Raw genomic sequence first — 69,045 nt, 5'->3', positions numbered from 1 at the left:
ATGGTGACCAGGCCAGGCCACTAGCAAGGCCCGCCCAGCCTGCACCCCTCAACCTCCTGGTGACAACATGGATTCGAATGTGTGGAGTCGTCTGGCCGGCCCGTGGGCACCTGAAGGCCGGCTCCCCTCAGCATTCTGCTGCTGTTCCCAGGACCTATTCCTTATGCGTTTGCTTTGGATTTTCTTATTTTTCACGCATTTATCAAGGAACTGTCGAGATGTCCCTTCCCTGCGACAAGTATGACAAAAGCAGTTCTCAAAGTGCCTTCCACTTTCCCCAAAATGGTCATGAGCTGAGAAATCGCAGCTTCCACGGCTGGAACCACAAGTGCCAGCTTTGTCTTCACGGGCTCCGCCTTCTAAAACAAGAATGAGTCAAAAACGCTCTGGTGTACTTGATATGTTTTCTTTTCCTCCTGACTTTGGAGGAAATTGCTTCTTATTACTGCAATCGATATTTAATAAACACTATAGTCACAGGGAAAACCAGCCTGCTCCCCACCAGAGCCGAAGCATCGTGAGGCAGACGGGAACAGGCAAGAAACCCAACGCAATCACAGTGGGTCTCTGAAGAGTGGGCGGGAGTGTTTAGAATAAAGGATTCGATTGTGCCTTATTTATTTCTCTTGTACTGTCTTGGCTGGTGAGTCTCGTTAAAGGCTTTCCTGGAAAACAAGGCATTCCTCGCCCCGGAGCACTGCGCACATCCCAGCGGCCCATAAAGGGCTCTCTGTGGGGCCTGGTGCCGGCCTGTGGGCGGCCAGCGGGAGGGTCCCCTCCCTGTGGCAGGAGGCCGGCGGAAGGGGTAGCATCCGCTTCTCCAAGGGCTTCTGTCCCGAGCTTTCAAGCACAGATGTGAGAGTTAAAGTGCGACTCCCCACCCTGGTGATCGCCTGGGAGTCAGGGCCCTGAGGTGGGAGGTGGATGCCAGCATTCCACAGGGCGAAGTGGCCGTCAGGGCAGCCTCTACACGCCCGGGCACCTTCCTTCGTTCACTGCCCTGTCCCGGCAGGAGATGCAGGCTGGCAGGGTGGCGGGAGAGTGTGGCGCTGGGAGGGAAGGCAAAGACCGTGAGCCACACGGCAGTCACGTTGCTCGTGACAAAGGCCCTGCTGCAGACAAGCAGGCGGGACAGTCTTGTCAATAAGTGGTGCCAAATATATGGGACCTCTGCACGGGAGGGCAGAATGAACCTTGATCCACACCACACATCAAACACAAAAATAAATTTAAAACGGATCCCAGACCTAAATGGGAGTGCCTAAAACAACAGGAAGATGTCCCCATGCCCCGGGGGTGGATTGCTCAACAGGATGCAGACAGCACGAATCCTAAGAGAGGACGGGTAATGGGACTTTATGAAAATTAAGAACTTCTGTCCATCTGGAAACACCACTGCAGGGGAGAAGTCCAGCCCCACCCATGGGGAAGATGCTTAGGACTTGCGGTTCTGATGTGGGACCGTGACGGGGGCCCTAAAACCAAGGGATGGACGGCCAGTTACAAAGGGGCTAGAACCTCACACTTCACAAGGGAGGCCCTACAAGTGGCCGGTATGTGAAGGAGAAGGTGCTTAATGTGACCGATAATCGTGGAAATAGACACGGAAACCACAGCCAGCAGACTCTGCAGACGCAGACATTGGGTGTGAGGAAGGCTCGGGAGACTAAGGGCCCAGGACGTGGGGCCACCCACAGCAGTGCGATTCGGGGCGCCACTGGGGAAGTGTGCTCGGCAGCATCTGCCAAGATCGGCACTCCCACCCCGCAGGCCCCAATTGCACCCGAGGCTCACACCAAAGTAAGTGAGTTCAGAGGTGCGCTGTCAGGGGGGCACGAGAGTTCTGGAAGCTTCATACACCAAGCAGCAAGCAGGAACAACCCACCACCGGGTCAGCAGCAGGATGGAGAATCCGGGGACGCTGCTGCAGGGGCATGGGCGTCTCAGCGACGGGGCCAGGACAGGAAGGCCGCGGGTCCACGCAGGGGCTCTGCCCGGGTGAGGCTGAAGAATGCGGAAAGCAGCCCATGGCAGCAGGAGGAGGACAGTGTGGCCTCCTGGGGGCTGGTGCCACCGTCTGCCTTGATTCAGGGAAGGAAACAATAAATGTAACTTAATCAAAGCTGCACTGTGAACTGAGGCTCCTGACTGTGTTCCGCCTCAGTTTAAACGGAGAGACAAACCCGCATGTTTGCTGGTCCTTCCTTCCAGGACGAGCGGGACACAGGAGCGGCGGAGCGGTACCCGCGGGGGAGTGGGATGGTCCTGGCAGGCGCCCAGGACGCTGGCTCGGATTTGTTCCCTCTGGTTAAAAGGGACTGGAAAGTCCGAGCGCAGAGTGAAACTTTCTCAGGGACGCATAATCAATGCCAGCTTCCAAATCTGACGACAGCCCGCCCGCCTGGGCCCTGGGGACAGGGGTACCCGAACAACAGACCCCTGTTCTGCCTGGTGCCACACCCCAGACACCCAGAAGCTATAGGGTGATGCCCTGAGCCTGAGCCAGAAAGAGCATTTCACCCTGAAAACAGCTTGTCCCACCAGGCCGGCGGGGTCAGTAGATGATGACCTTCACCCCTCTCCGTCCCTGTCTCTCTCCTCTCTGTCTCTGTCTCTCTCTCTCTGTCTCTGTCTCTCTCTCTCTGTCTCTGTCTCTCTCCTCTCTGTCTCTGTCTCTCTCTCTCTGTCTCTGTCTCTCTCCTCTCTGTCCCTGTCTCTCTCTCTCTGTCCCTCTCTCTCTCTCTCTGTCTCTGTCTCTCTCCTCTCTGTCCCTGTCTCTCTCTCTCTGTCTCTGTCTCTGTCTCTCTCCTCTCTGTCCCTCTCTCTCCTCTCTGTCCCTGTCTCTCTCTCTCTGTCCCTCTCTCTCTCTCTCTGTCTCTGTCTCTCTCCTCTCTGTCTCTGTCTCCCTCTCTCTCTCTCTCTGTCTCTGCTCTCTCTCCCTCTCTCTCCTCTCTCTCCCTCTCTCTCCTCTCTGTCTCTGTCTCTCTCTCTCTGTCTCTGTCTCTCTCTTCCTGTCTCTGCTCTCTCTCTCTCTGTCTCTGCTCTCTCTCCCTCTCTCTCCTCTCTCTCCCTCTCTCTCCTCTCTGTCTCTGTCTCTCTCTCTCTGTCTCTGTCTCTCTCTCCCTGTCTCTGCTCTCTCTCTCTCTGTCTCTGCTCTCTCTCCCTCTCTCTCCTCTCTGTCTCTGTCTCTCTCTCTCTGTCTCTGCTCTCTCTCTCCTTCTCTCTCTCTGGGCCCCACCTGACCCCCCGGCTGTCTTAGCCCCTTACACACACCCTTTCTGGAGCAGCCAGGCAGGACTGAGGCTGTTACAGGGAGGAGAGGTGATGGGTGTGAGAGAACAGAAGGAGGAATCTGTGATTTCCTGAGACTCCTCAGAGAAACTGATCGCTGGGCAGAGCTGGCATCAAGACATGCCTGCACATTTTGCAGCGTCACCTTTGCTCCCATCTGAATATGGAGCAAATGCTGGATGCCATAGGCAGAACAGCGGCCCCCCAAAGACACCCCTGTCCTGATCCCCAGTCCTGTGAGTAGGTAGGTTAGAGTATGTGGCAAAGGGGGATTAAGTTTGCTAATCAGCTGGCCTTGAAATGGCCGTGACCCTGGACTATCCGGTGGCCCGGTGTAATCACGGGGGTCTTCTAAAGAGGGCGGAGCAGGAGACGGAGAGTCAGAGATGCGCATAAGGAGCACCGGCCACGATGCTGGCTCTGAGATGGAGGGAGGCCCATGAGCCAAGGGCTGCCAGTGACCTGGAGAAGCTGGAAAGGGCAAGGCACAGAATCTCCCCTGCAGCCCCCAGAAGGACCAGCGCCATGCACAGCTGCGGTGGAGCCCAGGGGGACCCACTTTGGACCTGCGACCTCTGGAGCTGTGAGGCCATAGATGTAACCTGTCACAGCAGCCACAGGAAGCCCACTCACCCAGTTATAAAACACTCAAACAGCCCCGCTGTCCTTCAGGACAGAGGCCCGGAGGGCGTCGGGGGGCGTGCGGACAGAGGCTGGGTGCTCATCTCTCAGGACCACGGTCTGGGGTGGGATGTGGAAATGCTGCTGGAGCAGTGTTATCTTCCAGAACGTTTTGTGTTTCTCTTTCCCTCTCTTGGCTCCAGCTGATGCAGCCCAGGAGGGGTGTCCTTCACCTGGGGTGGGGGCAGATGGCACGTGGAATACTAAAGGGGCCTCAAACAAGCCCCTTTGCACACATGTTCACAGCAGCACTGTTCACAACAGCCAAAAGGTGCAAATAGCCCCAGTGCCCATCACCTGATGGAGGATGAGCAAAATGTGGTCCATCCGTGCAGCGGGGCAGTGCTCACCGTGACCAGGAGTGAAGTTCTGAGGCACGCCACGGCATGAAGAGACCTCGAGAGCACGATGCTGAGTGAAAGAAGCCAGACACCATGTTCCATTTGTGCAAAATGTCCAGAACAGACACATCCACGGAGATAGAAACTAGGTCAGTGTTGCCAGGGGCTAGGGGGGCGGGCGGTTCTTCTCGGGGTGATGAAAATGCTCTAAACTTGGACTGTGGTGATGGTTGTGCAACTCGGTGAATACGCCCAAAACCACTGAAGTGTGCACTTTAAATGGGCGAGTTACATGGCATGTGAATTATCTCAATGAAGCTATTAAATCAGAGAAACGCCTCCGAAACAATAATGTTCCACAGCTAAAGAAAGAACATAAAAGTAACATTTACTGGTAGATTTAAAAAAATCAAAACAACGTATGCTCATTGGAGAAAACGTAAAATACAGAAGCTGTGAAAAGCAAGCTGACCTCACATTGACGTCTCCCAACAACCAGCTCTACTCGGCACCGAGATTTGCTCTGGTTTATCCCCATAACATCCCCTGCATCAGGGTCCTGGTGGAGGCCTCGTCCTCTGGGTCAGGGTCCTGGTGGGGGCCTCGTCCTCTGGGTCAGGGTCCTGGTGGGGGCCTCGTCCTCTGGGTCAGGGTCCTGGTGGGGGCCTCGTCCTCTGGGTCAGGGTCCTGGTGGGGGCCTCGTCCTCTGGGTCAGGGTCCTGGTGGGGGCCTCGTCCTCTGGGTCAGGGTCCTGGTGGGGGCCTCGTCCTCTGGGTCAGGGTCCTGGTGGGGGCCTCGTCCTCTGGGTCAGGGTCCTGGTGGGGGCCTCGTCCTCTGGGTCAGGGTCCTGGTGGGGGCCTCGTCCTCTGGGTCAGGGTCCTGGTGGGGGCCTCGTCCTCTGGGTCAGGGTCCTGGTGGGGGCCTCGTCCTCTGGGTCAGGGTCCTGGTGGGGGCCTCGTCCTCTGGGTCAGGGTCCTGGTGGGAGGGTCTGGTCCTCTGCGTTAGGCTGCAGGTGCCCCCCACCCCGCCCCCTTTTACCTGCTGTCTCTAAGCCAACGTGCTCCAGGGGAAGATATGGTAAAGGAATGAAAGGACAGTATACCTCCCTGTCCTGCTTGTTTTGAGTCTGAGCCATTCCTGTTCTCAGAGCCAGAGAGAAGCTCTGTTTTTCCTTTTCTTTATGGAAAGAAGAAGAAACACTTTTTCCAGCAAGCTGTCTCTGGAAAAGCAACGTGTCTTTGTGCCAGCTGATCTATAAAACCACCTGAAAGGGGAATGATCCACCCAGATCTGTGCCCGCAGACCCCTCTCCCCCTCCCGCGCCGTCACTGGGGCTCCGGCCCCAGATGGTCAGAGCACCAGCCCGTCGCTCAGGGTGCCCGTCGGCCAGACGGAGACAGTGAGGCCCAGAGTCCAGCCACATGGATCAGACGGGCTCCCGATCTCTAAGGTCGAAGACGCTGACCCCGCTGGTACTGTGACATCGTCTGTCAGTTTTCAACACAGACTTTGGACTATTGTTCCTTGAAGGCAAAATGAGTGAGAAAACAACACCAACCCAGGGTTCCCACAGACTGGTCCAGAAGGGAAACGGAGCGTCTCCGAGCGTCTCCGAGCGTCTCCTCGCTGCCTTCCCGCTCCACCTCACTTTTCATCAGACCTCCCTGGTGGAGCTGCAGGCGTTGGAAACTCACTTAGAACCAAAGGAAACTGCTCGAAGACAGTTAGCCAGTCAGCCAGGCCTCTGAGCGAGGACCGCAGAAGCACCCTTGCCCCGAACCAGCTCCCGCGCGGCTGACGGCCAGTCCTTCGTGTGAGTGTGGCACTCGGTTCTGCCATCGCATCTCCTTAAACTGGTGGTTTTTCAAAGTTTTTCCCCTGTCTATTAAAAAACATGTGTTTACTGTAAAAAATAAAAGTTCAGAACTGAAACAGAAGTCTCTCATCTCCTTCTGATAGAAGTAACTCGTGAACAGCCTACTGTGTGTGCTCTGCACACACTTCTGTGCACACACACACGGAGAGTTATTTTTGTACAAGCGGAATCGTAGCAATGACACGTCCTGAGGCCAGCTATGTGTTTCATTTAACAGTGAGTCCTGGACGTTCTTCCACGCGAGTCTGCTCAGACTCGACCGTTTTAAAGGCTGCATAGCATTCCATCATACAAATGTGACAATTACACTCACATTCCCATTGGGGGACAGTTAGGGTGTTTCCAGTGATTTCGTTTACTTGAAAGCAGGGCTGCAATAAGGACACGGCACGCCCCACACGCACACACACGTACACGTGCACACACACGTCCCCGAGGGGGTCTGTAGGAAAGGTTCCCATGAGTGGCGCCCCAGCAGAAGGACAGGCCCGAGTTCCTCAGTGCTCAGCTCCTCAGATTGGTGAAGCTGTTCCCACGTCCCCGTCTCAGACACTCGGCCCCAGAACAGCCTGCCGCTGAGAGGAGGGGGCACTAGCGGGGCCCCGTCGTTCTGCTTTGCGAGTTTGTGTGGGGTCAGCCCAAGACTCGAGTCCTTGCTCCAGACACTAGCCCATGCCACGGTCAACGAAGTGCCCCTGGGGTCCGCGCAGTCGTCCACCCGCGGCCTTGCACAGCCGTCGGTACGGCCAGAGCTGAGCTGGGGACGCTGGATCTGAAAGGCAGACGGATGCCCAGGCCAGCGCTGGCACCCGACAGGCCCTGTACATGTGGAATTGAACGACTTCACAACTCCAGTCGTCGGACCTCGTAGTTAAGAAGGGAATCAAACTCGATCTAGCCTCACACGAGGGTGGTCGGCTCCCATGTCACACCGGCTGCCCTGAGCACAAGTGTAGCGGGCCCCGGGGCGGACGCAGCAGCTGCCAGGTGCCGGCTGTTCTGACACCACTCCCAGCTCCGACTGCACAGTGGCATCAGGGGGCACAGACCCCTTCGGTGGGACCCGCGGGGCCCAGGCCCTGGGCACTCCTACAGGCGAGGTCCCCTGTGGGTTCTCACGGGCGGCCGAGCTGAGAAGTTCTCAGCCCCTGGGCGGCCTGGCCAGACTGGTGACCTGCTGGACACCGAGGACTCCACCGGCCTCAGCAGCTCCGAGTCCCTGCGAGCCCAGCTCCCCTTCCCCAGGCCGGCAAGCTGGGGCCAGCGAGCTGGGGTCGGCGGCTCACGTGGACTTTGACCTGGGTGTCATTGGGCTCCTCTGCCACTTGTGGGGGGGGGGAGGACAGTCGCCACAGCTCTCTGTTCAGGCCGTTCCCACCGAGGAGGACCCATCCCGAGCGCCAGCCCTGAGGTCATCGTTCCGTATCTCTCCTGCCTTTATTTGCAAATTCTCCTGGAGAGGCACTGGACTAGTGGTTCCCAGAAGCCAGGCCCCAGGCCAGCGAGAGCCCGTAAAGAAGCTCTCCTCGGCCTGTGGTGAAAACGAAGAAAACGGCACCGGAGGAGGAATCTTCCAGCAAAGCCACAGGGAGTTCTCGCAAAAGGCCGGCCTCGCTCTGAGCAGGTTCCCCTTCCTCCACAGCAGCTCGGGGACCCTCAGACACTCCGCATGCCGAGAGGCGACCCACCCCCCGAACCTGGGGGCTTCTGACAGCCTCAAAGAACAGAGCGCAGAGAAGGGACCATGCCTGACTTGGGAGCGGGGTTAAAGGGCCCCGACCTTTCTCCTGGGACACCGCATGCGCCCTGGACGTAGCCCCATCACGGCATCCCGGGGGCCCGAGGAGGGGTCGTGTGCCTGGGCCCCGTTCCATTGCCCCAGACCGGGTAATCAGCGTAGGGGGAGGTGGTAGTATTTGCCGTGATGAGCAGAGTTCGTGAAAGCCACTGTCTGCTGACCACACCCTCCAGCTCCCTCTGCGAGGACGTTCCAGCAGGAAGCTGTCAGAAGCAGCTGCGCACTCTCCTCCACCCCATGAAGCTGATTCCTCGTGCAGGTAACCAACGACAGCGCCTCCCCGACAAGGGCAATTCTGACACACCCGGGCCCTTGTGTGAAGTGAGTGGGGACACCATTCACGGAGAGGAAAACCTCATCTCCTTTAGAAGGGTCCTCAGAGGGTCCCCACAGACCCGAACCCGCCCCAGGCGTTTCAGATGCTCAGTTCGTAAGCTTTCTATTCACTGTGTGCTGCGGACTGGATGTCTGTGTCCCCCAGATTCATCTGTTGAACCCTGACCTCCGTGTGACGGTGTTTGGAGGTGGCCCTATGGGACGTGACTGGGTTTAGAGGAGCCCGTGAGGGCAGGGCCCCTGGAGGGGGTCAGCGTTCCCTTGGCTCTGCTCTCTGCCGCTGAGCACACAGCCTGAAGGCGCCGTCTGCAGCCCCGAGTGGGCCCTCCCCAGAGCCCGCCCAGGCCAGCTCCCTGACACAGCATGGCACCTTCCAGCCCCCAGGACTGTGAGAGATAAGCGTCTGTTGTCCATAAGCCACCCCGTCTGTGGTTGTTTGCTATCACAGCACGAGTAGAGCGCGACATCACAGCCCTTCCAGGATTCTGCCTCCAGTCTGCAAGGGGAGAGAGTTCTCCGGGTTTCAGCTGTGGATGCAAGTCTAGGTGACCCACTGTGAAGGCTTCCTGACACTTTTCACTCACTCGTTCATTCATTCAACAAATAATTACTGCCCTGTGTTGGGCAGTGGAAGAACACTCAAATCCCTAGGCTTCATGGAGCCTACAGTGGGCAGAGGCAGTGGACAGGCAATGAACAAATGCATAAGGAGGAGGGGGCCTCTCAGTGACCAGCACAGGCCACTTGAGCAGGATTTGGGAGGTGCAGAGGGAGCCTCTGGAAGGAGTGCTCCAGGCAGGCGGACTGCACGTGCAAAGGCCCTGAGGCAGGACCAACCTTGGCACACTTACTGCCAGGTAATGAGACTGCTATTGCTGATGTGGAGGGGACGGGCAGCCAGATGAGAACCTTGAGGGGCGGGCGGGGAAGGTCATGCACGCCCTGAGGCCAGTGTGAATGCTCAGCACTTGCTCCCTGGGAGGTGGAGGTGTGGTGGCGTTTTGAGCAGAGAAGGGACATTACTGCCTACTTGTTACCAAGTCACTCCAGCTGGAGAGCAGTGAGGATGCGGTGGGAAGACGAGGGAGCTGGGAGCGGCCCCACACCCCAGGCAGGGCTGAGGGGCAGGAGAGAGGAGGGGCTGTGGTGCACACGTGCTCTGCAGGTGGAACCCCCAAGTCGACTGATGGTGGGCTGGATTCGAGGCAAGAGGCAGGAGCGACTGGAATTTCCCATCTGCTCGAATGGGGAAGGATGAGGGAAAGCAGGCTCCGGGGGAACAGGAGTCCGGGTGGGGACATGCTGAGTGCTGCACCCACACAACATCCAGGTGGGGAGGCCTCCTGGCTGGCCCTCTCCTTGCTGCGGTCGTGTGTGGGCATATCAGCCAATGCGGGGCATGGAGGTGCCCCTTGGCGGGATGCGCTGTATCCAGCCGGTCCTGTCGGGGGGCTTTCCTGAGCTTCAGAGGAGGAGGAGCTGTCCCTCCAAGGCGCAGATGCTGTGTCTGCAGGGCTGCCCTCAGCAGATCCGGCTCAGGGACGCGCACTGCTCCACAGGTGCAATGACGCTGCCACACCAGGGACTGGGCAGGGGAGGCGCCAGAGCATGCTTGGAAGGGGAAGTTCAGTGCATGGAAAGAAGTGAAGATGAGGCGCTGCCCCACCTTGGGGGCAAAGTGAGACCACAGCCAGAGAGCGGGGGGCTTCTGAGAGCGGAGGCTTCTGGGACTGCGCTCCTCCCGCCCATCCCACCCACACACCCCCGTCAGTGCCTGGTGGGACCTGGCAATCCACACACCCCCGTCAGTGCCTCGTGGGACCTGGCGATCCCCCCCCCACCCCCGCACACCCCCGTCAGTGCCTGGCGGGACCTGGCGATCCACACACCCCCGTCAGTGCCTGGCGGGACCTGGCGATCCACACACCCCCGTCAGTGCCTGGCGGGACCTGGCGATCCACACACCCCCGTCAGTGCCTGGTGGGACCTGGCGATCCACACACCCCCGTCAGTGCCTGGTGGGACCTGGCGATCCACACACCCCCGTCAGTGCCTGGTGGGACCTGGCGATCCCCCCCCGACCCCCGCACACCCCCGTCAGTGCCTGGTGGGACCTGGCGATCCACACACCCCCGTCAGTGCCTGGCTACTCCAGGTCTGAGTGATCTTGAGGCATGGCAGTCTCGGCAGATGTTCGCAGCTGGGAAGCCAGAGGGAAGGGTTCAGCACGTCTGCACTAGCTGCCTCCCAGATGTGAGAGAACGATTGGGTGTGTCCCCTGCAAGGCTGAGCCCAGGCAGCACCCAGAGGACCCTTCCTCCCAGCTGAGGCCTTGCCCTCTCTTCCACGGGCTCAGCTGGCCACTGTGGTCCCGTGGCAATGGCGAGGGGGTCACTCTGCAAGGCCGTCATCCTCCCCAAGGCTCTGACTCCACTGCGGTGTTGGGAACAGAAACGGGCATGTTTCTTACCACGCAGCTGTTGGGAACCTAGAGAACGCCTGTGCCAGTGTCCTGTGGTCACCGTCACCAAGGACCACCTCAGCGGCTTCAAACAGCAGACATGCATCCTCTCACAGCGCAGGAGGCCGACGCCCAACATCAAGGTGTTGGGGGGACCTTCCTGCCTCTTCAGCTCCTGGGCCCCAGGCATTCCTGGGAGTGTGGTCCTGTCACTCCAACCTCTGCCTCCCCCTATGTCTGTGTGTCCCTTTCTGTCCTTGTCAGGACACTCATTGGATTTAGGGCCACCCTAATCCAGGATGATCTCATCTTGAGCCTTCCCTTAATTTCTTCTACAGAGACCCTATTTCCAAATAGGGCCGTATTCTGAGGTTTCAGGAGGCCATGACTTTGAGGGGACACAATTCAACCTACTGTAACTCCCAGGTACAGAACTCCAGGAAGGGAAACATCTCGGGTTCCAGGAACTGGGCAGACGGAGGGGAGACGCGGCTTGACCCACTGCCCACGCCGACCCTGGTGGGTGACCCCCAGGACAACCAGGCATGCACCCTACTGCTGGTGGCAAGTCCTGGAGGGGGTGACAGATGGCTCGAAGCATGGACTTGGTGGGCCCCCCTGGCTGCCTGGAGAGACACACTCCCGGCTCAGGCAGCTGGGACAAGGACAACACGGAGCCGTGGCCGGGGTCCTCCAAATGGGGATGCTGTGGGGTGCGGATGGGAGAAGGGTTTTGCCCTTGAGCCAGAGACAACAGATCCCACACAGGTTCCTACCCGCCCGAGGATCGGGGGCCCGGTGGTGTTGCTGTGGCTGCCTGAGCTGAGGGGCCCGGATGCCTCATTGCACCTCAAGGCCCCTCAGACACGTCTGGTCCTTCACCCCTGGTTGGTGGGCCCACCCTGACCGCAGACCCGACAGGGCCTCCTGCTTCTCTGTGCGTCTCCCCTCAGCCCGCCGAGGGGCGGGACCCTCACAATCACAGGCAAGCCCCCCAGCTTCCCACCCACAACCCGCTAAGGATCCGCCCATGGTATCTCCACTGATGTGGCTTCCTCCTTCAGCCTCAAGGTTTTCAGATTCACGAGAAAGGGTCGTCCTGGAGCTCAGCCCAGGCCGGGAAAGGACGGAAGCCAAGGCCCGGGTACCGCAGGGAAGGGGCAGCCCGGCTCCGTGTCCCCCAGTCCCAGCCATTGTCCACCTGGACAAAGTCCTCTGCAGGGACAGAGGCCCAGAGCGTGGGACAGACAGCATGGCCAGGTCTCTGTCCGTCCATCCGTCCCTCCGTCCGTCTGTCTCTCTGTCCCAGTCAGAGCAGGGATGCTCGAAGCAGAGGGTGGCACTGGAGGAAGGGAGGCGAGGTCAGGCCCACGACAACGAGGAAGAGGCCCTCCTCCCTCTCCGTGCCCCCCAGGATGTGGAGCCTCAGGGCGATGGCTGTTGTGACAGCAGCATCCGTGATGCCCGGGTCCCCTGTGCTGGCGGAGCAGACGACGTGACTCACGGCCCAAGCGCCCAAAAGATTGGGTTTCCTGTGACACCATTGAGCCTCCCGATGTTGCCAGGACCCATGCGGCCCCTCAGAGGCTTGTACAGGGGTTTGGGGGCAGTCCCAGATGGCAGGAAGCTGGGCCCCAGAGCCGGCTGCAGAGGGGCCTGGGAGCCCCGAGGCGGAGGGAGGACTCGCCCAGGTGAGTTCACGGCGTCCGTTCCCTCCACACCTCAGGCGAGTGGGCTTTCGAGGGTAGAAGGGGGGACCTGAGCCCATGGCCACATGCTCTCGACCATCCACGGCTGCCTCCCCACGGAGAGGCTGGATCCACGCTTGACATCACAAGGGAGACCCTCAGGGAGGGGAGCCCCTTACACGGGGGAGCCCCTCACAGGGAGAGCCCCTCACACAGGCGAGCCCCTCACAGTAGGGAACCCCTCCAACAGGGGAGCCCCTCACATGAGTGAGCCCCCCACATGTGTCAGCCCCCTGCCCAAGTGTGCCCTTCACAGGAGTGAGCCCCTCGCAAGGCTGCAGGAGGGGAGCAGAGGTGCTCTCGGGGTCAGACCTCCTGGTGCAGGCGGCACCGGGCTTCCTGTGCTTCCTGCTCAGTGCCGGGCTTCCTGCCTTCTCCTCACCATGTCTTGGCTGGAGATGGCCGTAATCACGCCCGTTACAGGGATGAAAAGGTGGAGGGACCCACCCGCCATCAGACAACCAGACAAGGCCCTGACCTGAAGCCCCTCGCGCTGCCCGGGCCCCATCCCAGCAGTGCCTGCCAAATACATCCACTCCTGGGGTCAGGACGACGCCTGGCTTCCCGTCCATGCTGACTAGCGCCCCCTGAGCCCTCCCTGGCCAGGACTGCCTCCCTGTGGTCATCAGACGCCCACCTCCCTGGAGACCCAGCCCACTGTCCCCTCCATAGCCCAGGCTTCCCCGACTCCCTTGGTCACCGGGTGGTCTGGGTGCCCCCCAGGATGCCTTGCATCGCAGCTTCTCCTGCCCACTGGCCTCCACTGCCCGCTTGGCTGGTTGTGGACCTGCTGGGTTCTGGGAGGTCTCCAGAGCCTTCCCCACCTCACACCCTGCCCCGGGGTGGGCCCACCGGCTGTGACAGGGGATGCGTCATCTCCCTCAGGGAGCATCGACCACCTGATCACCAGAGGGAACAGCTCGCGCCCCCCACGCTCAGAGCCTTCAGGGCCTCCAGCCCAGCGCAAGGTTCCCAGACTCCGGCTCTGACGGCCAGGGGCAGGGGCCAGCTGCTGCCCAGCCCCCACCAGGCGATTTATAGGACTGAGCCAGGTGGACACCCTGCAGGGGGGTGTCACAAAGCCCAGCTTACCCCTTGGCTGGCCTTTGGGCTGCAGGGGCTGTCCTGTATCACCCCACAGCCCACATCTGACCAGATGTGGAATGCGCAGAATGCGGCCAAGGGCAGTCGGGGTTCAGCCCCTTCTGGGGGAGCCGAGAGATGAAACCGCCTGGCCCCAGGACGGCTCCGCGGGGAGCCTTTGAGGAGAAGACTGAGCTCCCCCGAGCTCTGGGATAAAGCAGCTGACAAATAGAAATGGCAAGCAATAGGATATATTGTAGTATATGAGGAAACCATTTGTTATAAACCCAATTCAGCCTGACTTTGTTTTTCCAAAAGGGCCTGACCATGGCCATTGAGCACACACTGTATATCTGCTTTAAACATTTCCCATGGCAAGAACAAAGGCCTTAAGATAAAGGTGCAACTTACCCGAACATTGGCATTCCCTTAAGGATAAGCATCTTTCCTTACGCTAGGAACTGATTGCTGTGCTCACCTTTGACCACCCAGCTCACCTGTGACCACCCAGCTCGAGACAACAGACCAGCCACCCTGCTGTGTCCACCGAGTGAGCAGACCTACCTGCTGTGTCTGTCAATCGCTGTTGCCGACAGAGCAGTCTTGCAATTATGAGTAAAAGGGACATTTCAAGCATATGTGAAACATCCTCTTTGGGGTATATAACCACTCTGTCCACCCCACTTGTTTGGTGCCCTTCCTTCCGGAAGAAAGGCCCTGGGTCATGGTCCTCACATTTTAGCTCAGAATAAACTCACCCAAATTTTCATTTATAGATTGGTTATGGATTTCGTCGACACAGCCGAGGAGCCAAGCTGTGGGCCTGGGGCGACTCGGTGGCAAAGAGCATGGCGGGGCGGGGCTGCCAGGGTTTTCCACCCTGAAGAGCAGAACGCTTTTGTCCGCATCTCAGTCTAGGAAACGTGCCATCTCTTCTGATGCCTCCTCGAGGCAGGAGGATGACCCCGGAGTGAAGACAGGCCAGAGGGGCCCGCGCAGCCCAGGGGAAGCCCGTCCCACACCCCCGGGGGTGTCCATGGCCGGCTGAGCCCAGAGGAGACTTTCCCTCAGTGACATTCTGGAAGGCTGCAGGCATTGAACTGAGATTTCTGCAGGAAGCAAACCTTTGATGCCAGTGTCACGGCGGACGGGCCACAGCCCAGGAGCCACGAGGCGGAGGGAAGGATCACAGGACGGAGGGCCAGAGAGCAGTGGACTCACCTGCGCCCACCTGAGGGCTCCACCTGGGTGACCAGTGACCGAAGGAGACCCTCGGACAGCGGGGACTAGATCTTTAGGTGCCTTCCCAGCTTGGGACATCCAGGACACTTGGAAACCAGGAAAGAGAAAGTTCAGCTGGAAGATGCAGCCATTATTAAGCATCTGCTGTGTGCCCTGAGTGAGACAGGCCCCCACCCTCGGGGTCGACAGGACGCCCCCAGGAATTCTCAATCACTGAGGAGCTGTTTGGGCTTCTGCGGTTTGAGAAGTGCCTGGGAAAGGGGACCGAGCCACATCCCGCTGGCAGTGGCCCCTTGATCGCAGGCAAACCTTCCCTTGCCTGGACGTGCTTAGAGGGATGCCAGGATGAAGGCCAAGGGTACCACTTGTCTGGTCCTGGGACCCTCATGAAGACAATCCTGGCTTTGGTGTCAGGGACCCTACTGCACAGATGAAGAAAATGGTCCCAGACCCCCCAGGCCGGGCTGAGCATCTGTAACAGCTGGACCAGCACAGGGCCACCCCTCGCCTGCATCCAGCCGCTCCCGAGGACACCACTCCTGGGACGAATGCTGGGTGGGCTGCGGGGAGGAGGTCAGAGTTCACCCTCCAGTCAGCTAGGAAGGCAGAATTTGTGGTTATTTCCCAAGGATCTTGTGCAAGCAGGAAGAAACCAAATGGAAGTGGGGACAGTCTCAGACACAGCCAGTTTCTGGGGGACTTGAGATTTAGAGTCTAGGAACCCAGCAGGCCGTGCAGCCCCGTCTCTCAGCCCATCTGTCCTGTTGCTGACCTGGAGGGAGGCGGGGCTGAGGGACAAGTGGCTGAAGTCAGTGGGGGTCAACGGGTGCAGGAATGAGAGCCAGGATCCGTGTACACTGCCCCCTCCCAAGATTGGGTCCCAAATTCCAAAATGTGTCTGCCAGTTGCACAATCCGTGAGTGGCTAGAAACCCTGGGCTGCTGTTGAGCAACAGCTGGGAAAAGACCCTCCCCCATTAGTGAATGCTGAGGAGGGAGGTGCCTGCAGGCCCTGGGGGAGCGGGCAGGGAGAGGAGAGGGAGGAAAAGGAGAGAGGAGAGGAGGGGAGCGGGTGAGGGAAGGGGCAGAGAGAGAAGGCGAAGAAGGAGAGGGAGGCAGAAAGACAGACAGAAAGAAGGAAGGATGGAGGGATGGGAGGGGGAGAAGAGAGGAGGGAGGGGGTGAGGAGCCAGCCTAACGCCCCCTCCCATTTGGGACCAGCTTGGTCAGGGACCCAGCCTTCACTAGCATGGCTCCCACTGCCCCCAGGATGCCAGGAAGCAGGAGCGGCCAGAATGAGCAGGAAGTAGGAGCAGGCAGAATTAGTAGGACCCAGGGCAAGTTGGAAATGCATTGCTCCTTGTTTAAAAGCCATTAAGAATTTCAAGACAGCAATTGCAAATCATTAACCTGAGTGCAGGGCCAGGAAGTGGGGCGGGGGCGGGGAACTGGAGAGGATGGTGGACCCCGGACAATGCCAAGGGCACCTGGTCCCACGTGCATGTATGCATGTATATTTGTGACACACATGTGCCTGCGTGTGTGCCCGTGAACACGTGTGTCTGTGTGTTTGAGAGCATGCATGTGTGCCTGTGAACACACTGTGCATGTGTGTGCATGTTTGTGATCGTGTGTGTGTGTGCGTGTGTGACTGTGGACACACTTGTGTGCGTGCATGTTTGTGAACGTGTGTGTGTGTGCGTGTGTGACTGTGGACACACTTGTGTGCGTGCATGTTTGTGAACGTGTGTGTGCGTGTGTGCCTTGTGTATCTGTGCACACACGTATATGCATGTGTGAGTGTGTGTGCACGTGCATGTGTGTGTACATTTGTGCTTGTTTGCTCAGGTTGTACACATACGTGTGTGCGCGCATGTGCATCTAGGGGATGTGGGTAGAGGGATGCCCTCCCGTACAACCCTCTTCTGCCTTGGTGGCCCCGAGTTCACCTGGACTTTCAGGAGGACATGGTGAGGGCCACCCACGTGGGGCCCTTCAGGAGCCTGAAGAACACAATGTCGGCGTGCCCCATGCAGTTTATTGAATACACACAGGCGCTGGCCATCAGGTGGGCCTGGGGCTCCAGGAAACAGGCTGCTTGGCCCATAAGCAGGTGGCGTCATGGTGAAAGCGTGATGAGGAGGCCTCGAGAGCCAGTGTGCTCAGGAGAGGTGTGCAGTTAGCCACACCTGTCATCTGGGCAGCTGGTCCAGCGGGATCCAGACACAGCCTGATGTCGGGGCGGCCTCCTGCCAGTGGCTCCAAGGACACCATGGCTGACAGGATCCCTCCAGAGCCTGTCCTGGAGGGCGAGACGGACAAGACAGTCATATCCCAGCCCGCTGAGCCGTGGCTTCCTGGCCAGGCTGCGTCCTGCTCTGCCACCGCCCCATGGCCTTCTGGAAAGAAAGCCAGAAGGCTGCTCCCCTCTGTGCACGCTGGCCTTGGGGAGTGTCAACCCTGGAACCAGGGAGAGGCCATTTGCCAGAAGGAAATCCAGGGGGACCTGGGTCTGCCGGAGGAGAGAGAGTCCTTGGAAAGAGTGTGGAGGACCCTCACTCCACGTTGCCTCTGCTTGGGCTTTTCAGGACCAGGGATGGGGGCTGCCTCTCTGGCTGGATATCCTTCCCTCAGCTCACAGGTCCACTTACGCAAGGGGTCTGGCCTTTCCCTCCGCACAGCACTGGGACCCGCCACACTCCTGCCCACTGGGCTGTCGGGATGTTCTTGCTCCTCCCTCGCTGGTGCCCCAGTCCTGGCCCCCCCTACACCTGGCCCCTACTGTCACAGGCCCTCTGGGACCACAGACCATCTTCTAGCAGCAGGCGAGCCCGAGAGGGTGGCCCCAAATGCCCCCATCCCTCTTCCATCCTGCTGGGCTGCATGCTCCAGGATGGCTGAGGCAGCCGAGGGCCTGGTCTGCCCTCTAGACTTCGGGGGTCTCCAGTGGTGGGCGCTGGGCTTAAAGACACCATGGGGTGCCACGCTTCACACCCCAGCTACAAAGCAGCCACTCCAAGGGGCAAAGACTCTCTTAGGATAAACCCTGTTGAATTAAATAAGAAAATGTAGGTATTTTTTACTACATAGAAATGTTAAACTTCTGTGAGTCAGGAAAAAAACAAACAAATCTAAAAGCAGACTGGGTTTTGCAACAAAATGACAGTTAAAACATATCCTTCATATACGAAAAGCTCTTATCCCCCAATTAAAATAATGTCATGATAGGAATCGAAATGTAGCTGTCTATTCAGCACAGATGTCAACCCTGACCACAGCCAAAGAGAAAAACACTGAGACAAAACTGGGATTTCATTCTTTAGTTTACCACACTTTCGAATGCCATGGGCTTGCCCGTATGTCACAGATGGAAGGGTGAGCTGGCCAGAGCTTTCTGAAAAGCACGTTAGCTCCGCACCTCCTGAGGGGACGAGCCGTTCTGTCCCTCTGCCAGGAGCCCTGGGAGCCACCAGCAGCGCGGACACTGATTGGTGAGGAGGCAGGAGTCACAGTGTCACCTACGGTGGCAAAGCGCAGACAACGTAGCCGTGTGACAGGAGGGACATGGTGGTGACTGTCCCCACGGTCGTCCGGGGAGTAGCAGGCAGAAATGTCAACTGTGCTTTCAAAGAATATTTGTAGGTATGAGAAAACGATCACGAAGTAATTTTCAGTAAAATAAACAGAAAACAAAATTCTGGATAACGACGTGGCTATCTCGGGGGAGAGGGATTGGGGGAAATTTTTATTTCCTCATGAATATTTTTCTGCATTTTCTAAAATAATCAGGCAGAACATTCATAATGAGAAAAGGTAACGAACAATTTATTTTACAAAACTACAACCTGGAAAAAGTAATTCTGATAAATGTGTGTGGGTGAATATTATGAAGCATTTTATCCATACGGACAGATCTTATGACCCCCTGCATTGCTGCTAGTGCACTGGCCCTCGGACGCAGCTTGGGCCAGTGATGGTTCTGGGCGTCCCGCCCTCGGCTGGCTCCCAGGTGACCGGGGCAGGGGTGGGGAAGACGCCCAGGTCCGGGCACCGTCGGCCGTGCCGTGTTGGAGATCACTGTACCCCGCACCTCACTGCCATCTGTTTCGAAGCGGATACCAGACCTTGTTCAGCTCTGCTGACTGAGACGAACTTGACGGCCCGAGGGCAGGAGCCGCCCTGGGGACAGTGAGCGTCCGTGTGTCCTGGTTCTCTCCAGTCGCCCGGAGTTACAGACGTCGTCCTTTCCAGAAGAAAACACTCAATTTGGCCATATTTCCAGTGACTTGAGTCACTCTCGCTCGTTGTGATAACAAAGATCAGTGACGTGAGAGAGAAAGATTGAGAACGAACCTCACAACTGGCTTGTTTCCACTCACTTCTCCCTCAGCCTCATGGTCACTGTCCTGTCTGTTCTTGGGGATATTGGGCCCTCCGCATCTTGGCTGGAGGCGCTTTCAGAGCCCAGGAGGCAAGGATGCTTCTCAGCAGAGGACACTGCTGATTCTGGACCAGAGCGAGTCTCCCACGTCAGTGTCCTGGGGCATCTGGAGCTGCCGACAGGCGCCGAGTCTCTCGGTGGCTCCAGCGGAGTGAGGGCAGCAGAGCTGAGCTCACAGGACAGAGGATCTGTCCCCAGGACGCGGCTCACGTAACCCACACGCACCCACAGGCTCCTGGTGAGAAGCTTCATCACAGCAAAGGCACCAGGTCCTGTGCCAGCCCCTGGGGTTGGCCCGGCTGCTGTGGTGGTCGTTACCGGTCATTAGCACTCACAGACAGAGATCCAAACCCTTACCTAACATGGTGAGATGGAAAATACCTTCATTTTACCAAAGAGGACCCCAAACAGAGCCGGGGCCCAGAACCACTTCCCCCCGGGTTGAGATCCGCCTCCGTCTGGGTCACTTAAAGTCCCTGAGTGGCTCCCTGATGGTCGGCGGCCTGTGCCCTGGGCCCCCTGCCCAGGGGCACAGTGTGTCGGGGTCGGACGCCCGCCCTCTGCCCAGCGGGGGTGGGTGCCCATGGAAGTGGGTCCCCTACACGCCCGGCCAAGGATCCCAGGGCTGCTGTGAGCTGTCCCACAGCCCCCGGCCACCAGCCCCCCAGTGCCTGTGTCAAGGTTCAGGGTAGCGTGGGGCCTGCAAACCGTGCTTCCCAGAAGTTGATGCAATTTTCAAGATCACCCATGAAGCATCAGCACAAAATGGGGAGGCAGCCCCATGCCAAAGGGCACAGGCCGTGTGACCCCCAACCCTCACCTGGGAGGTCAGCAAAGGAGGGGCCTCTGGTGGGGACTCTCCTGACTGGGGGGCCTGGGGTCCAGGAGGAAGGTTCCAGATGCTGATCTGGGATTGGTCCTCAGTGTGTACATTCGCACACCTGCATCAAGTGTGCACTTCACAGGAGGCACCGTGCACCTCGATGAACAGAAAACTTTGGTCACATGGTCGAAGCCTCATTCCTAAGACCACGGGCGGGGCTTTGAATGACCATCTGGGAATCAGAGGGCCGTCCGGGGGCATCACAAGCTAACGAGCGCCCAGCAGCACTCCCGTCCAGCAGGCCCACGGGGAAGGTGCAGGACTAGCATGGCCGCTGCCTGGCTCGGGATGGGGGAGCTGTGGCCCTCGGCTTCAGCTAACGTCGGGGGCTGGACAGCCTGGTGTGGCAGCTCCTGGGACCTCTGACTGGGTGAAGCAGGTGGCTGTTGAGGGCGAGGCAGAGAAGGCGGGCGAGCAAGAGGAGGTGGGGGAGCCTCTGCTGGGGTCTCTGGGGGAGTTGGTTCTCGTCACCACGTCCACCCACCCCCCACAGCAGGTGCCTGGCTTTTTCTCTGGTTTGTAGTGTCTGCAATGAGCTGACCCACTGCTGCCTCGGGCGCTCCCCCACCCGCCCTCGGTGCCTCACTGCTCTGTCCTCTTGCAGCTTGCTGGGAAGTGACACAGACACCTCTGCTCACAGCCCTTTGGCCTGGACTTGTCGCGGAGCCCTGACCATCCACGGAGGAGTCCAGAAACGCAGTCCCTGGTGCCCAGAGAGAACAGGGAGCTTCCGTCGCCAGGGAGGGAGAGGCGCTAGAGGACGACAGCTCCCTTGCCCCAGGGAGGACCCAGACAACACCACAGACCAGACACAGGAGGACGAGCCGAGCACCCAATGCCCCTCGCAGAAAGCCGCACGGCCAGCATGTCTGGCATCTCTGCAGACGCCTTCCCCCGCCTGCCGGTCATCCACAAGGTGTGCGCATTTCACAGGCGCAGCCTTCCAGACGCAGGCCTCCCCCCTGCTGCTCACCGAGCTCTTGGCGTCTGTAGAAATCCCCATCCTTTGTCCCAGTTCTTTGCCTTCCTCCCTATCTGCCCTCTGCCCCACAGCTCTGCAGCACCCTCCCCCCCCCCACCCCCCCCCCCGGCGTGGCCTACTTCCCGCCTCTCTAGGGTCACCCACGTGGCCTGCTGTGACCGACAGCACGAGGCGGAAGTGGGTGTGCGCTGGCCCTGAGGCTCCAGCTCAAGAGGCCGGCCGCTGTGCCTCCACCGTGAGGACGTCTCGCCCAGCCCCCTGGTCCCAGGAGGACGAGAGGCAGTCCGGGCAGGACCACTCGGCAGAGCTGCCCAGCCCAGCCCAACCTCCAGCCCAGCCCCCACCCGCCCTGCGGGGCCCCAGCCACTCAGCCACTGATGGGAGCAGCACCGGCTGACCGACATGGCATCCTTACCTTCTCCCAGGCCGCCTGCTTTGTTCTACTCGTGGACGCCTCGTGGTGTTCCTGCCATGCTGTATCTGACTCTCCGCCTAGCGTCCGTCCCAAGGCCGCGGACAGGGCCGCCCTCCTGCCCACTGGGCTCTCTGCGCCTAGAACAGGGGCTGGCTGCTGTGGGTACCTGGTCCTATCAGCAGGTGGACGCACGCGTGAACTTTCCTGGACACGGAACAAGCTCACCCCCACAAGCTGCCATGGCTCCTGCCTCTGCTCCATGTCACTGATGCTCTGGTGGGTCATCTTCACACACCCGTCGCCCAGGCAGAATCGCTGGACCCGAGTCCAGGCAGCTTGTCGTTCAGATGCACGTCCTCAAACGGCCCACGAGGGTGACAGGCCTTTGACAGGGGAGGGAATGGGGAGGATTTGGAGCGGCTAATTCAGGCACAGAAGGTGGACCAGCAGCCAAGTGGATCAAGAAGAGGGACGGACCCCCAGGTCCCGCAAGGAGGGTGATGTGCTCAGCGCTCGGGCTCCTGTGCATCTGTGGGCTGAGTCTGACAGGGTGCCAGCCACGCCTCCCTCTGCACAGCCTTCTCCCCCAACCTTTAAATCTCCGGGCTCCGGTAACTGATGCAAACACCTTCGGAGCCCATGGAGGAGAAGACCACTCCCCCGGCTTCTCTGGGTCTGCAGCACAAAGCCATCAGCAAACAGTATGGTTGACTTGCTGAGCCTGAGAGAGGAGGGCGAGAGGAGCACCAGAGGCACAGCTGTGGGCAGGGAGCCACTGTGCTTCCCACCAAGTCACCATCCACCAGGATCAAGAGAGGCGTCAGCATGGAGCAAGCACAAGCTCAGAGATGTGGCCCTCGGGCCGTGGGCAGAGCCGTGGACATGGACCGCGGTCAAAGTGAACGCATCCCTGGGCCCTGGGTTCATGGGCGCGCAGGCAGTGGTTCTCACGCTCCGCTTCCTTGGGGCCACCCAGGCGCCCTCACTGTCTGGGATTCTCAGCAGCAAAGTCCCCAGGAGGGCGGGGCAGGGTCGTGTCGTGGCCCTCGCAGCACAAGCATCTGGGAACTCAGCCCCCGCGCACGTCCCTGGGTGGGGCCCAGCGGTCGTGCATGAGTGCTCACCGTTTACCTCTGCGGCTTCCAGAGACACACTGCGCTCTCTAAACACACGAGGGTGGAATCCAACACCAGTGGCCCGGCCTTCCAGGCTTTCCTCCCCCACTGGCCAGACTTTCTGTGTCCATACCGTTCCGGTAGGGTCTTCCAGCAGCCACACCAGCAGCAGGGGCAGGCCGCTGGCTGACCAGCCAAGGCAGAGCCCTTCCCCACGGTGACATCGAGGTCGATGCAAAAGGATTCTTCTGTACAGACTGTAGGCACCCAAGACGACCCTGGACAGACCAGCCGAGCGGGATGTGCCGTCTGCACGGGCTCGCAAGGCCCTGCAACACCGCTGCGTTGACCGCACGTCCACCTCAGTCGTGGCACCAAGGTCACGCCCCACAAATCCCGTAATAGACTGGAGCCCAGCCCAAAGGGTGACGGAGGGAAGCACTCTACAGCCAGTCTTTCCCCCCAGATTCCAACTCGGGCGGCCCGCTGCCCCAGCCCTACCTCGGCCGCCGGGCTGGCCCCTTCCTCTGCCAGAACCCAGTGTGTCACTGCAGCGCACCCCATGGTGCCAGAATCTCAGGCTGCTGGCTATAGGACTGGGCGCAGGAGTGCTTGGCCTGGGCCTCATTCCCGGCCGGGAAGAGCAGGGTCCGTGGCAGGGGGCGCATGAGCCCACGGGAGGACCGGCCCCTCGTGCTGTGGGAAGGACAACGACCCGCTGTGCCCCCACTGAGGCCTGTGGGCTGACCACCCTGGCAGCACAGAGCTGAATGAGGCCTCTGCCCAGACAGTGTGGACGGCCGGCCAGGAGTGAAGGGGTGAGTGTGGTGGGGGCCCCCGGGGTGGGGCGCCACTGTAGTCTGCCCGCCAGAGGCGCCTTCTTGAGTCACATGCTGGGGCCCAGTGGGGAGCAGCCACTCTTAACGACCTCACGATGGGCCATTTAGCGTGGGAATCCCAGCACGAGAGGCAGCGTGGGCCTCTGAGAGGAGACGAAGCACAAGAACCGGCTCCCTAAACAGTGGGCTCCTCCCACGGCCGCCCTTCAGAGGGCCTGCACGTCCCCAAGGAGAGCCCCAGAGGGCACGGGGCAGGGGGACGTCCACTCGCCCCAGGGCAGGGTCGCAGCTCACCCAAGCTAGACGAGGGGCCTAGGGCTATGGTGTCCACCTCGACTAAATTAACTCCCCAGACACTGGACACGATCTCGCAAGAGTCCTGCTGAGAAACCACAGGCTGCAGTGAAGACTCAGGGCAGCTGGAGCCCAGCTCAAGACTCTGGCCCTCTGCCCCCTCCTGTCTCGAGTCTGCCCTGGAAACGGCCAGCAGGATTCTCCTCCCTGAGGTGGGAGGTTGTCAGGTCCAGCTTAGAGCCGGGGCCTCAGGACTCCCCTCGGAGCCGGGGGTGGACAAAGCTCTCTGGCCGCCTGGCTGGGCCTGGTCACTGCTGAGGACACTAGAGCGCCCAGGTCCCTCTCACCCACAAAACTCTGCCAGGTAGGGGGACGGTGGGCCATGCCCCTGAGCCCACCCACCCACGCCCAGACCCCATCAGCACCCGCCCAGTCGCCCGCTGTGCCGTCCTCCTCTGACCCAGGCGTGATCACCTGGTGCCGCTAGAGGCTAACTCGCCCGGGGAGTCTGTGGGCTGCTGTCCTCGGCCACCGGCCTGGTCTGGAGCCGGGAGGGGATGCGGACGCAGAGGCTGCCTGCGGCCCAGCTGACTCTGCGGTGCTCCCACCAGGGTGTGTGAAGCGCCAGGTTTTCCTTCTGCTCGTCAGGGTTCCCCCGACAATCTACCGAACGCCTGGGTCAAGCCCACTTCTCCAGCCCTCGGCTGTGTCCTGGGGACCCTGGGATGTCGCTCAACAAGTTAGCAGTTTTCACGAGTCACAGAGCGTTTCCAGTAGGATGTTGATCACAGCACAGAATTCAGAGGTGAGGACACCTCCTCCCAGGAGACCCAAAGGCCCGGGAGAGAAGGGGGTGGCCCTCAGCCCCCGGAGGAAAAGGCTGCCCACTTCAGGGTGAGTGCTGGAGACAAACAGGCTCCCGTCTGCTGGTCCCAGGCATGTCCTCCGCTCCCTAAACAAACAGGGTCTCACCCCAGCTCCTCCCACATCTGGAGGCAGCGGGGACCCAAAGGTTGGGGGAGAAGATGGCAGGGAGGAGAGGAGGGGTCAGGCCAGCTTTCTCACCCTCCAGCCTGACCTCTGTGTGGCAGCCTCCTGCCTCTGGGCTCCTGCTGGAGCTGAGCTGACCTTTGAGGATTTGGGAAGCCAGGACCCCTCCCTCCGGCTGAGCCTAACTGAGCCCCTCCCTCCTCTGCAAGGGTCCTTTGTGGGATCAAAGAACTGGCGGCCCCATTCCCTCCACGAGGGCGGGGGGGCACTGTGGGTCTGGGCGTGTCCCCTCTGCCCTCCAGCACCCATGTCCAGTGGGTCCATGTGGCCTCTCCGAGGCCCCCAGCTCCACCCTCTGGTTGGTTCCAGGCACTGGCTTTGCTGTTCTCCCCACAGCTCAGCTGCCAAGTCTCCCTCTCTGGTCTCCCCCAGGGGATCTGACCACCTTGCCTCGTCCAGGGCCGGCTTCTGCCCAGTTCCCTGGCTGCCTAACCAGCCTCCTGACTGTGCCAGCCCACTCCCTCTGCATGCTGCTCCCCCTCTAGAACCTTCAGTGCCTCCCCCTTACCCACCTGTCACAAGCCCAGACTCTGCAGCCTCACAATGACCTCATGTGTATTTTGTCTCAAATCTGTGCGGTCCACGGCCCGCCCACCCTCGGCTGGAGCAGTGGCCTGGACCAAAGATCTCCTTCTTCCGGACTGGGGTTCTACGGACGCCTCCAGCCAGGGTCCAGCCGCCTCCTCCCTGAAGCCTTCCCCCCGCCCCAGCCTGACTCCTCCCCCAGCTCCTGCCGGGACAGGTGTTCGTGGGCCCCCACTATGCGGGGCAGTGCTCGGTCCCCCACATATCACCTCACCAGATCGTTTTGGGCAGATGCCGTCCCCGCCTCCCGGCACACCCTGGAAGCTCGTTGTCTCTCCACAGAACCTCCCTCCACTGTTCCCACTGATCCATCTACACGAATGCTGAGAATTAGGTGTGTTCTTTCGGGGAGAGGGGGCTCCCTAAACATAAATGTGCATGAAGTATTTGCACAGATATTTCTCTGAAAGCAACACTGGTCCAGAGACTGGTGAGAAAAGCACATGGTGACCGCACGGCGGCCACATCATGACGGCACCATGGATGCAAACATGATGCTCGCTGTACTGGCAGACGGCAAGGAGAGGCCGCCCCAGAGCATGAACGTGGGGACCCAGGGACGGCGACCTGGCTTGCCCTGCCAGTTGGAAAGACAGAGGGGATGAGGCCACATTCTGCCGTAAGCATCACCATAGGCTTGAGGCCAGAGCTTGACAGAACATGCGAACGAGCAGCTCTGCGGAGCCCTGGAACTGGTGGCCCAGTTCTAGAAGGATCTCTCACCTGGAGGGACAGACAGAGTGGGGAGAGTTCAGCAGGCGTGGGGCACGAGGGGGCCGCTGCATCCCAGGGCCGCCCTTTAGAATGCAATAGCGGGCACCCTGGGTGGAGCCCCCGAGGCGCACGGGGTGCGGGCAGGCAGCATGGCACCCCATCCACCCACCCCCCCGCCCCGCGGAAGCAGCACAGTGTGCTCCTGCGGATCCTGTCTGGAAGGAATCTGGGGGTGGCTTCTTGTTTGTGTCCCCGTGTCTTCAGACAGAACGGGCCCCTTCCTACCCCACGGCATCCAGGGAAAAGTCAGCACTCAGTTAAAGCCACGCCCAGTGGCACTGAGTTTGCTCTTGGTCAGATTTCTGGCATTGCTGCCAGACAACGTGTGTTATAAACCGAGACGGTAAGGGTGCGACACTGAAGAGCAAGCTGTAGGGTCTTTACTTGGAGGGTCCTCCTTTGAATGGGGCTATCGCTACACAATTGTGAGCAGGGCAGGGACTTGCTGTTCCCAGTTCGTGCCCTCCGGCCGGGGAGCCAAGGCTGGCTGGGCGAGGGGCTTCTCCCAGGAGCCTGGGCTTGGCCGGGAGTCTGGCTGCCAACCCTCGAGCCTGCAGGATTGGGAGGCAGTGGAGGGCAGCCCCGGGCTTGGCACTCTGCTGGTGACGGTGACAGATGGCACTCGGCTTGAACCAGCTTCCCTGGAGCTACCTACGGCCTGGGCCCAGATGGGTGGCACAGCCTTGGCCTCACAGGGCACGGTGGGCACCGTTGCCCGATCCCTGTGTCCACCGGGACCCAGTGCTTTGGTGGGGAGGCCGGGAAAGCCCGCCATCAGGACTGGGCCTGGCACAATTATAAGATATAATTGTTAGTGTCCTTTTATGGAGAAAAGGGGCCTGCGAAGGCCACAGTGCCCAGGGCCTATGGGTTCCCCAGGCCCTGCAGACCCCTGGTCCAGGCTGGTGAGTCCAAGAGCTGATGGATGCCCTCTGAGGAGAGGCCTTGCATGATGGACTAGTGGACACCTTGTTTTCCAAGCTGCCAGTCCAGCCTCTCCTTGCTGAGCTCAAGCAGTGAGTACACCCTGAAATCTGGGAGTCGGGGACCCACAGTGAGGGCCCCATCCCAGAGCACCTCTCTCCTCTCAGGCCCCATCCAGCTGGAGACACGGGGAAGCCGGACACTCAGGATATCCTGTGACACTGTGTGCACAACGCAGGCCACGCAAAGGTGCACACAGACCCCCACAGCCGAGCGGAGCCGCATGCGCATCGCTGAGCCGTGTGCTCCGAGGCTGTCTCCTCTGGTCTGTGGGAGGCTCACGGGAAGCCTGAGCTGAGGGCCATCTAGGGGCCCCTGGTCTCTTGATGGAGTCCTGGGCAGCCCAGCAGAGAGGGGACCAGTGTCTCACCTGGGCCAGGAGGACGGAGGTGTGTGCCCAGGGAGCAGGGCCATGGCCACAGCCTCGCCCAGTGAAGACGAGGCGTCCAGGCCAGATGAGCTCCTCTGGGGTCTGTGGTGTGAGCGCCACTCAACGCACCCCTGGATGAAGGACCCAGGGCTCGTAGTACACGTGCGTGAGGACTCTGTGGCTCCCAGGTGTCGGGATGGGTGGGCAGGCTTTCCACAGATGCTCCTGCTCAGGTGCCTGGACAAGGGGTGAGGCTTGTGCTCTTCCTGGGACCGAGCACCAAGCCTCGGGAGGGAACGTGCGTGCCAGGAGGAGCAGCCTTTACCAGAGGGAATGAGGTGCAGACCCCTCAGAGCCCAGGGGCCTTTCCAAGGAGCAGGTGGGGGGCCCCAGGCTGAGGTGATGATGCCACCAGACAGAGAGCAACCAGGATGTAGGAACAGTGAGCAAAGAGCAGCCTGTGGCCGGACCCAGCCCCTCTGCACTGTCTCCAAGAAATCAGGCTGAGGACCCGGGCACCACTGAGGTCTGCCCGGGACCTAGGCCTGGGGGCAAAGGGAGAGCTGGGGCCCTGTCTGCTGCCCACATGGCATGCACACCATCCTCCTGTCCCCTCGTTTCAGGGATCTGTCTCCCAGCCGAGGGCAGCCTGGGATAGCAGGGGTGTGGGGGGCAGTGGCCATTCTCTGGAAACTTCAATCCGTACCCTGTCTTTGCAGCCACTCTGGGCCACCTGGCAGCCTTGCTCCATGAGGCTAGGAAACCATGGCCCACTCCATGTCCACCACAGGACCAAGTAGAAGATGCAGGACATTGCAAGTAAGCCAGCCTTTCCTCCTGACCTATTCAAAGACGACTCTGGATTTGGGGTCCATAGTCCTGGGCACAGTGACGCCTCTGTCCCGGCTGGGACCCTTAATTTGGACTCTGTGATGGTGATAGCCATTGTCCGCATCAGTCTGGCATGTCCCCCTTCTGCCATCACCCTCCCAAGCACAAGGTGGACACTGACCAGGTGGCCACTACTGCCCCGTCTTCCTGCCCTGCACATGGGCCTTTTCCCGGGACCCTCCCAGCAGGAGCAGGTGGGCCCTCCCTGCTTCTTTCACAGTTGCTGGGTGTGGGTGGGATTGCCCTGAGCTGAGGTGGCTGTGTCCACACCTATGGAGGAAATCCAGAGTCATCTGGCAGAGAAGGTCCCAGAGTTTCCTAGGGGTGTGTCCCACCTCTGCTCGTTTGTGGTTCTGTTTTGTGGCCCTGTTTGGGGCCCAGCGAGTCTGAGTTGAGTTTCTTGCAGTCAAGAATTCCCAGCACCAATAACCTCGAGGGACTTCCCACAATGACTGGCTGTGCCCTACCTCCTGGCTACAGCCATGTGGGCAGAAAGACAAAAATTAAGACCCAAAGAATTCAGAGGTACGCCACCAAAAGCACAAACAAAAAAAGACAAAATAGATAAACTGGACTTCAAAATGGAAAACTGCTGTCCTTCAAACAACACCATCAGAAAGTGAAAAGACAAGCCACAGAACAGGGGAAAAATATTTGCAAATCATGTATCTAATAAGGAACTTGTATCCATAATATATAAAGAACTTTTACTTCTCCACAGTAAAAAGGGCAAAGAGGGGCTGGCCCCGTGGCCGAGTGGTTAAATTGGCACCCTCTGCTCCGGCCGCCTAGGGTTTTGCCAGTTCAGATCCTGGGTGCAGACCTGGCACCGCTCATCAGGCCATGCTGAGGCGGTGTCCCACACAGCACAACCAGAAGGACCAACAACTAGAATATATAGCTATGTACTGGGGGGCTTTGGGGAGAAGAAGAGAAAAAAAGGGCAAAGATTTGAAAAGACATTTCTCCAAGGAAGATATGCAAATGGCCAATAAGCACATGAAAAGATGCTGACAGCTTTACCATAAGGGAAACGCAAACCCAAACCACAACACGACACATACACTGCGTCACACTCACCAGGATGGCTAGAATCAAAAAGTCATAGTAACAAGTATTGGCGAGGGTGTGGAGAAATCAGGGCCTTCCTCCCGGCTGGCAAGACTGTGAATCATGCAGCCTCTGTGGAAAGCACTGGACCCGAGGGAGGTAGCTCCTCATGAGGTTAAACAGAGTGACCACGTGACCCAGCAATTCCACCCCAGGCATGTACCCAGGAGAACTGGAAACATGTCCACGTGAGGCTTGTGCACGAGTGTCCGTAGCAGCTCGTTCACAATAGCCAAAAGGTGGAGGAAACAACCCAGATGTCTACCAGCAGATGACGGATACACAAAACAGCGTCTACCCACACAATGGAACGTTATTCAGGCATGGAAAGCAATGAAGGTCTGACACACGCTACAACACGCATGAACCTCAGACATACTCCACTGAGTGAAAGAAGCCAGACACAAAAGGGCACACGTCACACAATTCTGTTCACATGAAACATCCACAACAGGCAACCCATGGAGACAGCAGGCAGAGAGTGGCCCCTGGGGGCTGGGGGTTGAGGGGAAGATTGGCGGAAGCTGAAGGATAATGAATTTCTTTCTGGGGTGATGGAAGTGTTCTAAAACGGACTGCTGATGGTTGCACATCTCTGTGAATATACTAAAAACCATTGAATTGTGCCCTTTAAGTGGGTGAGCTGTAGGCTGTGTGAATTACGTGTCAATACAGCTGTTAAAGAATAAACTTAAGCACCACCAGAGGCACTCACAGCTGGAATATCCAACTATGTGCTGGGGGGCTTTGGGGAGAAAAAGCAGAAAAAGAAAATTGGTAACCATTGTTAGCTCAGGTGATAATCTTTAAAAAAAAAAAAAAAAGAAGAAGAAACTTAAAAGCTTTGCCAGGTCGTCCAGGCCAAAGTCGAACAGGCAAGAAGTTTCTGCTTTACAGTCCTGCTGCTGAGCTCTGAGTAACAAGGTAGGTGTGATGACAGACGCCAACCAGAGCAGGGCCCAGGCTCAGGAGTGGCCCAGGGCAGGCCAACCTCGGGGTATGGAAGGGCGCTGGATTGGTTCCGGGGCACCCGCACCCAACCTGCCTTCGCAGACACCTGCCTGCCCTCTCCAGCCTCGTGACTTCTGCCTTCAGCAAAGAGCAGAGCCTCAGCCAGAAGGAAGGAGACTTGACACTCCCGACAGCACACCTGGCCCTGCGTCCAGCCAGCCGCCGCTGGTGGAGTGTGGGGCTGCCGGCTTCCCAACGTCCGTGCCAGTGAGCATGCAGGCGTCATCGCACAGCTCAGCTCATACAGGTCGCAAGCCTGCCCTTGAGCTGGGGCATGGAGCTGGGGGTCAACACAACGCACTGGAAGTCTTTAATTGCGAAGCTGTGACTTTGCATAATGCACAGTAGGATTATCATTACTGTTGTCACAGGCACATCAACAGGACACAGGACACCACAGAAGAGGACAGATGGCTACCTTCTAAATTGGAGGTTGAAGGCTGTGTGGGGTGAGGTTAGTGGACGGCAGAGAGGACGGCTGGCAGAGCCTGGGAGGGTCGCCAAGGGAGAGGGGCCTCGACCCAGGCCCTGGACCTGCCTGCCACGTGGAAGGCGCTGTCACCAGGGTCGGAGCCTGGGCCGCTGCAGGCTCAGTGAGGCCCCTGCCTCCCGGTGCTAGGTGCTAGGACGTCTGCTTGCCCAGAGTGGCCTGCTTGGCAGCTGGACCTTCAGCTGGGGACCCTCAGGGATTGTGGGAGAGCTCACAGGCGAGGCTGCCCACTGCACAGTTCACGCGCCTTGTGCTCACACCCATGTGTACGGTTCCAGGCTGACAGTCGGTGCAGGGGTCTGCCTGGACCAGGAGCAGGACTCCAGCTCAATCTCTGACCAGCTGTGCACCTGCGGGAATGGCGTGGCGCTTGGGGCTGCTGTAAAGTAGGGTGACAGCAGCAGCTGTGACTAAGTGCCCTGAGAATTGGATGGATGACACTTGTGGATTGTCCCCCAGCCTTGACTGGAGGTCAGGGTGAAAGGTAGGGAGGGTCAAGGCAGCTGGGGGCTGCAGCGGTGAGCTGGGGATGCCAAGCTCCATCGAGGGGGTAGGCCAGGCCTGGGCATACGAGTGACCTCAGCCACGGCAGCCCACCTCCAGAGCTCCGAGCCAGCACTGGGCCATGGTGGGGTCATCCATGGAGACTGGAGATGTGGGAGTGACCACGTGGTCACGGACACCTGCTGAGGTGAAACCACAGTGGGTAATACAGATGCTCGCTGGGCATGAGGTTCAGGTGAAGTGAGGGGAGAAGTCGGGCGAGAGTGGCAAGCTGGGGTCTAGGGAGGTGGAGAAGAGGGCAAGGACGGTGGCCCTGCAGGGCTAGGGCTTGCACTGAGGGAGGGGTCTCCAGGGCAGCTGCCTGGGCTTGGGGAAGGAGGCCGAGCTGAGGGAAGGTGCCCGTTGGCCCTGCCCCTCACCTGCAGGCGGCCCAGTGCAGGTGGCCAGGCCCAAGCTCCCGGGGGTGGCTGATCCCTGGCCCCCCTGCTCAGGACGCCAGCAAAGGCCCTGCTCCAGGCAAAGCCAAGGAGAGAGGGCATGAGGCATGTCCAGCCTGCACCACCGCTGGTCCGTCCTTGACTAATGTGGAGTGGAAAGAGGCTGGAGCTGGACCTTTGAGGAGGAAGCCAGCCTGTCCACACCAGCCAGGCCAGGACTGGGAGTTGGTCCTGCCTGGAGACACCCTCTCCCGCCACTTCTCCCTCAGAAGCTCATTCTCTCGGGGACTACGGACCAGGCTTTGGATGCTACACAGAGTGAAGAGTACAGGACACTGGGCTGGAAATAAAAGGGGCGAGGGGCTTAACACCCAACATCTCCCAACTGGGCAACTTCCAGGGCAGAATCAGGAGCAGGTGTGGCCGGTGGCAGCTGGATCTGGGCAGGAGCCGGCCAGTGTGTGCCTGGTGGCGCCTGGCAAGTGAGGGAGCAGCGAAGTGGTGGCCACGAGGATGCCTGCACGCTGTGCCCGTCAGGGCCTAGGGCCAGTGGGTCTAAACTCCAGGCGATGCCTCTGTCCTCTGCACCTGCCTGCCGCCAGCTTACTGCAGGACTCGCCGCCACCAGCAGCCACCGGGGGTGCAGGCCGGGTATGTAAAGTCCTCGGCGGTGCCCCAGGGTCCTCTCCTGCAAAGGGAGGGGCTCTCGGCCTCCCCTAGAATTGGGGATCCCTGCACCGGGGATGGCTTAGGGGGAGGTCAGGGCTGTCTGCAGAAAGGGTGAGCACAGAACCGCAGGGTCCATTGCGGCCCCTGACCACCTCACAGGCGGCTTGTCCCGAGTCCTCGCCGCTGACGGACGCCGTCCCCCCACGACCCGGATTTGCTCTCGTCCCGCCCCGCCGCAGGGCCAGGCCCTGGGCGGGCTCCCCGGAGGCGGCGCGCCCGCGGGAGGTGGGCGGGGGTCTGGGGGCTGCGCTACGGGCGGCGGCCGCCGGGGGCGCTGCGGGGGCCGCGGTTAAAGCCCGGGCGCGGGCGCGCGCGCTCAGAGGGAGCCCAGCCGCTGCTGTCGCCGCAGTCGCCGAGCCCTCCGGGCCCTGCGGTCCTGGCCCCCCGACCCCGGCTCCCCGCCCTCCCGCCGCTCCGGCCGGTGCATGCGGCCCCCGCGGATGCCCGGCCGCGGCCCCCAGACCCGCACCTGAGCGCGGCGCGGGGCGCGGGCAGACGGGCGCGCGGGGGCCCCGGGGCGGCGACATGGGGAAGTTCCAGTCCAAGCACGGTGAGCTGCGGCCGGGCGGGCGGGCGGCGGGCGGGCGGTGGGCGCGGCCACTCACTGTCCCTTCCTCTCCCCGCGCCCTCGGGCCGCAGCCGCTGCAGCCTCCAAGCGGAGAGAGAGCCCCGAAGGTGAGCGGGCGGGCGGCGGGGCGCGGGGCTGCCCAGCCGGGACGCGAGCCCAGAGCCCCGCGCGCATCCTGCTCCGGAGCCCTCGGGGGACACTGCGCTGGGTCTCCGGGCGCGCGCAGGCTCCCCCCAACCCCGCCCCGCCCGGCTGCCTTGCGCCCCGGCCGCGCCGAGATGGGGTGGGCGCGCCAGGCGGCGGGACTCGGCCAGGGCGCAGCGCCCGCGGGCCTCACGCGCGTCTCCTTCCCTCCTCGGTGCCCGTTTCCCGCGCGTCCGCTCGGCGGGCCGCAGGGGACAGCGTCGTGGTGTCCGCGTTCGCGAGTGGCCGCAAAGGCACGGAGGAGGTGGAGCGGCACGGCGGCGGCGTGGAGCACCGCGCGCGGGACAAGCAGGTAGGCGCGGGGGGTGCGGGGCCAAGGGACGCGGGTGCCACAGTTGTGCCCGCTGGCGCGGACCCGGGACCAAGAAGGCGCAGGCCACAGGCGGAGATGGCCGTGCAGGAGTGACGCCCACTGGGCGGAGAGAGCCTGTCCGGCCCGGGCCTCGATGTCCCAGGCGGGGGTCCTGGGTCAGGCCTCCACATCTGATGCTGGAGGCTGTTGCCTGATTCGCTTTGGCATCGGTCACTCGCACAGCAAAGATGGCCGGAGTACATGCCTCCCATGTGCGGGTGGGTGACCAACGGCCTGAGGGAGGCTCATGGGAAAGGCCGGCTCCAGATGGACAGCTGGCCACCCAGACTGCAGGGGCTGCCCCGGGGGCCTGGGTCCCACTCAGGCAGAGGTCGTCCCTGAGTGTGGATTTGGAAGGTGCTGCTTCCAGAAGCAGAGAGCTGCCGAAGCTCTGGCCCCAGGGGGCTTTGGGTAAACTAGAGCCGCTTGTGTTGGCCAAGCAGGAGAAAGCGGTGGGTGAGTGGTGGTGGTATTGGTGTGAACGCATCCGTGTAGATGGCCACACCAATGCTGAGACCCCCCACTCGTGCACTGCCGCCCGCCCCCCCAGAGTCCCCTGACACGGTGCACCAGCTCACTGGTCCTCAGCTCCCTTTTTGGAAGTTCATTGCTCTGGCCAGTTGATAGTGAAACGTTCTGGGCGTTTCTGTGAACGCTTGTGGGAGTTCGTCCTGAGGAGGGGCCCAGATGTGCCCCGAAATCCAGTACATTCTCGAGTTACAGTTCATGCTTTCTGGGAGTGAAGTCTTAACCCCACAGCTGTAAAGGTGGGAAATGCATCTTCTTGGTTCAGCACAGTCAGGCTGGATGGACGTGTGCTCCTCGGTCCTCGGGACCAGGGCCAGACCGCCCAGGGAGCAGCCAAGGCCCATCTCCCTCCTTTCTGCCGACGCTGTCTGCCCCAGGGAGGTGGGAGTGCGGACAAGGGGCTGGTGCCTCTTTGCAGCTTGGTTCTCCTGTGTGTAAATTTGGGACTGGCTGGAGCCTGGGGTGGGCGTCGGTGTCGTGGTCAAGGGCTTAGGCTGGCCCCTGTTCCGTCTGCTGTCCAGCCTGGGGGCCTTCTGCCTGGGGCATGGGCACGCTGGACCTGGCACTGTCCACCCAGTTCTTGGAGTGCTCGGGCGAGTGCAGGCGTTCGTGCAGCACGTGGCTGTGATGTAGCGGGTTCCGTCACCCCAGCGGGGCTTCCCCGGACCGTGGGGCTGCCCTAGAAGACCGTCTCGGGAAGGACGTGCTCCTGTGTTGCTGTGAGGTTGCAGAGCTGGGAGTGTGACGGCCTTTTAGGCCCATGCATTCCACAGTCTTGGGACATTTTTAAAAGCCTGGTGTAGGGTTTGGCTTGGGTTGTTCCCTCTGTGTTTTGCCCTCTGCGGTAGTCAGACGCGTGTCCCCCAAAATCCATATGTTGAAACCCAACCCAAGGCGATGGTGCTGGGGGCGGGGCCTTGGGAGGTGATGCAGTCATGGGGGTGGAGCCTCAGGATGGGATCAGGGCCCTCATAGGAGGAGGCCAAAAGGGACATCCCCGCCCCTCTGAAACATGACGTCACAGCCAGGAGGCACCGTCGTGGATCAGAAAGGGCCTCGCAGACACCGACTCTGCCTGAACCCTGATCTCGGACTCCAGCCTCCAGCCCTGTGGGAAATAAATGTCTGCTATGTGTGAGCCACACGGGCTATGGTGTTTGTCACAGCAGCCGGGATGGACTGGATAACCTCATGTCAGAAAGAAAAGTCCTTTCTTACCTAACACCAAGATGTGGAGAGAGCCAAATCTCGAAGGACAAGTGGTCCTTCGGTAAAGGCATCTCAGCTGGAAGACAACGGCACGGCTTTTTCCGTGTTCCCCTTCGGCCGTGGGAGCCTCTGCAATTTAGACCCACTGCCCAGGGCCCGACCCAGCACAGTGCACAGCCGTGATCGCGGCTCCCTCGCTGGCCTGGCGTCACTGGGCACACACTGGGCGGCTCCTGCCTGGGCCCAGCTGTCCTGGCCGCCCCTGCTCCCAGTTCTGCCCTGGAAGTTGCTCAGTCAGGGGACGTTTGGGTGTTGAGCCCCACATCCCTCCTATTTGCAGTATCCTCTCCCCTTTCTCTGTGTAGTGTCCAGAGCTCCATCCTTCGTCCGTGTTCTCCCAGGTGATGTCCCCAAGGAAGGCCAGCACAGCCAGTGACATCTGACAGGCCAGCGAGGGGACATGCTCCTCCCTTGTTCACTTCTGTGCAGGTCACCTGGGGTGCACTGTGTGGCCACAAGAACTGTGGCAGATGCCCTTGTGGAAATGAAGTGCACGTCCACGAACTCCCCACCACAAAATAAAGGAAATGGAGTTGGTTTGTCCATTAGTTGTTACTGAGCCACGTTGGCTCCTGGTGCCCACTTTGTGCACATCTAAGAAAAACTCACAAATAGCATTTCCAGCAGGTGGGCCGCCCGCGTCACCGTCTAGGATAGTCTTCCCTGTCAGTTCTGAGGAATGCTGCAATTTGGTCTCAGCAGGACCTGCATCGCTTCATCACTGAGGTCCACCAAAGGGCCAGGGTGCTGTGGCGTGCGGGCAAGAGGGACACGGACGATCTGGGGAGGGCACTAGCTGAGGTCGTCTGTGCATCGAAATTATGAGAGGCAATAGGTGGCAGCACCAGCAGCACTTGGCACTCCTGTTTCTAAACGGAGGACCAGCCACACAGCAGAAGGGTCACAGCAAGGCTCTGTGGAGACACGGTCGTCCCTGTCCTGGAAACACTCCTTTCCCTGCAGGTAGTCGCTCACCACCTGCCTGCCCATCTGTAGTTTCCCCAACACTCCCTGAACCTGGCGGGAAAAGTCCAGGAGACAAGAATCACCACTAACAACTGAAATTTTGTTGTGACCTGAACACAGATTTCCATTAAGCAAGGCTGGAAGAGGGGCGTTCCAGCTCACTCTGGAGGGGGCGTTTTAACTGAGACTCGAGACGCGAGTGTGTGAGTGGAGGAGGCCTCGGGGGCGCAGGCGAGGGCTGCTGCCTGGGACTCTGGAGCCATCCGCGGAACATGCAGCCGCTCAGCCCCCGGGCTGTGTGACTGCCGCTGGGCAGGGCTCTGCCCGTCCTGTCTCGGGCAGACCTCAGCATCAAGGGTCCACTCACAGTACCACATGCGTCTGCACGGCAGTTTCATGGGCACTGACACATTGCACCTGTTCCCACAGAGGCGCCTCACAGGGAGTCGAGGGGCGAGCCCTGAGGATCCCCCCCACACTGAGAGACTCTCCTCTGGGCAGGCCGTCTGGCTCCCAGCAAACTCCGTCTGCCCAAGGCGTGGCCTTGCCCACAGGTGGGCTCTCGTTGCTTCTGGAATCTGGGGGCTCAGCCCCACGGTTTGATGCCTTCCAACTTGTTAGAATTCCCTGGAGCTGGTCCCAGGGCTCGGAGCCCTCGTGTCCCTGCAGCAGGCCGTCCTCCGGCCGCAGTGGGGGTGGGCTGCTCCTCCCCTCCCCTGGCAGCTCAGGAGCCGCTGCTCGCCTGCCCAGCTGCCCACCACACGGCCAGAGGACATGGTGACATGGGACTGACGCGTCTGTCAGTGGAGCAGTTCAGACGTCAACTCTGTGGCTTCGTGGGGAAATTCCTGGGAAATTCCTGTGGCTTCCCACACGGTCTGGACGCCACCCTGTCCACAGTCAATGCGGAGAGCCATGGTGCCGGCAGTAAACAGGCATTTGCAGGAGACGCTGGAGAGGACAGCGTGGGTGTCCTGAGACGAGGAGGCGTGGACGCCTGGCTCCTCCCAGCCGTCGGGCCACAGGCCTCGTGGAGGGCACGGCGTCATCTGTATGACTTTCAACAGGATGGGTGGACCAGTGGACAGATAGTGGGCAGGCACTCCGGCCACAGTGCAGCTGTGCAGGCTGACCCTCAGTCTTCCATGACCCGTGTTCTGGCATGGCCGTGACCTCGTGGGGTCCCAGCTGTGTCTGGCGTCTGGACGTCAGGGCTGGGAGCTCATCCCTTTCTTTTGGGGGCCCACTGTGCACCCAGCCCTGGGGTACTAGCAGGTGCATCTCTGCCCCCAGACCAGCACAAACAAGCACAGAGGCCGGGGGCTCACAGGGATGCAGGGCGCTGATGACAGGCCTGGGGGCCCAGGCTCGCCGGGCACCAGGGGACCCTCCCCAAGGTTGGGTGGCATCAGCCCCTCAGCCCCACTGTGCCCCTGGACCCCACATGACCTAAGGATGGGCTGGGGGCCCCAGCTCATCCACGTCTGAGGAGCCACCAGGCACTTTGTGGGAAACACTGCTGGAGCGGGGAGACGGGCCCGGCCCGGGGGCCCTGTGGGATCTGGCTGCGCTGAGTGTTTCTGGGGTGAGCAGCTGAAGTTCTCATTTCCTCACCTGGAAATGGGGACGGGTGCTTCTGTGGCAGGACTTGCCGGAGAAGGGGTCCTCTGTGCTCTCCTGACGGCCGCCACTCGGTGGGGGATGCAGGGGGCTGGGGTCGTCTGTGGACTTGCAGCCAATGGCGTCGGACTCCTGGGGGCGCTAAGGGCCACCCTGACCAGGCGCCCCTGGAGGGCTGTGTGGCTACTGTGGGTGCTTGGCCCGGGGGCAGAGTGTACCCCTCATTCCCTTGGCTGCAGGCACCCTTGTGTCCACCAGGGGAGGCCTGTGGCCAGCACCCCGACCTCGGGGCTGGGGAGCATGTTGGTTCCTGGGGCTGCTGTGACCACGTGCCACCAAGTGGGGGCCCAAAACAGCAGCTCTTTCTTCTCTCTTGGGCCCAGGGGCAGGAAGTCTTTATCGAGGGCTATGCTCTCTTCAAAGGCTCTGTGAAGGGTCCCCCCACATCTTCCAGCTCCTGGGGCTCCAGGCGTCCCTGGGCTCGCAGTCCACCTCTGCCTCCGTCTTCACGTGGCCTCTCCCCATGTCTGTCTCTCAGGGCCCACCCTAAATCCAGTGGAACCTCATCCTAACGAATCATGTCTGCAAAGACCTGATTTCCAAAAAAGGGCACGTTTGAGGTCTGGGTGGATGTGGATTTGGGGGAACACTTCAGCCCAGGGCATTACCCGTGAAAACGTAAACTCGAAATATTCTCCATTTTCCACTTTGGCACAAAAGGGACGTGAATAACGAACGTGGTCAGCAAAGGTCTTCTGTCGAGGTTGGCGTGGGCTCCACATTAATGCTTTGATCTTAAATCCTTATTTTGAGGCCCACCCCCGGCAGTGTCCACATTGGGTGACAGTTAAAGTTGCTCAACTTTAATATTTGTTGACCTAAGAGCGTGTCTCTCGACTTGAGTTCTCTGCTCAGGAAAACCGAGGCGTCGCCCAGCCCTGAATGCAGACAGCCCTCCAGGGTGTCGAGGGGCTCTTGCTGAGCCGTGGAGCTCGAGGGCCCTGCTCCGCAAGCCACAGCCTCTGCTCCCAGTCGGGCCAGTTTACAGTTCTGTGGGGTCCTGGCCTGGAAGGGAGGGCGCTGAGGGCCGGGTCCTCACAGCCAGCCCACTTGCCCTGCTCAGCACCCCTCTGCCCCGCTCGCCTCCCTGGGCCCCCCACCCCCGGCCACCCTTGGCCTCCCTGGCCCCGCTCGGCCCCCTCAGCCCCACTCGCCCGGCTGGGCCCGTCTCCGGCCCCCCTCCGGCCCCTCTCAGCCCCCCCAGTCCCGCTCACCCTCCCTGGCCCCGCTCGGCCCCCTCAGCCCCACTCGCCCGGCTGGGCCCGTCTCCAGCCCCCCTCCGGCCCCTCTCAGCCCCCCCAGTCCCGCTCACCCTCCCTGGCCCCGCTCGGCCCCCTCAGCCCCACTCGCCTGGCTGGGCCCGTCTCCGGCCCCCCTCCGGCCCCTCTCAGCCCCCCCAGTCCCGCTCACCCTCCCTGGCCCCGCTCGGCCCCCTCAGCCCCACTCGCCCGGCTGGGCCCGTCTCCGGCCCCCCTCCGGCCCCTCTCAGCCCCCCCAGTCCCGCTCACCCTCCCTGGCCCCGCTCGGCCCCCTCAGCCCCACTCGCCCGGCTGGGCCCGTCTCCGGCCCCCCTCCGGCCCCTCTCAGCCCCCCCAGTCCCGCTCACCCTCCCTGGCCCCGCTCGGCCCCCTCAGCCCCACTCGCCTGGCTGGGCCCGTCTCCGGCCCCCCTCCGGCCCCTCTCAGCCCCCCCAGTCCCGCTCACCCTCCCTGGCCCCGCTCGGCCAGCTTTTAAGCAGCTTAGGGCTGATTTAAGTGCATAGAATATCTGGCTTGAGAAGAAATGCTCAGGGGTCCACTTCAGACTGAGGAAGCCCCTCCTCCCAGGCGGGTCCTGAAGGGGCTACATGTCACTCCATGTGCAGTGTCCCCAGATGTGAAGGGGACTTCGCACCCCGGCTGTCTTCTGGGTCCCTCCTCGTAGCAAAGTTCAGGCAGGAGGGAGCCACCTGCGCCCTGTGGGAACAGGGTGGGCTGCAAGCTCGCCGGCTCCTCCTCCACAGAGGAACTCATCCTCTGCCTGTCACACGCACGTCCGTCCCTTCGAAAACCCTGCCACCTCGGACTCTCATTCAGAGCCAGCTGTTTCCACCAGCTCCCCCTCCACGTGCCTGTTCCTCACCCTGCCCCTCTCCCCACCTTGCTTCTCTCTTCCCTCCACCTCTGAGGGGTCTTTGGAACAGAAGGCCGATCCCAGCACCTCCTCGGATTGAAAGTCCAGGAGGCCGATACCCTTCACCCCGTGGCTTGCCCCTGAACCTCCCCAGACGGCACCCACTCTGCTCCTGCCTCCTCGCTGGTCCTGCCCCAGGGCCTTTGCACATGCTGTTCCTCTGCCCAGAGGCCCAGCCCCCACAGCCCTGCTCGCTGCCTCCCCGCCTCCTGGTGTCTGCTCACACCTCACTGCTCCAGAGGTACACAAGGTAAGAGCGACCCCATCCTTGCACCAGACGCCTCACCAGGTGCAGCAGCAACCATGGGGTAGAGCTCACCATGCAGTCCTGGAGGAGACAACAGAACTCAGCACTGGCCTGGGTCAGGACGGCCTCGCTGGACCGCCTCTCTGCTGAGAGCCCGAGTGGTTGGACGCAGGGCTTCGTGGGGACCTCACCCACTCCCACCGTGAATCGCCCATGGCCGGGCTTGTGCGCCTCGACCGCCTTCGTGTTGGTGGAACATTGGCAGGGCGCCACTGGCAACCTCTGGCTGATGTGAGACAGACAGGGTCCATTCCATCCTGTCCGCCGCGCTCGCTGCAATTGGCTGATGGAGATGGCCGGCCCTCGGCAGCTCAAGGCGAAGGATTTGTTTTCCTCTCGTTCTGCAGCGTCTTCCAGGGAAATCATAACTGGTTTTGAGCTCAGAGGAGCGAAAAGGCATATTTAACACGAAATTCCAGCTGGAGACGACTGTAGCACAGCCGCCCCAGGGTCTTGATGGACGTGAATTCAGGGCCTGCTGTGCCTGAGCCCCTGGTCGCCTGGCCGGGACTTACCAGTTAATTAGAAAAGTGGCCGTCCTTGCCGCCAGCTCTGGTGAGATGAGGCCACAGGCCGCTGTCCTGGGCTCTCCAGTCAGCGGACAGCACAACCCTCCGGGGCTGCACCCTGCCTGCAGCCGCCCGGGTCTCAGGTCTCACGTCGACATCCCTCTGTGGCTCCGCTCCTCACATGAGCTCACGGGCAGGCGAGGCCCCTGCACGTCCTCTGTGATTTCTGAGGTTAGAGACCTGACTTCGTCGTGCTCCCTGGAAGGACCTCTCTAGTGGCCGGGCACTGACCCCAGGACCCATGGCATGTCTCCACCCGCCCGGGGACCTGGGGCGTCTGGCCCTCCTGGGTCGGCGTTTGGGCCTCCAGCCTCTCCCCGCCGTGCCCGTGGCCTGAGGCTGCTCTCCTCACCGCAGACCCTGGGGGGCAGCTGCCCACCCGCCATGCTCAGTGCCCTCCCAGGGCCATGTGGACTCCAGGGCCGAGCTCTGCCTGCGTCGGCACCGCCGCTGTGCCCACAGCCTTGGCGCCTGAGCCTCCATCCTGCCGCTCGATAGGAGGGCCCAGTGGCTCTGACTTCTCTCCTGATGGGAAAGACACTGCCCGTTGGCTGACACACTGGATTCTGCCACTTTCTTTGCCTCGTGCTGGTGAGGTACAGGCTTTCTGTGCTCAGTGTCAGGGAGCAGGATCTGCCCTCCGTCCCCACAGGCCCGTCCAGGGGCCTGGTCTCTGAGCGGCACCGTGTCCCTGGCATCCAGGGGCACTCGGCCCAGAGTCCTCTCCTCTGCGCACCCCACCACGGTCTCCTCCCCTACCCTGGTAGCTGCGCGTGGGTCACTTGCTCGACCTCCACTCGCCCCGCAGATGCAGCCCCCAGTCAGCCTGTCGCTGGGCCTGGCGTTGGGCCTGCTGTCCACATACAGCCAGACGAGGGTGTCCTTCCTCTCAGAACCACCCTGCACCCCCGGAATCTGAGTGCGGACCAGGTGGCCGTGCTGCCCGGCGCTCCCCCGGCCTCCTGCTCTGCGGGGATCTCATCCGTCACTTCTGACCCCGGGGTTTCCACTCACTCCTTGGCTCAGGGACCCTGCCCGTGGACATCTGGGTGGTCTGGGGCCTCAGGCCACTCACCACGGCAGTGGCCCTGCCTATTTCAGACCCTTGCCCTCCCACCTGGCCGTTTAATCCATCTTCCCGACGACGGGCTGTCTGGGCCCCTCAGGCTGGCCGAGCTGGGTCTCTGAGCTTCCATGGGCCCCACATCCCTCCCAGGGGTGCCTGCTGGTGCCCCCGACCCACCCTGCACTCTCTGCACACCCATGGGGCCCCTCCCGTGTGGCCCTGGGCACCCCACTCTTTTTCCACACGTCCACAGGCCCCCTGCATGCAGGCTGGACTGCAGAACCTTCCGGACTCCTCCAGCTTTGCAGGGCCTTGCTCGGTGGAAGGACGCAGGAGCTCTGGCCCCCCAAGCATGACCCCTGTGCGCACGTGTGGCTGAGGCTGGGGGGCGGCCTGCCATGCCGTACTGTGCCCCATGGTCCTGTGGAGGCTGGTGGAGGTGGCTCCATGCACGCTGCCAGAAGACGCAGTATTCTCCCTGGGGGCTTCCAGAGGCCTTCCCAGGCCAGCTCTGGAGGCAAGGACAGAGCCCGCAGCTGTTCCCCGACTGGTGGCCCTGGGAAGCCGATGCTAGCACGCAGGCCCAGATGCGATGCCCCAGAGCAGCTGTCCTTGACACCTCGGTACCTGCAGAGTGGGGAATCCCTGTGCACGCCCCATCCCCCTCTGCTGCCTGTGTGCTCGCCCTCCTCCTGGGAACCTGGGGTCTCTGTACGATGGGCATTTGCGGGCGCCTGCCAAGCTCAGTCTGGGGCCCCACACCACGAGGTGGCTCGAAAGGCTCCGAGGGCCTGCTGCGGACCCAGAAGCACAGGAGGAGCCCGAGCCAGGAGCCTGTGGTCCTCAGCTGCCTGCTGGGCCGCCAGGATAGCACTCACCCAGGGGCTCAGAACCACAGTGGATGGCCAGAACCTGGACATCTGCCCCGCAGAGGGTGCGAGGCTAGCGTTGGTGTTCCGTGGACAACAGCAGCCCACTCCTCGCGGGCGTCCAGCAGCTTCTTGCTCAGCAGTGGGTCAGACGTTGGGGCCTCTGAATTTGGAAGCCCCCTGAACAGGCTCTCAGTCTGCCCAGGAGCTGGGGGAAGCTGGGGCCACCCTGGTCCTGGCCTAAAGGAGCTCACCGAGGCGTTCGCAGGCAGCGTCCTGTGAGCTGGAGGCGGGGTGGCGTGGAGGGGAGCCCGACCGGGCAGGCGTCCAGCTGGCTGTCTCTGTGACCTCGGCGAGTCACCGTGTGTTTCAAGGCTTCAGGTTCTCCCCTGGAGCTGGGGACACTGGACCGGATCTCGAGAGTGGCGCCGTCCAGCAGAACTGGACGTGGTCCGTATCACGCTGCCCACAGTGGTCACCACTGGTCACGTTAGGGCTTGAAATGTGGCGGTGGCACAGAGGATCTGGATTCCCAAGTGGTTTCATTTGAGGAATTTAAATTTAAACAGCCTCGTGCGGCCGCGGCTGCCACGTGGACGGTGCGGCTCTAGAAGGCTCCATGTGAGGTCTAGCAAACCACGGGGGCCTCCGTCCTCTGCGGCTGGAGTTTGAGGAGGCAGAGACCCCTGCCTAGCTTGGTGGTCGTCACGTTTTTCAAGGAATCGTCAACGGAATCAGCAGCGAGTGTCTTGCAGAGATGTCCAGACCCCTACTCGCCAGCAAATATGGGGAGGTTTCGATTTTGAAATTGGCAGAATCTCTTCATGGGTAAGAAACGCAATTGGAACACTGGCACCAGAGTTTGTGTGGTTCTCATATCTACGGGAAAAGGCCGCGCTCGGTGGGCCCACGTCCTGCGTCCCACATGCTACATCAGGACCTGCTTCTCGCCCACAGGAAGATGCCACCCTCTCCCCAAAGGGTTGGAGGCAGAGCGGCAGCGAGGGGGTGAGAAACCCCTCCCAGGTGCAGACTAAGCTGGTGGGAACACAGCCGAGGACCCTGGTTTGTGACCCAAGGGAGGTTCCGCTCGAGGGAACGTGGGAAGGAGTCGTGGGACTGCTGACACTTGGTGTCGTGGTCCTTTCCCTGCATCGTTTTAAAAGGTGCCTCATGACATCAGAAGTGTGTGAGTTTGTGGATGAGGAAGGAGAGCAGTGAAAAGATGTCCTGGAGGAGAGACCTGGTCCAGACTCGGCCGGCATCGGCGCCAACGGGCCGGGCGTGCCTGGAAACTGGGCTGACCAGAGGGGCTGACCAAGCAGCCTGAATAATGGGTGCTACGAGGTGTTTAATCTGGCCAAGCTGGCGGGACTGGGTTTGCCTGTCTGCCTGAAACGACTGGAAGGCTAGGCCAAATACTCGAAACAACGATTTTCAGACAACAGGCAGCACAGGGCAGCAATCTGCGAGGAAGGAAGTCAGCGAGGTGCCGAGGTGAAGTGACTGCAGCCAGGAAGCAGTTTCCAGGCCACTGCATGGAGAGAGGGAGCCCAGACAGCCCTGGGGGGTCTCGGTGACCACGGGGGCGGAGGGTCTGCTCAGAGAGCGTGGGGGTGTGCCCAGGCCCCCGCAGGCCCATGGCAGGGGCTGACCTGCATTGTGTAAGAAGCTGGGAAAGAACCACTAGAAAGATCCAGGGACCACAGCTGTTGCGGTCCAGGCAGGTCTGGGAAGACCCTGTGCTCCTTCACCCGAGCAGAGCAGGCGGGGTCCTCGGAGGCCTCACCGGAGGAGCCCGGCCAACCGTCCAGCCTGGAGGCTGCTCCTGCCCTGCCCGAGCAAAGCACGGCTCAGACCAAAAACCTGCATCCTGTAACAAGATACAGCAGTGTTTGCAGGAATAGAACAAAGCCCAGCTCAAACAGCAGAAGGCCGCATAGTCCAGCATCCAGTCAGAATCCCCTGGGCATGCGAGGAACTGAGAAAGGGTGACCAATGACTGGAAGAAAATTAATCAATAGAAACAGACCGAACCACAACAGAGATGAGGGAATTAGCAGACAAGGATGTTAAAATGGTGATTGTAAATATGCTCCACATGTTCAAGAAGGTGGAGAAAGTGTGATCATGGGGAGGCAGGAAGTGGAAGAAGATATTAGAAAACCCGAGTGCAGCTTGTGGAGATGAAATTGCACTGTGTGGCTGAACGATACGCTGAAGGGATCGATGGCGGATGAGACACAGTGGAAGGAAAGGTTAGTGACCTGCGAGCAGGAGCAATAAAATCACCCAAAACGAAGCGCAGAGAGGAAAAGGACTGAAAATGACACGAGCAGGGCGTCAGTGGCCCGTGGGACAGTATCGGGCAGCCTGACATCCGTGGACCTGGAGTCCCAGAAGGAGAGGATGGAAAGGGGACGACCGAGTGTTCGAGGAAACGTGGCCCCCAATTTTCAGATTTGACACAACTCTAAACCGCAGACCCGAGGCCCCCGCAGAATAGAGAACCACTTCAGGGCGCGTTGCCGTCAAATTGCTGAAAGCCAGAAATAAGGAGAAACATTTTAAGGCGGCCAGAGAAAAACGGTTTGTAGATCTCGTGGTGGGAGAGGGAGGGAGTTAACTAAAGCTGCAGACCCGGGCGGACCCCAGGGCGCCGGCTGCTCTCGTTAACCCAGGACGGCAGTGCTGTTCCCGGCACTCGGCTACTCCCCACAGTGGTCGTTTCCCTTTCATGGGAAGGAAACTGAGTCACACCACTGCATGGAGTCGTGCAGCCAGGACCCCACCAGGCGGACCCCCAGAGCCTGTGCTCCGACCGGCAGCCCACACGCCTGCTGCAGGCATCAGTGCTGCTCTGGGCTGTGAGGGGGGCAAAGCGGGCAATTGGACGGTGCCCACTGGTGCCCATGGTACGTGGAGAACCACAGCAGGGAGGATGTGAGAGACTCAAGTTGGGGTGCAGGCAGCCATCGACACGGGGACATGGGGACAGGCAGTGGTAAGGTGGCATCAACGAAAGGCCCGAAAAAGTGGGCATAGCCATCCCCGACATCTCCAGACAGGGGCCAGCGGTTGCAAAGGCCCTGGGGCAGGAGCTGGGCAGAGGGACTTGCAGTGGGGGAGGGGCCAGAAGGGGGCAGGGAGTGTCCCCTGGGCTTTACCACATTTGTGGCTGAGGTGAAGTGTGCAAGGAACTGTTGTGAAAACGGGAAAATAGAAAGAATAACCTGACCCATGCCCCCACCCCTCCTCCCAGAAGCAGCTCCGCTGAATATCGACATCGTTGCCTCCCAGACCTTTCTGCCACTCTGGGAGGCTGGACACTGCGTCTGTGACAATAGTGCCTGCGCAGAGAGCAGCCGGCGGCCCTCAGCAGTGCTCTGGGACGGGGGCCACCCCTACCCACCAAGTGGAGTTCTCGGGGGTCCCCAGCTTCGGAGCAACTGGCCGGAGCCTACAGGTGGGGATGTCCTGTCCTTTCTCTCCTCCCAGTGGTTTGTTTTAAAGGATTTGGGTTTGGTTCAAACAAAGCCAGCTTGGACCTCGGGAAAGGCCAGGCTTGTCGGTGTTTCCTGAGTTCCCCAGAGGCCCGAGATCGTTCTAAGCTGCGACCAGCTCTGGTGTCTTCAGGAGCTCTGGGAGTCCTTGGGTGATGGATCAACCACGTGTGGGGTCCTCGCACCCAGGCAGTGACACCATGGCCCCTCGTCCCCAAAGCGGGCAGGCTGTGGCGGCGGGAGCTGACAGTGCCCTCAGCCGTGAGACTGGACAGCTTGCTGGAGCTCTGGGCCTGTGGTCAGAGGGACCTGCGCCCGCCTGCCTCTGGCCCCTCCCCTGGGGCCGCCCAGTGGTGGTCAGAGTCCCGTCAGCGTGGCCCCCTCCTGGGCGGGGCTCAGGGCGACGCCGGCCTCCAGGCTGCGGTGAGGGGACGTGCCTGAGGTCCTGGGCTGGTTCTGGGGGCCCTCCTTCCCTCCCTCCGGCTTGTTGTGGGGAGGAGGCGGCCCCACCCAGGAGGAACCTGCCTCTCCTCTGGGTGCAGGACAGGGAATGCCCATCCTGCTTTGCAGTTTCTTGGGGACAGCAGGGGTGGCAGTGGACGCTGGTCACGTCTGTCCACGGCACTGTCTGGGGGCTCAGAGCCCCGACAGGCGAGTCCTGGGTCATTCCATGGGCAGTGAGATCAGGCCGCTGCCCCAGGAGCTGGACAGCCTCACTGGTCACTAGCAGGAGCCGTCTCCATCCTGAGAAACGCCACACTGGGCGTCTCTCCCTCTCTGGTGCCTTCCGACAACCCAGAGAGGGGCTGCCAGGTGGGTGCCCTGTGCTCGGGGTTCGCCCTGTGCACCCCTGTTTCCCACATCAGGCGGCTGCCCTGGGCCTGGCGCCAGTTCTGAGACCAGACCATTGCTCAGCAGAGGTGTGTGTGGGTCTCCTCCAAACGCTTATCTTTCACGTGTGGGGTCACAACTGGATTCCTCTAAGGGTGGATTTGGGTTCATGTTTGTAGAAGGAGCTTAGGCTTCCTCTCGGCTCCTTTGAGAACCCGCTGAAGCTGCTGCCAGACACAGAGCTGCGCGGGTGCAGGCAGGGTGCGCACAGGGTGCAGGCGAGTTCCGTGTGGGTGCCGTCAGGGTGCAGGTGCGGTGCATGTGGGCTGCAGGCAGGTTCAGTGCAAGTGCAGTCAGGGTGCAGGTGGGGTGCAGGTGGGGTACAGGCAGGTTGAGTGTGGCTGCAGTCAGGGAGCAGGTGGGGTGCACGTGGGGTGCAGGTGAGTTCAGTGCAGGTGCAGGCGGGGTGCACATGGGGTGCAGGTGGGTGCCAGGCCGGTGCCGGCAGGGTGCAGGGGGTGCAGGTTGGTGCACAGGGAGTGCAGTGTGGGTGCAGGTGGGGTGCACATGGGGTGCAGGTGGGTGCCAGGCAGGTGGCGGCAGGGTGCAGGGGGTGCAGGTTGGTGCACAGGGGGTGCAGTGTGGGTGCAGGCGGGGTGCACATGGGGTGCAGGTGGGTGCCAGGCAGGGGGCGGCAGGGTGCAGGGGGTGCAGGTTGGTGCACATGGGTGCAGGGGGTGCAGGTGGGGTGCAGGCAGGGTGCATGTTGGTGCAGGCCGGTGCAGTGCAGGTGCAATCAGGGTGCTGGCACGTGCAAGGCAGGTGCCGGCAGGGTGCAGGGGGTGCAGGCACAGTGCTGGCGTGTGCTGGGGGTGCAGGGCGTGTACAGGCAGGGTGCAAGGTGTGTAAGGGGAATGCAGGCGAGTGCAGGGGGTGCCTAGGGGCATAGGCCTCAGACGTTCTCCACTCCATGCCCCTTTCATCTCAGGAGCCCTGGTCAACAACCACAGAGGGGGTTTGGAGGTCATGGAGTTGCAAGTGCAGGCTGTTTCCACATGACGCTATGGAGGGGCTTTCAAAGGAAAAAAAAGGCTTGTGACTTTTTTCAGAGTAGCTTGGCCCTTAGGGTCCTGGTGGGCAACCAAATTGAAGCCCTCCACACTCCGGTCTGTCTCTGCTGAGGACACTAACACAGAACCGTGACATGTGCTCTTTCTAAACTAAATAACTTTAAATGCACGGGGTTCTTTTCCAGTTTCGGAATTAATCCTCCTTTAAAATAGGAAACTTACGGCTCTGATACAGATGAAGGAAGATGCCGTGTCCGTGGTCTTTCCTGTGGAAGATTCGGGTACAGGGAACACCAGAATCCTGCGTCTCAAACCAGTGGATCCACACCTTGTCTCAACGGGAACGGTCGAGGGCGCGAGGGTTCAGGACTTTGGGTGATGTGGGTCTTGCTTATACTTTGTGAGTCTTGTGGCCGTGAGCTCAGAGGACAGCTGCAGGATTTGGAAAGTCGATCATCCTTGATTGTTCTCTTTCTGTGAAATTACGAATCGTTAGCTCTGAAGACAAAAACAGCAGGTGTGGTTGCAAGAAGGAAAGTTGGTCTGCAGATTTTCTGCAAAGTGAGTCTCTAACACTCAGGGTTAAACTGAAAACAAAACTTCAAGATGCTGAGAATTGAAATCACTGACATTTTGGCATATTTTGTGGTCATTTCTCAATTGTCTGGGGTGGAAATTGTGTGTGTGTGCATATATACTGTGTATATGTATAGTGTGTGTATACAGACATATGTGCACATGTACATAGGCTAGGTGCATACACACACATACACGTTCACATATATGTAACATTGGTGCTGAAATGCCTCACCCCACCCTGACCCCCGCAGCCTGCCCTCCACAGCCACACCTGCTTGACGGTGGTGACACCAGGGGACGTGGCTTCCAGTTCCCAGGGACGAGCGTGAGGCTTGGGGTCAGGTGCTCTCTCAGCTTCTCCTCCCAATCACATCACTTAATGTGGATGACACCAGTCACCGTGACCCTCTCTCTAAGCAGAGGGGAGAGAGAATCCTGGCCACTGGGTTTTTCACCCAGCTCCTTGCCGGCCCTCCGCTAATGTGGTCTTTTCCCTGCGTGTGCTTGGTGATGCAGCTGTCTCTCCTTCAGGTGGCCCGGGGCCACCCAGTCACTCACTCATTCATAGTGATGCACTCTGGGCTGGCTGCCGGGCTGGGTCCCTGATGGTGTGCCCTCACTGGATGCCCCGGTCCCCCGTGGCACGTGCCCTCGCTGGACGCCCCCATCACCCGTGGCATGTGCCCTCAGTGGACACCCCTGTCACCCGTGGGATGTGCCCTTGCTGGACACCCCCATTGCCCATGGTGCATGCCCTCACTGGACGCCCCCATCACCCATGGCACGTTCCCTCGCTGGACGCCCCCATCGCCCACGGCACGTTCCCTCGCTGGACAACCCCATCACCCGTGGCACGTGCCCTCAGTGGACACACCCATCCCCCGTGGCCCATGCCCTCGCTGGATGCTCCCGTCCCCCGTGGCATGTGCTCTCACTGGACACTCGTGTTGCTCTTGGTGCGTGCCCTCACTGGACACCCCCGTTGCACATGCCCTCACTGGACGCCCCCGTCCCCCATGGCGCGTGCCCTCACTGGACAGTTTCATTGCTCTTGGTGCATGCCCTTAGTGGACGCTCCCGTCCCCCGTCGCGCGTGCCCTCACTGGACACCCGTGTTGCTCTTGGTGTGTGCCCTCACTGGACACCCCGTCGCGCATGCCCTCGCTAGATGCCCCCCGTCCCCCGTGGCGCATACTCTCAGTGGACACTCCCGTCGCTCTTGGTGCGTGCCCTCATGGATGCCCCTTCCCCCGTGGCATGTGCCCTCAGTGGACACACCCATCCACCATGGCATATGTTTTCAGTGACTCCTGCCACAAGCTTGGCCACCACTCTCCGGCAAGGTCCCAGTGTGGGGTCCCTGGGGACCCTGTCAGGGGTCAGGGTGTTCCTTTGGGTGAGTCGGTACCAACAAAAAAATCTCTGTAGACCAGGACACGTGGGGCGTGTAAAACATTCTTATCTTATTAAAATGATCAAAGCATTGAACAACTGCGGTGGGCCAAGATGAAGACGGAGACGGAATCATTGTTACTTTCTGAGCTCGTACGGGAAGTGATCACAGCAGAGCATGGCTGCGTGACGAGACTCACGCATTTATTTGAGGAGAGACCCTGGTCCCCAGAGTACGGGGTGTCTAGATGACAATTCCAAACTCGGTTGTTACAAAGTCTGACTGAACAGTCCTAACTGAGAAGCACCGACGGGCAAACCTAGAAACACCCCTCTCGGCTCTCCAAGCCTTGTTGTGATTTTGCAAGAAAGAAACTAAAACCATCTGTGTCGGGTGTGGGCGCCTGGGCGCCGCCCCTTCCCGTGAAGGCTTTCGTTTCATCGGCCTTAATCTTTCGCTTCAAAATCAGGAGTTGAGAATAACGTGCGCAGCGGCCCCTGGAACGGGAACCCTCCGCGGGCCCCAGCCGCACATGTGTCAGAATTATTAGGCCCATAAAACGGCATTGTCACATCTGAAACTGTTTAGCCGCTGAAACCGAGGCTGGGACTTCAAAGCGGCCGTGGCGGTTCCAGACAGACGCGCTGGCGGATCACCTTGAAGTCAAATTCCACCGACGGGACGCAGCCTCCACCTCCCCCGGAGCGTTTCTTATAAAAAACAAACTCTGGAAGGAGCCCTGCCTCCATTTCCTCCGACACCAACCCTCCAAGCTGGAGGCGTCTGAGCCGCCCTGCGTTCCTGGACCTGGGGAGTGGGGGTCGGCGCGTTTAAAGACCGTGGAGCAGTCGCCTTCCAGGTCCCCTGTTTCCCCAGCTGGACCCAGGCTCCTGCAGAGCTTGGCCTGCGGCTGCAGCCCCTCCCCGCTCCCACCCCTCCACCTGCAGCCCCCACACCCCTCCTTCCTGCTTCCTCCCCACTCCTCACTAGCCACCAGCCTCTCCTCTTCCCCTCAAGCGCTCTGGGGCATCCGGCCCTTTGGGTCGCTCAGTCCGGCCTGTCCTTTTGTCCTTTCCCGCGTGGCCCAGTTCTGTCCGGTGCGTGATGACCCCAAGCCTCCCCACATCCAGTGTCCCGACAGCCCGAGCAGAAGCCCAGGCACGTCCCTGGCCCCGGTCATCCTGGCCTGGACGTCGCATCGGCCCTGCCCCCTGCCCAGCCCAAACTGCCCAGAAGTGGCCTTGGCCACCTGCAGCACCAGGCTGATGGGTGCCTGCCTGGGGGCCCTGGCCACACCTGGCCTCTCTCCTGCCCCTCAGCCTCCTCTCTGAGCCCCATGAACTGCGCCTGCCCGTGATGCCCACTATGGCCCCATGGCCCTACGATCTGCCATGACCCAGCAGGCAGCTCCTGACCCTGGTCCCCAGTACCCAGGGCTGCCAGTGTTTGCAGGATTAAGCCTGGGCTGAGCTGCCCCCACAGAGGGGAAAGCTTGTCCTGGGGGCCCCTGGCACGGAGGCCTTTTGCTTCTGGAGAGTTCTGTGGCTGGTTGGGCAGTGCTGGCTGCAGAAGCTGGTCGAGGTGGTCGCAGTTTTAGGGTCTCCTCCCTCACCGCTCGAGGCCCGGAGGGGTCAGGCTAGCCTGACGCCAGAAACCCCACCAGGCCAGGCCGGCAGCAGCCCCAGCAATGAGGGCCGTCCAGTCCCCACAGCCCAGCTGTGGGAGGTGGGGCTGGTGTGAACAGGGCCAAGGGGGAATTCCGCTGGGGAGCAGGTGGGAGGGAGGAGGTCTCTGTGAGTCCAGAAGCACCATTTGCCGGGGGTGAAGGAACCTGGGCAGAGAAGAGCCATCTTGGTTCTGACTTGGTGGGAATACTCAGAGAACAGCACCTTCTAGGTGACCTTCGTGACAGCAAGTGTGGGCCCCACGGGACTCGAGACCCCAAATGTCCACCCGGCATTTAGGGCCACCCTCTCCTGAGGGACCTGGGGGCGTCTAGTGACTGTTCTGTCAAGAGCAGTTAGTTCTGGAAAATGCCACCAACAGGCCTGCTCCGTTCTCCCCTCCTGTCAGCCCTGCCCTCCCCATCTCTGTCTCCCCCACCTCCTGTTCCCCCCACCTCGGACCCCCTCCTGCCCCCACCTCCACTGCGCCTCGGAGCAGACGCAGGACGCAAGTGTACCGGGCCCCGCCCTCGGAAGCAGCCTTGACCTCACATTCAATGGGGCCAGTGCGTCCAGAACCTAGAGCTTGGAGCATCTCACAGTATCTTTAACGGACGCGAGGGGCAGTTCCGCACCCGCGTAGGGGGTCGAGGCAGGTGTGCACACGTGCTCTGCCTGCCCAGAGCCAGCGGCCCAGCTCTCCACGAGGGACACTCTGGATACTTGTCACAACAGAATGTCCCTGGATCTTTCACAGAGAGAAAACTATGCTCTTGCTCCTCTGGCCTCAACTGGATTTCCGGGTGGGAGTAAATATTTGCCCCCAGGGCAAGATGGGATTCCCCAAAACGAAAGCTGGAGAGGCCTCTCGAGTCTGTGAAGAATCCACTTTTGGAAGCAGACACGTCGCCGCTCCTGGCACAGTCTGTTCCTCACACTTCCAGATGTAACCCCAGCTCTGAGGCAGGAACCCGTCTCTCCTTTACCCTCAGGCTTGTTGAGAAGAAGGAAGCCCCAGAGAGCAAGCTCAGGTCATAATCACAGCCAGTGGTGTTAACCTGTATGGCAGCGTGTGGCAGCGCTCCGCCTAGTTTGGGGGCCAGTCCCTCGGCGTGCGTGCATGCGCCGGTGGCACCAGTGCCATGGCCTGCGTGCGTGGGGGTCCCCCAGTGCCTCGGCCTGGTGCGCAGGGTGCCTCGGTGCCTCGGCCTGCGTGTGTGGAATGCTGCTGGCACGCGGTGGCGCTCAGGGAACCCCTTCCTTGTTTCTCCAGAAGGAAATGGCGGCCGGAACGATTAGGTGGCTGATTCAGGACTGTCAACCAGTTTGTAGCAAACCCGAGACCAGGCCCAGCTTCCAGAAGGTGGTGAGCTGAGTCATGGCCCCAAGAACGTCCCTGTCATCATCCCTCGACCCTGTGGCTGTGGCCTTACATGGAAAACATGTCTTTGCAGATGTGGTGAAGTGAAGGCTCTTGGGATGGGGGTTAGGAGGTGGCCCCAGCTGCCTCGCACGTGTCTGTGGGAGGGAGGCAGTGGGAGATGTGACACGGAGGAGACGACGCAGGAGGAGCCCACGTCACAACAGAGCAGAGGTTGGAGCGGCATGGCCACAAGCCCAGGGACATGGGGGCACCCGCTAGAGGAGAAGGCAGGAAGGTCCCCCGCTTCTGCCCCCCCCCAGCCTCCGGAGGGAGCCTGGTCCTGCAGACACCTTAGTTTCTGACTTCTGGCCCCAGAACTGTGAGAGGATGAATTCCTGTTGTTTTAAGCAGCAATTCAGTTTGTGGCCATTTGTTCTGCAGCCACAGGACATTAACGGCCTGTCCCCCGAGCCTTGTTGTCCTTACGGCTCCTGCTTATTGAAGCCCAAATACACCCAACTCCATGCTCCCCTCCTTGAAAGACTCTAGGCCGGACTAACCCGGGTCTTCTTAGGGAAACACTGCACAGGATTTGTCTGTGTTGAAAACGGGAGCCACCGGCCCTTCCCGGGACAGAGCAAGGACTGAATTTGCCCTGAGCACTGCTGGCCCGAGGGACTTCACTTTGCCTGGTGGCAGCATCTTAGGAGGTGGGGGTGTTGACAAGCTCTGGGGAAGGTCGGAAGGTGCAGCCCCCGTAAGCTTGTTGGCCACTGAGCACCGGCCACAGACCCCGTGTCCATGCCAGGACCTCGGGTGGATTCTGAGAGTTCAGAAGCTGGACAAGCACCCTAGTGCACGCTGGGCATTGACATGCGAAAGAATGACCTGGGCGCTTGTAAAGCGTAGGGGGCCGTGGCTCTGATCCAGTCCCCAGAGCACCCTGCCACAGGAGGGTCCAGCAGATGCCGGAGAAGGAATGGCCAATGCTGCCAGGGCAGCAGGAGGTGGAGCTGGGGCCTGAGAAGAGGGCTGCCCCCCAGGGCCAGGTGCCCCAGATCAGGCCTGAACATCACTGGGTGGGCTGAGCGGCCAAGAGGCCCCTGCTGGCTTGATGAGGACGTCCCAGGTCACGGCAGGGACAGAGTGGGGTCAGAGCCACCGTCAGCCACAGGGAGTAAGGAGGGTGGTGCCGAGGACCCTCCACGGGAGCTTGGCCAGGCAGGGAGGTGAGGAACTGGGGCCAGAGGAGAGTGAGAGCTGGCTTGGAGGGTCTTATATGCGGGAGGCTGGGGCTTCTTTGGGGGGCAAAGGGAGTGAGGGGTGCTCCAGAAGGGGGGCTCAGAGCAGGGGAGGGGGCCACGCTCAGCATGGTGGGCTGGTCCCCACCCCGGGGGTCACTGCCTCTGGAGGCGGGCCCCTGCTTGGGACATCAGGACATGGGTGTCCGTTTGCACCCCAGTCTCACTAGAGGGCCCCAGTTATGTGGGGTTCGGCTGCCTCGCAGATCACGGCGGGGAGGGGCTGCACTGGCCAGAAGCCCTGAGGTAGGTTTTATAGGTTGCAATTAGCGCTCTTGGCCCTTCCATTTACCAAAGGAGCACAGATGAAAGGGCATTTATGTGTAACCAGGACGGGCTTCACTGAAATCGCCAGTTACAGGACGAGAATTGTTACCTCCCCACAAAAGCTCTTGCTCCTTATTTGGTCCTCTGCATCCCCGGGGTGGTTGTTGATCTGGCTCTTAGGTGAACACTGTGTGTTCTAATGTTGGGCTGTACGTGGATGAACCTCCTTTCCAGTGGAACCTCCAGGCGCGTTAGGGAAATAAGTGGTGAGTGGCTACTGTATCCGTCGCTGATCACTGTGTCCATCCTGGTTACCGTGCCATCACCGTGTTAGCGCATCATTAGTGGAGCTTTGGGAGCGTCTCCAGGAGACCAGCCCAGGATCTGTGCAGACTGGTCTGCTTTGAGTTGCTGGGTTTCTTCTGGAACCTTCCCCCATCCCAATGCATTTATTATACTCCTGTCTGTAACCAACACAGTACACCAAAATGCTCAGATTATTTTGAAAACAAGAAGGGGAATGTATTTTTGAATTTTTAACTATTTTGACCTCACATGGAGAGTACGTGGGTAGGTTTTGGTTTTCCTTTGACATTTTCAGCCGAGTTGAAGTGACGTGAAACTGCTGGTCCCCGCTTGTCCGTCTGCTGGTGTCCGTGGTCCTACAGAAGCCTCTGCAGCAGGGCTCCTCCGGGACGCAGCCCTTCCTGGAAGCGGGTCTTGGAGGCTTCCTGGCGTGTCACTGAGCGACCCTAGCTCTCTCAGCGAGACTCGCCGTGCACAGCTCGCTCTCACACCCTTCGACCCAGGATAGTTACTGCATTCCTTTTACTTCTCTGACTGTAACTAGATGGGCGTCGAGTGCTCGGGCCGGGGTGGAAGCATCTAGAATCATGCAGGATCTAAGCATTCTGACCGTTAGCCAAACACGGAGCCTGGCCGGGTACCTTTCGGGGGATGTGGTGGAGGAGGGGATGGTCAGAGCCCTGGAGGGGCTCTTCACCAGGCAGGCTCCCTGTCCACCCCACCCCACCCCACCCTGAGTCCCAGGGGAGAAGTTCTGAGCTGGAGCCCCCGAGGTCCCAGTATTCGGGGTACTGATACTGGGAGCCACGGCCGCCCCGCCCCGGGCTCCAGCCCCGCACACTTGATGGCCTTAAAGCTTGCAGCTGCAGCTGACCCTGGCACCCTCTGCTTGTGGTCTCGGATGCCGCTGACCCGCAGCCCTCTGCCCTGGCCCTGCCCCCTGAGGCCACGTCCCAGAGTCCCGGCGCCCTCCTGCCCCCCACGAATGCCTGGACCTCAGCTTCACAGCTAGTTTTAATTCTGCAGAAAAATTTCACTGAAAGTCAGGTTTTTAGAAGTGTTGGTTTTATCTTAATGTCACCTGGGTCGGAGCTCAGCCCTGTCGCACTGGTGAGAGAAGTTCTTCAGGCTGGCTTGGGGCTCTGGGACACCGAGCCTACCCGCAGCACGGCGCGAAGCCAAGCCCTTTGCGTGTCAGGGCTTTACATGAGGAGGGAAGTGGCACCTTTTCAGAACTGGGTGTTTTGTTTCTTATTAAAACGAGTCCAAGCGTATTTCCCAGCTGGCATCCTGAAGACAGACTGGAGGCAGTGTCATCCTGAGGGCATGACGGCCGCGGGGCCAGGAGGCGGGAAGGTGCCAGGTCCTCCCTCTGCCGCCGAGAGCCCGGCCCGGCCCAGGGACGCTGGCCCGATCGTCCTTCCCAGGCACTGTCCCACTGCCAGGTTGCTTCAGTGGGCCCGAGGTGGTGCCTGCAGCCAGTGGACATCTGCTGTCTGCTGTCTGCTGTCTGCTGTCCACGCTCCCTCCCTCGTGTCCTCCCCTGCCGCACCCCGGTGGTCCTGGGGAGACCCGAGGCCCATTGGGTCCCCTCCTCCCTGCGGAGGTGCAGTCCGGCTCCTCCCCAAACCTGGGCCAGCAAGTGCCGGGCTGGTGGGTCTGCGCTCACCTCCTCGTTTACCTGCACCTGGGCGTTTGAGGGCGTCCATGTTCCTCGTCAACACCTCTGCTGACTAATCAGTTTGTGCACTTGGGTGAAAGCGTTCTGGTTTCTCGTGGTTTTTGTTTTGTTTGCTGTGGAGCCTCTCGGAAAGCGCAAGCTGACGATGCTGTGCTCTCTGACCATGTTGGGCGTCCTCACTTTGAGGAAGATCTGTGTCCCTTTTCCTCTGGCCGATGGACACAGCCCTGGGGGGAGGGTGCTGGCACAAAGCCGCAGTGTCCAGCAGCTGGTGGACCCAGGTCCCTGGGACAGGAAACCTGAGGGCGCGTGAAAGGTGGGGGCCGCGTGGCTGGGGCTGTGGAGGCAGAGCTGACGCACGTCCCCCAGTTTCCTCCCGTGACCAGGGGTGCCTCGGGGCGACAGAGGCTCCTGTGGTCACCGGCCAGCGTGAGGATGCCACCAGGCCACCCCAGGGGGTTCAGAGGCTTTGATGAAACAGAAAGGGGGAGGGACGAGGCGGCTCCCACGGCCGAGTGTGGCTTGATCTCTCTCTGGCCACCTGGGCCTGAGGGGTCCGTGCCCACCCAGGCTCCCTGGGACGGCCTGCTGTACACTTGACCTCTTCGAGTTGTGCATCTGCACAAGAGGAGAGCTGGCGGGACGCATTGGTTCCACCCAACAGTACTCACCACTGTGGGGGCAACTTTAGGCCTGTTTGTGGGTAAGAGCGGGGGTCCCGTCCCCTCCCCACTGCCTGTACCCTCGGGGGGCAGCGGGTCTGTCTGGAACCTTCTACCATCCCCTGTGAGGACCCTGACCAAGGACTGCTGAGCGTCTGGGGTGCCAGGTGCCCTGGGGGAGGCGCCTCCCTGTCTGCCGCCCAGGTCCGACTGCCCAGGTTCTCGGGCAGCTGAGGAGCATCACTTCCTTTCTTGTGTCCGGCTCTGGCGGGAAGTGCCTCGAGCGGGGCTGGGCAGCAGAGGGCAGGTGGGTCCCCCGTCTGCAGCCTGATGTCTGTCCCGTGCCTGCCTCTCTCAGCAAAGGTCACACGTGAGTTCTGTTCTCATCGGGCCGCGCTGTCAGACAGAGGTCAGGCCCTCCACGGGCATGTGGGTCTCAGCGTGAGGCAGCCGGTGCAGTGGCAGCCGCCGAGCCTCGTCCTGGGGACGGGTCTGGTGGAAACAACAACACGGTGGGATGTGCGTGTGCTTTGCTGTCTCAAGATCTGAGGCTAAGTGGGGCACGGAGAGGCCGTGGACTGAGCATGTGGCCTCCCGGGAAGCTGGAGTCGGCTCTGGCACCTGGAGTTTGTGGGGTGTCCACGATGTGCCCCGCTCAGCTGCGTGGTCACGCAGCTCCACTCTCCTCCCTGCAGGAGCTGCCCAGTGGGGACCCCAAGGAGGGACTTTCTCGGGAGGACCAGTGTCCCCTAGAGGGTAAGTCCTTCCCCAAACCTCATGGACTCCCTCGCACCCGAGGCACCTGCCCGGGACCTGCCCTCAGGCCCGCCCGGACGAGCTGAGCCCCTGAAGACGAGGACCACCCACACGCCATCTCCTCAGCTTGGCCCACCAGACCCGGACCAACCCTGGTGGCTACAGGTCCCCAGTGATGGCCGCTCTCAGGCGCAGGCGAGCTGTGAGCTGCATCCATCCCCTACTTTTATAAGCAATTTGTTCCTGAAATGGACTTGGGAACGCCTTTCACTCGGCCTCCTTACCCAAAGCAGGCGCCTTGGGTCTTGGGTCTTGGGTCTGGGCATCAGAGAAGCCAAAGCTCGAGTCACAGGAGCTTGTCCACCTTCAGAGTTCCCGTGAGCCTGGACATGCAGGCGGCATGGCCCAACTCCCAAGAGAGGGATCGGGTGAGTCCACGGGTCGGCTCTGGGTCTGATGTCCTGCGTCAGCATCATCAGGCTGTCGGAAACGGTCAGCTGTGAGTGTTGACGGCTTGAGTCACTGCCAAGAGCAGATCCACGGCAGGTTATCCCCAAGCTTGCCCGCGGGCAGGGCCCAGGGTGAGTGTCCTCAGCATCATGCAGGGCAGGCGTCACACGGGGTGCAGGGGGCAAACCAGCAGGGCTACTGTCAGAGGGGCTCTGAGAGCTTCCTCGCTGGGAACTCGGGCCCTTAGCCATCTTCCCAGCTCGCACCTGTCCAAGCACCTCTCGGCAGGTCTGAACGGGAGACGCCTGGTCCCCTTCCTGGAGAACATGAGCCAGAGCGGAGATGCTCACCGTCCATCACGCCCGGAGGCCACTCAGCTGACAGGCTCAGTGCAGGCGGCTTCTGTGGATCCTGGCGTTGAGGGCTGTTGGGAAACTGGACGTGTCGACGGGGAGGGGAAGCCAGACAATGCAGTGACCCCCTGGAGCCCACAGGAGGGACCAGCCCTCAGGGGCCTGTGGGGCAGCCTCCTCCCCACCCTGTACTCCAAAGCCACTGCTGGGCGGTTGGGGCACAGGCAGGAGGGCGCACCCAGCCGTGGCCGACCCGGGCGAGGGCTGAGGGAGCACCAGGCCGTGGCCGACCCGGGCGACGGCCGACCCCGGCACGGGTCCCTTGATGCCCTTGTTCTGGAAGGACAGGCTCTCCACTCAGGCCCATCTGGAGAGGGTCAGGGCTTGGACGGCTCCCGGGGCCACACCTTCCAGCGTCCCCACTGCCCAGCATCACCTGCTTGGGCTGAACCAGGGGGAAATGAGCCCCTTCTCCACCTCTCGTCCCCCCAGTGGTGCTTCCACCTGAGAAGGCCGAGGGCCTCGAGGGCCCAGGACAGCTCTTCAGCGCGGACGATGGAGAGAGAGCAGCACACCGCGAGGCCCCGCGAGGACTGGGCAGGAAGCGCCTGGACATCGACGTAGGTCTTTGCCCCAGCCTGGCTCTCCTGCAGGCAGGTCCCGGGGCCCGTGTGGTGCGTATCGGCCCTAAAGTGGGCATCTGTGGACCTGGCAGCCTGGACGGTTCACCTGAGGTTCAGCTGGTTGGAAGGGTTGAACGTGCTCCCAGCATCCCGTGCTCCTGTGGGCAGAGGGTGTTGCCGTGAATTCCGCCAAAACTGGCCGATGTGGCACCAAATAACTTGCGGGACTTTCCCAGGCGTGGCGTGCCCCACCACAGGAATGGTATGGGAGGCGACTTTACAAACCGTCCTGTCTCCCCGGCCGCACAGGGCAGGAGTGTGACGGAGCAGCGGGAGGGGGCAGGCGGAGGCTCAGGGTCCCGGCGCAGGGGGAGGACAAGCCAGCGCTCTGCCCTGCGTGCCCTGCAGGCGCTCCAGTGCGACGTCTCGGTGGAGGAGGACAACCGCCAGGAGTGGACATTCACGCTCTACGGCTTTGACAACAGCGGAAAGGCCACCAGGGAGGTGATCTGCCTGTGCCCGCATCGCCTGGTCCCCGGGGAAGGGCGCTGGCAGCAGACAGACAGACAGACGACCAGGCCCCTGGTCTCGTGATGGGGAGATGGGCTGGGCCCCGCTCCAGGGTGAGGGAGGCAGGCGGGCAGGGGACCCGGTGACCATGGAGCTGCTGGAGGCCACGTCTCCTCCCTGGGGCCCAGCGCCATCGGCACCTTTTCTGGTGCAGCGGGAACTCCAGCCGGGGCCAGCAGCACCCGTGAGGCGCTGAGCCCCACCCACCTCTGCCGGCCTGTGTGTCCACGACGGGCAAAACGCCCCTTGAAAGGAAGCAGCACGTAGGGCGACTAAAATAAGCGTGTTTGGGTTAAAAAGCAAAACTTGGGTAGTTTTCCTGATTGCTAAGTCCTTTGAACATGGATTCAGTTTGAAATTTAAAAGATCAGAGAGATGCAATTGCTACAACAGCAGGGCCGCTTACTCAGACAGCTTGGTGCCTGCACGGGGTGGATGGGGTCAGAGCAGGCGGCCCAGACAGGCGGTCGTGTCTGAGCCAGGGCGCCTGGGCCGCTGAGTGAGTTGGACAGGCTGGCAGCCCGGAGGAGGCGTCGGGCGGTGGTGTCCTGGCAGCGTGCACCGCCTGCATCCCTGACATTGCTGCTGTCCGCAGGACATGTCCAGCCTGATGCACACCATCTACGAGGTTGTGGACGCCTCGGTCAACCACTCATCGGGCAGCAGCAAGACGCTCCGTGTGAAGCTGACCGTCAGCCCCGAGCCATCTGGCAAGAGGAAGGAGGGGCCCCCCGCTGGCCAGGGTGAGGGCCGGAGTCCCCACAGCAGCAGGTCCCCTGCTCAGAGGCCCTGAGGACCTGCTTTAGACGGCAGCCCCCCGCCACAACGTCCCCCAGCTCTTGCCTCCCACCGCAGAGCCAGGGGTTCCTGGTCACTCCTGTCTACTGTTCAGTGTCCCCTGTCCCCCAGGGCACGAATCCCCACCCATGGTTCCGGAAGATGCAGAGCAGGGCCTGGCACCTGGCAGGGGCTCAAAACTGCTTCTCCAGTGAATGAAGGAATGAATGAATGCGTGAATGCTCCAGTGAGCGAATGCATGGGAGCGGACAAATGAATGACTACATTGGTAGTAACTGAGTGAATGAATGATGAATGAATGCATGAATAGTGACTGACTGATGAATGAGTGTATGAATAGTGACTGACTGAATGAACGAGGGCATGAATGCTTGAGTGGGCGAATGCATGGGAGTGGAGGATGAATGAGTACATTAGTAGTAACTGAGTGAATGAATGATGAATGAATGCATGAATAGTGACTGACCAAATGGATGAATGAGTGAATGCATTCGAGAGTGAACGGACGACTGGACGACTGAGTGAACCAGCCAGAGGATGAGGGAGTGAGTGCCCCACCACCTCTTCCAGACCGGGAGCCCGCTCGCTGCGGGATGGAGGGCGAGCTGACCGAGGACTCAAGGGTGGCTGACAAGAGGCTGTCCGCCCACATCAGGTGAGGGGCTGGGGTCTGGGTCCGCCCCAGGCGGGCCTCCTCAGGTGGGAGCAGCCGCTGCCCCTGCTTCCTGCAGATCTGGGGGCTGTCCCCTCAGGGCAGATGGCCAGGACGGCCCTGGGCGCTGAGGAGCCCAGCACTGCCTGCTGTGGGGGAGGTGGCATCTTGGGGCCCTGCACCTGGCGCTCCGGCTGGAGTGCACATGCCTGCGTCTGTCTGAGAGGCAGGTGAGGCTGAAGGGCAGCCCGGTGGCCTCCAGACCCTCGGTCGGGCACACCCTGGCGCCCCTGGTTCCACCTGCTGGCTGTGGTGATGGCACAGCGGCCATGGAGGTCCCAGAACGGTGACCTGCTCTCTGCCTTGAGGCCCTCACGGGTGGCCCAGAGGAGAGTGGGGCTCCTGTGGGTTCCCTGAGGCGTTCGCGACAGTGATACCGGGGTCCCTTGGGGCCCCCCAGGGACACCCACCCTTTGTCTCGCTGTCCCTTGGGCAGTGGAGGCTGATCAGAGCCCAGGGGACCCCCATACCGCGTGTGCAGGTGCCCCCCACATCTCTGCCGCCTGCTCCAGCCTCGCAGTGGCACAATGTCAGTGCCTTGTCCCCAGGAGGCCCAGCGCCGACCCCCACCCCTGCCCTGTGCGCGGGTCCTACTGCGTGGACGAGAACACGGAGCGGAGAAACCACTACCTGGACCTGGCCGGCATTGAGAACTACACATCCAGATTTGGGCCCGGTAGGTACTGGAGACCGTGCCCCAGGCGTGGACACCACACTCAGGAGCACGAGCCCAACCTAAGGGTCCCAGGTCCCTCCAGCCAACCACAGTGCACCATGCGTCCAACGGGGTGCCCCGGCCAGGTGTGTGGGTGTACCTGGTCCAAGGTGAGATGTCCCAGGCCCCACGGAGAGCCTCACGGGGTGCCCGTGTCTGCAGGGTCCCCGCAGAGGGCCTCACGGGGTGCCCATGTCTGCAGGGTTGTCGCAGAGGGTCTCACGGGGTGTCTGTGTCTGCAGGGTCCCCGCAGAGGGCCTCACGGGTGCCCGTGTCTGCAGGGTCCCCCAGAGGGCCTCACGGGGTGCCCATGTCTGCAGGGTTGTCGCAGAGGGTCTCACGGGGTGCCCGTGTCTGCAGGGTCCTCACAGAGGGTCTCACGGGGTGCCCGTGTCTGCAGGGTCCCGCAGAGGGCCTCCCGGGGTGCCCATGTCTGCAGGGTTGTCGCAGAGGGTCTCACGGGGTGTCTGTGTCTGCAGGGTCCCGCAGAGGGTCTCATTGGGTGCCCGTGTCTGCAGGGTCCTCACAGAGGGTCTCACGGGGTGCCCGTGTCTGCAGGGCCCGCAGAGGGTCTCATTGGGTGCCCGTGTCTGCAGGGTCGCCACCAGCACAGGCCAAGCAGGAGCACCAGGGCAAGGCCATGTGCCCCCAGAGTAGGTCCCGCTCGCAGGAGTCGGACGCCCACACCATGCACCACCGCAGGTCCCAGGTGCTGGCTGACCATACCCTGCTGGCCACGGAGCCCGCTGCCCGGGCCCTGGATGGGCAACCCCGGCTGAAGGGGCAGGAGAAGCAGCTCCTCAAGTCTCCCAAGGGCTCGGGGAGGCCGCCCGGGGGGCCCAGCGGGGGCAAGTCCGGGAGATCCTTCAGCTACCACACACCGGCCGCCCTGCCGCAGGCCCCCCAGGACGGCCACCACCTCCCGCAGCCCCAGCCACAGTCCTACGGCCACAAGCGGTACCGGCAGAAGGGCAGGGACGGCCACTCGCCACTCAAGGCGACGCTGGGCCAGCCCGCGGCAGTGGAGCACGAGGTGGTGAGGGACCTGCCGCCCGTGCTGGTGGGCGAGGGCTACGCGGTGCCCGTGGTCCAGCGCCACGAACACCACCACCACCACGAGCACCACCACCACCACCACTACCACCACCACGCCCCGTCCTAGCGCGGCCCCAGCCCCACGCCACGAGGACACGGCAGAGCAGGCCCTGCCTCGGCTCCTCTCCTGCTGCCGCGGACGCTGCGTCGAGATCAACTCATTTGATGCCACTGACATTTCCCGGTTTACAAAGCTATTTTGTGTAATCCATAAAGATCGTACATAAGCCTAGAAAAACGCACTTGTATCTTTCGTCTGTGATTCCAAAACGAGGCCCCACAGCATTGAAGGGACTCTGCTGGACGGCCTTCGAGTCTGTTTCTCAGGGCGCCACGTGCTCTGGGCGCACAGGGCTGGGAGGTGCAGCATGGCAGCCTCGTGTAATGTCTTCTTTATAAAGCCAAAGGCGTGGGTCTGGGGAGCTGCCCCTCAGCGCTGTGTGTGTGGTGGTGAGTTCCACTCCGGGACACGGCCACACGGGACAGACGGGACAGTTCCTGGGAGAGCATAGAGAGCAGAGGCAGGCGGGCTGGCACGGCTGCGGGCAGCTCTGGTCTCACGTGCCACCAGCATCTTAAGTGGACACAGACGCAACAGCAGGGCCAGGGGAGGTGGTGGACTCTGCCTAAACCACGCAGACAGCTGGGCAGGAGGCCAGGTTCTCGTCCTCAGAGGACTCACCCAGGCATCGCAATACTCGTGGCGCAGCTTCCATGACACTCAGCTCTGGGGAAGCGTGATCCCCTCCTGGGGGTTAGGAGAGGGTCCCAGGTCGGCAGGAGGTGCCAGGATGTGTGGGTAGTGATGGTGTCGCTGAGTCCAGGAACCTCGGCTGGCAGTGGTCCCACTGAGGCAGGAGGCTGCTGCTCCGTCCGAGAGGAGCCAGTGGGCGTGCTGGCAACCTGTGTGTCTGTGCCAGAGACGTTGCTCTGCCTTCTTGGCTCTGTCTTTAAGGATAAAGCAAATTGGTGGTCAACTCGTGCTTGAGCTTTTTCCCCTGAGTCATAATAAAAACCTGCATTTTATAACATGTTATACCTGTTTTAAAACGAGCTTTTTAAATAGATGTGGTCAGTCCACCTGCACCAGCCTGTAGCCTCGGTGCAGCGGGCAGGCAGCCCTGCTGGGTGGGCCACACTGTTTGTACATTTGTGGAAGGAAAATCAACATATACACGGGCACACACAACCCCATATTTATGGGCAAGTTTCTTTTCCCATTTTACTGCTCAAAAAAACCTCAGCCATGGGGCCGACCAGGTGGCGCAGCAGTTAAGTTCATGTGCTCTGCTTTGGTGGTCCGGGGTTCACTGGTTCTGAACCCAGGCATGGACCTACACACTGCTCTTCAAGCCGTGCTGTGGCAGCGTCCCACATACAAAAAATAGAGCAAGATGGCACAGATGTTAGCCCAGGGCCAATCTTCCTCAGAAAAAAAAAGAAAACCTCAGTCCAATATTGGGCTCATGGCAAGGGCACACTTCACACTCTTGTCTGGGCTGTGTGGACCAAGGTTCATACGGAGACACTGGCTCTTTGCAAACAAGGATCTGGAGAGGCTGATGCATCTTCCACCACTGTCTTCTCTTCCCCTTTAGACATCACGTTCCTGTTGATGCTGTTTTAAGAGTGAGTGAATGAGCATGTGAGTGAGCATGTGAGCAAGTGTGTGAAGGAGTGAGGAGTGAGGAGTGAGTGGGGAGTGAGTGACCGAGTGAGTGAGTGAGGAATGAGGGAGTGAGGAATGAGCATGTGAGTGAGCACGTGTGTGAGCAAGTGTGAGAGTGAGTGGGTGAGGAGTGAGTGAGGAGTGAGTGAGTGACTGAATGAGTGGTGAGTGAGTGAATGAGCGTGTGAGTGTGCACGTGTGTGAGTGGGTGAGCTAGTGAACGCATGAATCCCAGTGCATGAACGCAGCCGCGTCAGTGCCCCTCCCCCACTGACCCACCCAGGCGCCCATGGAGGTGGGAGGCGGCCCCGGGTGACCTTTCCCTGATCTGTGGGTGGCGGGGCCATGGGTCGGGGGAGGCGGGCTGCGGCCGTGGGCCTCCTGCCACTGAGTGCACTCGGGCCTGGGGGCCTCACCCACACCTCCCGGCTGGGACCAGCACCGGGGCCGAGATCCCTGGGACACAGGCCCCTCAGAGCCGGGAGGCAGGCGGTGCTGGGGCGGGGGGCAGGTGAGTGTGCTGGGCACAGCTCTGGGCTGGGTTGGGAGCCACGGGCAGGGGTGGGTGTGACCGCAGCCGGGAATGCCCTGAAGGGAATGGGTGCTGGGCGGGGCTTTGGGCCCGAGACTGTGGGAAGAGCCAGGTTTTTAGGAAAACACCCGGCTCCGGAGCCCTGGAGAGACCCATTCCTACATGGAGTTCCAGACCTCCAGGCTCCTCCCATGATGCGCCTTGCTGCGCCGAGCGGAAGGGACAGCCCCCAGCACCCGTCCAGCGGGAGCCTTGTTCAGGCTGTGTCCCTGGCTGACACAGAGGAGGGGCCCAGCAGGCTGAGGACGGAGGAGAGCTCCCTGACGTTGCAAAGGGTGTCTGCCAGCCAGACGACCAAGCGAAACCCGGCAACAAATGCCCCAGCCCGCGCCACTGTGAGAGCGGGAATCAGCCCGGCGCCCTCACTGCCACGAGGCCAGACATAAGGCTTTCTGACGGCTCACAGGATCCGCCAGGGTCACCCCAAGGTGGGACAGGGTGGCAATCCAGGCGCATCCATGGATAACTTAGTCTCACAAAGCGTCAGAGAGAAGGTTCATGTCCAGAGAGCCCCTGTATTTCTACACGGCAGCCAGTGGGTCCCGGGTAATTCTCAGCAGAAGCTGTGGTGGTTAACGGTGTGTGACCGCTTGACGGCTGAGGGAGTCCGACGGCTGCTGAGGCGTTATTTCCGGGCGCGTCTGGGAGGGACCGGCATCCGATTCAGTACACGGGGTGGGGAAGTTGGCCCTACCAACTCAGGGAGCGGCACCCAATCCACCGGGGCCCAGACGGCGCAAAAAGGAGATGGAGGCCGCCGCCCTCTCTTCTTGAGCTGGGACGTCCATCTCTGCTCCCAGCCTCGGGGCTCGGACGAACCACCCCAGCGGCTTTCCTGGCTCTCCAGCCAGCAGACAGCGGTTTGCGGGCTCTCTCGGCCTCCATAATCCCGTGAGCCGGTTCCGGTAACAAATCTCCTTTTCTGTCTGCCTGTGTGTCATCAGTCCTGTTTCTCCGGACAACGCTGACTAGTGCAGATACCACTTACAGTAGTGGTCCAAACATCGAATGCCACCAAGAATCCTAGAGAGACGTACAGGACCTCAGCACGGCAGCCGGCACCGTGTCAGGAGCACTCGGGAAGCGCCCAGCGGAGGCGGCCTGTGCGCAACTGGCCCCTCGCGCGGTGACGACGGTGGTGGCGGTGCAGAGAGGCCTTGAGATCTCAGTCACAACCTCAGCAGGATTCTTTCTGTAGCAATTGACTGACGCTAACATGTATGGAAACACCAGCGGCTCAGAATAGAAAAAGCAAGGTGGGAAAACACCCCTGACCGTCCTGGCACGTGGTGGCCACAGAAATTCACTCAGCGTGTGAGGCCAGGCAAAGCGACCCACGGAACAGGATCAGAGTCCAGGCACTGCCCCCAAACACAGTCACTAGATTGTGACAGGGGTGACCCCAGGGAGCAGGGCCCAAAGGACAGTCTTTCTCTAAATGGAGATGGGTCACTGGGTCCCCATGGGCAAATGGACCCCTGACCAACACCTCACTCCGCTCGGTTGAACACAATGCAGCTGACACACGCACTAGCCCTCCAGCGGGCGATGTGGAAGACGGCCGTGACCTCAGCCCAGGGCGGGACCTCTTGCCGGACACAGCCGGCAGCAAGTGAAAGGAAATGACATGAAAATGAAGGACTTCTGTCCATCAAAAGGCACCGGACGAGCGTGGAGAGGCCAGCAGGTGAGTGGGTGGGAGACCTGCAGCACACGGACCACAGGGAGCTGGCATCAGGCACACACATACACCCGACTCAGGAAGGAGGAACAGCGAACCACACAGGAACACGGAACAGGTGCCTCACCAGCAGGACATCAAGGTATGGCGGGAAGCAGTGGTCCCCTCGTTTGGAGTCACGCAAATGCAAACTACAAGGATGAGGAGACCTTGCCACTCCCGGGTGGCGGAGTGACCGGACGCCCAGCACCTGGTGTGGCCGAGAGGACACGCACAGGTGCTGACGGTGGGCGTGTGCTCTGGTAGCAGCACCTGGAGAGTGCTGAGCACGCTCCTCCACGGGCAGGTGTCCTGCGCCCTCTGACCCGGCAGCTCCTCCTGGGAATACACCTGCCGACGCACGCGGTCCCACATGGCCTCGTTCCTGGAAGCCTCAGCCTGCCACCACGCACGTGCCCTTGGCTCACACAGCACAGGATGACCAGCGACGGAACTGGCCCATGGCCGCAGCACCGCCAGCGGAGCGAGTCCCTTCGCACAGGTTCCCCTGGGTGGGCGGGGAGGGACAGTCAGGACAGTGGCGACCCCTGGCGGGCAGGGGCCGAGGTGCAGCCTGCTGGGCTGCTCGGGCCTCGCTCCCTCAGGGACTTGCGGTGGCACTTTCTGACATCCCGCCGTGAGGGACAGAGACCACAATACCCAGCCCCTGAGCAGAAGCTCGTGTCCCACACAGAGCCGTCAGTGCCTGGACGACACGGGGGAGACGACCGCTCAGGACGGTGTAGACGGGACGCTGGGCTCCGCCATGGGTCTTCACTCCGGAGCAGACGGCATCTCGTTGGTCGCACAGAGTCACGATCGTGGTAGCAGAAGTCGTGAGGAACCGTCCCGAGACCTCTCGGTTCCCCGTCCCCTCATCTTCATCCCTGCCTGTCACTCGGGGGATGGAGCCAGCGCAGAGCAGCAAAGACAAGGAAAGGAAAGGCAGAGCAGCCGCTTGTCCCGAGTGCCGAGGACCTGCTGACGAGGCTTGCCGGCCAGTAGGGACCAGCATTGCCCAGGGCGTGGGGAGGGCCTGGACGGGCCCGAGTGGCCGGCATG

The 69,045-nt window shown here is 61.0% G+C and overlaps 1 protein-coding gene and 1 long non-coding RNA gene across 3 annotated transcripts; both read left to right on the top strand.

Annotated features, from left to right (window-relative positions):
• The first annotated feature begins 33,084 nt into the window (after positions 1-33,084).
• Positions 33,085-65,038, top strand: NKD2 (NKD inhibitor of WNT signaling pathway 2). Of its 2 annotated transcripts, XM_070587278.1 has the most exons (10): positions 33,085-33,310; positions 33,400-33,435; positions 33,724-33,824; positions 58,626-58,686; positions 59,982-60,109; positions 60,521-60,616; positions 61,278-61,425; positions 62,051-62,135; positions 62,741-62,868; positions 63,504-65,038. In XM_070587278.1, the coding sequence occupies exons 1-10, from the start codon at positions 33,286-33,288 to the stop codon at positions 64,067-64,069; spliced, it is 1,374 nt and encodes a 457-aa protein (XP_070443379.1). In that variant the 5' UTR covers positions 33,085-33,285; the 3' UTR covers positions 64,070-65,038. The 2 variants fall into 2 exon arrangements, with proteins under 2 accessions (XP_070443379.1, XP_070443380.1); XM_070587279.1 differs by lacking the exon at positions 33,085-33,310 and having other exon boundaries at positions 58,626-59,114.
• LOC139077887 (uncharacterized) lies at positions 46,573-49,355 on the top strand. The gene is made up of 2 exons (XR_011530495.1): positions 46,573-46,776; positions 48,928-49,355. It is a non-coding gene; the product is annotated as an uncharacterized lncRNA (long non-coding RNA).
• Positions 65,039-69,045: the final 4,007 nt, after the last annotated feature.

This window comes from Equus przewalskii, chromosome 20 (assembly GCF_037783145.1).
Source record: "Equus przewalskii isolate Varuska chromosome 20, EquPr2, whole genome shotgun sequence".
NCBI lineage: Eukaryota > Metazoa > Chordata > Mammalia > Perissodactyla > Equidae > Equus > Equus przewalskii.
The sequence above is the reverse complement of the archived record's forward strand: the minus strand, read 5'-3'. Positions and strand labels throughout refer to the sequence as shown.

Bases quoted from the DNA above. Each gene is read 5' to 3' on its own strand.
- NKD2 (XM_070587278.1), top strand. From the start codon at position 33,286: ATGGGGAAGTTCCAGTCCAAGCACG. The intron at 61,426-62,050 runs GTGAGGGCCGGA...CACCTCTTCCAG, and splicing joins GGGGCCCCCCGCTGGCCAGG to ACCGGGAGCCCGCTCGCTGC. The intron at 62,869-63,503 runs GTAGGTACTGGA...CCGTGTCTGCAG, and splicing joins CACATCCAGATTTGGGCCCG to GGTCGCCACCAGCACAGGCC.